General features: G+C 40.7%; 3 protein-coding genes and 1 non-coding gene across 5 annotated transcripts; 2 read left to right on the top strand and 2 right to left on the bottom strand.

Annotated features, from left to right (window-relative positions):
* Nucleotides 1-6,184: 6,184 nt before the first annotated feature.
* LOC144998603 (ACT domain-containing protein ACR11-like) lies at nt 6,185-9,000 on the bottom strand. The gene is made up of 10 exons (XM_078958344.1): nt 8,704-9,000; nt 8,015-8,069; nt 7,799-7,924; nt 7,611-7,705; nt 7,362-7,446; nt 7,227-7,286; nt 7,068-7,123; nt 6,840-6,945; nt 6,518-6,586; nt 6,185-6,420 (listed from the first exon to the last, which is right to left on the bottom strand). Exons 1-10 carry the CDS (start codon nt 8,841-8,843, stop codon nt 6,358-6,360), a joined length of 855 nt encoding a protein of 284 aa, XP_078814470.1. The 5' UTR covers nt 8,844-9,000; the 3' UTR covers nt 6,185-6,357.
* Nucleotides 9,001-15,899: 6,899 nt separating this feature from the next.
* BIOF (biotin F) lies at nt 15,900-19,626 on the top strand. Its single transcript, XM_078995035.1, has 11 exons — nt 15,900-16,228; nt 16,545-16,687; nt 16,829-16,936; nt 17,103-17,338; nt 17,424-17,465; nt 17,669-17,756; nt 17,854-17,987; nt 18,078-18,166; nt 18,246-18,396; nt 18,495-18,563; nt 19,177-19,626. The coding sequence occupies exons 1-11, from the start codon at nt 15,991-15,993 to the stop codon at nt 19,301-19,303; spliced, it is 1,425 nt and encodes a 474-aa protein (XP_078851161.1). The 5' UTR covers nt 15,900-15,990; the 3' UTR covers nt 19,304-19,626.
* Nucleotides 19,627-19,859: 233 nt separating this feature from the next.
* LOC145046765 (autophagy-related protein 3-like) lies at nt 19,860-24,169 on the bottom strand. Of its 2 annotated transcripts, none has more exons than XM_078995037.1 (10): nt 24,046-24,169; nt 23,741-23,949; nt 23,355-23,425; nt 23,057-23,173; nt 22,808-22,974; nt 22,641-22,726; nt 22,490-22,541; nt 22,335-22,400; nt 22,015-22,142; nt 19,860-20,094 (listed from the first exon to the last, which is right to left on the bottom strand). In XM_078995037.1, exons 2-10 carry the CDS (start codon nt 23,899-23,901, stop codon nt 19,998-20,000), a joined length of 945 nt encoding a protein of 314 aa, XP_078851163.1. In that variant the 5' UTR covers nt 23,902-23,949; nt 24,046-24,169; the 3' UTR covers nt 19,860-19,997. The 2 variants fall into 2 exon arrangements, with proteins under 2 accessions (XP_078851163.1, XP_078851162.1); XM_078995036.1 differs by having other exon boundaries at nt 23,741-23,978; nt 24,046-24,168.
* Nucleotides 24,170-44,060: 19,891 nt separating this feature from the next.
* Nucleotides 44,061-44,167, top strand: LOC144999081 (small nucleolar RNA R71). The gene has a single exon (XR_013660606.1). It is a non-coding gene; the product is annotated as a small nucleolar RNA R71 (small nucleolar RNA).
* The last annotated feature ends 27,922 nt before the right edge of the window (nt 44,168-72,089 follow it).

Here is a 72,089-nt window from a genome sequence, read left to right on the forward strand (position 1 = left end):
CGGCCTAGGCTCCGGTTTTGAATCGTTTTCAATAGCCCATCATGTTGCTCCTGTTTATCCATCCTTCCGCCAACTTCTCTCCCAGGTGGAAAGTCACGAGTTATTTCTCTCCTCCATTCATAACTCAGCCTCCACCACACCAGTTGCCTTCACCGCTACCACCTCTACCTCTCCCTCTTCAGCCAATACTCGAGGTGGACACTCAACCAGAGGACGTGGTCGTGCCAATTACTCAGGAGGACGAGGACGAGGGCGGCGCCCACCGCACTGCCAACTATGTCGCAAAATGGACATTATGCATCTTCGTGTCCGGATCTTGCTACTTATCAAAAGAGCTCCACTATTGATGCTAATCTTGCTCAAGCTTACAAAAGGCAGTGTGACATTACTCATTCAAGTCCTGACTGGTATGTTGATTCTAGGGCTTCCACACACATGACCAACTCGATGCCAAATCTTGATTCCTCATCATCTTATTCTGGGCAAAATCAAGTGGTCTTTGGCAATGGTAATGTGTTAAATATTTCCCACATTGGTACCTCTTCTTTAATAAATCAACTACCTTTACATGATGTTTTAGTAGTCCCTCACCTTACCAAGAATTTACTTTCCATCAGCAAGCTAACAAGAGACTCACTGATTGATATTCTCTTTTCTAATAACTTTTTTGCAATTCAAAATCGCAGCACCAAGGAAATAATCGCAAGGGGTAGAGTTGAGGGCGGTCTTTATATCCTTGAGCAAGGACATAAGACGTTTTTAGCCCGTTTAAGGAATAAAAGGACTAGTGCTTCTTATGAATTATGGCATAGTAGATTAGGTCATGTAACGTTTGACATTATTTCTTTATTACAAAAGCTTGGTTCTTTATCTCTTACAATTGTTTTACCAAAACCTGGTGTATGTTCTTTTTGCTAACTGTCAAAAAGCAAATGCTTGCTATTTCATGAAAATTATAAACGTGCCACTCATGTACTTGACCTAATTCACTGCGACCTATGGGGCCTAGTACCTTTACCATCCATTGATGGTTATCTATATTATGTTATTTTTGTTGATGATCATTCTAGGTTTACATGGTTCTATCCACTTAAGCGACTTTGCACAAATATTCACAAACTTCTTACTGTTCGTACAAAATCAGTTCTCATGCAAGGTCAAAAAATTTCAAACTGATGGGGGACCGAGTTTATAAATAAAAAGGTGCAACAACTCCTTACCTCAAATGGTACTCATCATCGTATCTCTTTCCCCCACACACCTCAACAGAATGGGAGAGTTGAACGTAAACATCGTCATGTCACTAAAACTGGTCTCGCGATGCTATTTAATTGCCATGAACCAGCTTCATTATGGGTTGATGCTTTTACCTCTGCAGTCTACATCATCAACCGCCTCCCATCTAAAGTCATTAAAAACAAAATCCCCTTTGAAGTGCTATATCAAACTCCTCCCAATTATGACATCTTCAAAGTGTTTGTATGTCGTGTTTTTCCATATCTACGTGATTACTCAGCCAACAAATTAACCCCACGAAGCCACCCTTATATCTTCATTGGTTACAACACCAACTATAAAGGGTATAGATGTCTAGACTCGAGTACACACCGTATTTACACAACCAGGCACGCTAAATTTGACGAATCTTGCTTTCCATTTGCCAATGATTCCCCGTCTGCTGATGCATCTCAATTATTGTTCTCTTCATTTAATGAACCTACTTGATAAAATAGCTCTACTACTCAAACAAATACATATACTCCAGCACCTGTTGTTACAGCGCCCGCTAATGCTCATAACTCGTGCAAAACCACAACTCCATGTCCAATGTGTCTGCCCGTTCCAACAGCACCCACAGTCTTACCTTCCCCAGTCGCTGCTAATGATCAGTTTTCGGTACCTGCTGACAGCCCTCCACTATCATCACGATAGCTTACTCCCCACTCACCATTGGTGCCATCTCACTCCATGATCACACGTTCCAAGGCCGGTTTTTTCAAGCCTAAGCACCACGCTGATTTAGCCTCTCTTGGGATGTCTGCTCTTCATCAAGCTCTCCTCACTACCACCATTCCTACTGGATTTAAATCTGCATCTAAACATGCTCATTTGCTTATGGATATGGATGAGGAAATGCGAGCCTTGCAAGAAAATCATACATGGGAGCTTGTCCCACGACCGTCTCATGCAAATGTAGTTGGTTCCAAATGGATTTTTCGCACAAAATTTAAATTCGATGGCACCATTGATCGTTACAAGGCATGCTTAGTTGCACAAGGTTTCACACAGGTACCTGGACTTGACTATTCTCATACGTTTAGTCCTGTTGTTAAAGCTTCTACGGTCCGAATTGTTCTATCTATTGTAGTTATGCGAAACTAGCCTTTACACCAATTAGACGTAAAGAATGCTTTCCTAAATGGAAAACTCATTGATACAATTTTTATGGAGCAACCCACAGGGTTTATTGATGCACGTTTTCCATTACATGTCTATCGTTTGAAGAAAGCACTTTATGGCCTAAAACAGGCACCGAAAGCATGGTTTCAAAGACTAAACTCTTTTTTTTATCTCTCTTGGTTTTCAGTGTAGCTGTGCTGATACTTTGCTTTTGATCCTCAAACAGCGATCTACTCTTCTCTATCTATTGGTTTATGTCGATGACATAATTCTCACGGGGAACGATTCCACTCTTATTCGCAACTTCATTACTCGTATTAATAACGAGTTTGCTACCAAAGATCTTGGAAAACTCAGTTACTTCTTAGGTCTTGAAGTTACATATACCGATAATGGAATTTTCCTCACTCAAGCAAAGTATGCCCATGATATCTTGACTAGAGCTCAGCTTCTTGACTCCAAACCAGTTGCCACACCGCTATGTGCCACATATCAACTTTTAACAGCTGGTGTGCCCTATTCCGATCCAACTCTTTACCGTTCATTAGTCGGGGCACTACAATATCTTACCATTACTCGACCGGATCTTTCTTATGTTGTAAATCAAGTCAGCCATTTCCTTCAAAATCCCACTGTTGATCATTTTCAGGTTGCTAAACGCATTTTGCAATATGTTAAAGGCACCATTTCGTATGGCTTGCATTTTCATCGCCCTCACTCTTCTTCTGTTTTAGGCTATTCGGATGCCGATTGGGCCAGGTGCATTGAAACAAGGCGGTCGACATATGGTTACTCGATCTTCCTAGGTGGCAACTTAGTATCTTGGAGCGCGAAAAATCAACCTACGGTGTCTCGCTCTAGTTGTGAATCTGAATACAGGGCTATGGCCAACACAGCATCAGAAATAGTTTGGGTCACTCACTTACTAAGAGAACTTCATGCGTTGCCACCTTCCATACCCATTCTTTTGTGTGAATAAAAGTGCACTTTTTCTCAGCCAGAATCCCATCTCCTACAAGCGTTCTAAACACATTGACATTGACTATCACTTCATTCGTGAGCTCGTTTCTTCTGGCAAACTTCACACCAAGTATATCCCCACTCATCTACAACTAGCTGACATCTTCACCAAGAGTCTTCTGTGACCTCTTTTTGAGCAATTTCGTAGCAAGCTGCATGTTGGACCACCACCAATAAGCTTGACGGGGGGTATTAGCGTATAACATTAAAATATATAGATAGGATATTTTAAACTTCGTGTTATCTAGCTAGTTGTTGTTATTCATTATATCTTGTACGTGTATAAATACATCAATAAGATACTGATACAATTGAAGGGAATACTACTTTACAGTTTCAAAATATGTATAAAAATAATAGCAAACTTCAAACTTTTAACCAAACCTTTAAATTTCAAAACATGTATCAAAATAATAGCGAGAGATTATATACCTTCTTGTTTACGTTGACGAGATTATTTGTATAGCCTCTTCTACCTCTCTCAACACTAGATTTGTTAATTGACTTTTGTCTAAGTTCTTCATGCTAGACTTAGGATCTCTAACATTCTTCCTTGGCATTATTGTATCTCACTCTAACTCCAATATTTTTTTTCTTAGTCTTCTTTTGCTACGGAAATTCTTACGAGAGCTAACATGACCACATGCAATATGTGAAATACCTGATGGACACGAAACTCAATCTTTCCTCTGATGGGAAGCATGTTTCTAACCCAACATTGTATAGGAGTCTTATGGAGGACTTATAATATCCACACCATCAAAATATATATCTTATGTGGTCAAGGAAATATGCCTTTACATGCATGAACCTCGTGAACGCTATTTTCTTGTGATAAAGTGTATTCTTTACTACCTTCACCTTCAGGTCATGTTAGCGCGTGACCTTCTTTTTTGTTTGTCCCTTGTTGATCGATTAGTTACGTACAAACTAAGAGGGGTGTTCAAATATTGTACTTTGTAGTTCGATTTTTACACATGTATAGTGTAAGGTACCTTGTGTAAGTACTTGCATTATTTATATTGATAGAAATACTAGGGAAATTCACTAAACAAACCCTTATAAATGATTTTTTTAAATAAAATAACCATTTTAAAGTTTTTGAAAAATAACAACTTTCTCCTGAATGCTTGGTTATGGATTTGTTCTTCAAATTTCAGAGATTTTTTTCAAATAAATTTCTCTTCTAATGTCTGAATGTCAATTCCGAAGTGTTTAATATTACAGGTGTTCCATCAAATGTCTGGTTTTAAACCCTAATATCATACATATTTCTTATTTACTATGTTTCTTCAACTTTTTGTTAGATTTTAGCAAGAAACAACTTTTTTTATTCCGCAATATATTCGGACTTGTTCTATTATGAAGGGTTTTTTTCTCTCGAACTCCAAAATTTCAATTGGAAATATATTTTTTTGTCAGGAAAAAATGTTTATTTCTTTAAATATACATCACATTATGGTTAGTTTAGTTAATTTTCCACAATATAAATCCCAAGAGGTATTTTTACAATGTGATATTTTGTAATTATTACTTTAAACTATAAAATCAAAAGTTAGCAATTATAGTCGGCTTCAATCTATACTTAAATATTTTTTGGTGGCCTGATTATTAAATTTTTCAATAATCAAGATTTTTTTTCACCTACTTATATTAGGTCATCCACAAAACTCATCAATAATCATTATAGTAATGTGTGACACATCAACACCACATCCGACCATTAAATCTATAACATACCTACTACTAAAAGATCATTCCATATCATTTTTTATTTTATTTTTAATTCAAAAATACATTAAAAACATATTTTTTTAAAAAAATTGGTTTTTTCATTAAATTAAAATACCACAGTATACTAAAAAAATTGCATCAATTAAAAAAAAATGCAACATTAATTTCTCTCCTTCAATTGGCTCTTGAGAAGCCAATACCTACACCTAGACTAACTTCTCTCCTTCAATTGGCGATGAGTTGTATCAAACGCAAAAGTGTCATCGGGTTTGCAGTTTCGATGGGGAGGGGGGTATTTTGATTGGGATTTATGGTTTTTGGTTGTAAAGAAAGTTGTGTGTTTAAATGTTTATATATAAAAAGAAGAATGATGTAAAAATGAGGTTGTGTATTGTGGTATTTATATAAGTAAATGGTTGTTTTGTTTTAAATAAAAAAAATTCAAAAAAATACCATTAAACATAACTAATCAAAGGTGGAAATGTTCAAACAGCTAGCTATTGGGAGTTGTCAATCGTTTTTGGCTTCACGAACAACCATGCCCGACCAGAAAGGTTCGGGTGGTGTTCACGAACCACCACCGTAGCCACGTTGACAACGGCAACCTTCGTGATGAGCATTGCAGTAGGCCTTGGTGCACAATGGTAAACATGCAGTTTTGTATCGACTAACATAAACAGTAAAAATGTTGGAAAAAATCTGACCTTAATTTTAATCATTTAATTTGTGTTGTGTCCTTAATTTTAATCGTTTAATTTTTATGTTGTGTCATGTAAACTCGTTGACCAAATTCAAGTCTATTACCCAAACTTGTTTATTTCGCAACGAGTTCTTGTCACGTTAGCATGTTGACTCGGTTTTGGTCGGCCTAACTATGGTGGCAGCCTGTCAAACCATCGGCTATGTAATAATAAAGTACGCGTCCAAAAAAAAAACCAGGTTTGAACCGATTTTACAATCGGGTTCCAATACCAAGCATGTGGTTTCCTCTAACCAACTGGACCGGGTTTTTAACATTGATTAACAATAATTTAAGAACCAGAAATGTCGATCCTTTTTTTTTGTATCATATAAATGTAAATAACTTTACATTTTGTAATGTAAACTCCCAAGTATTTCTGGAAAAGGGGTATAACACCACAACACCATCATTAATCATATGGACTACTGTCTTTTCCATTATGATCCAATAAAGTTTTATTTTCAAAAACTTGACTCATCTGTTGACGGGCGTCTTAAAAAGTAACGCAAACTATTAGTGACAACCTGCAAAAAAAAAAATAATGAATCGTCAATCATACCTTCTAAAAAAACTACACTTCAAATTTGGCTAAAACTTGATGGTGTCGTGTGTATTAATTACCAGCTGAAGGGGTTTGATGAGAGCCTTATTCTTGTAATTCACATGGAACTTGGCCTTGGCCAACAAACCCTGCACCACATAGGTTGGTTTGGTTCGGTTTCATGATAATAGCAACTTACTTTACTCTAACTACCAAAAAGTGCCATGTATTTTATTTTTTACCCATAATAGCAACATACTTACATTTCTCTACCAATATAGTAATGTACTTTATTTCTTCCATTTTGCTATTATTGGTAAAGAAATTTGAAATGTATGTATGTTGCTATTATGGGTAAAGTTAGTTGCAATTTGTCCTTTTAATGAATGGGATTATTGTTACCTCGGTGTCAAACTCTCCTGACTCTACTGCAACGTTAATATCAGTGATAATTTTCACAAGGTCTACCAGTAACCCAGGCCTATCTGCTGTTTCCACTGAGAGCAAACTGTTTACGAAATTATATCCATCAATTCTCAAAGTCAAACTTGGTATTTGACTTCTGTACGTCAATTGTCAAATGAGTTGCTGTTTGACTTTTAGATGTCAAAGTCAAACATGCAGGATTACCTTCGATCGGGACCATCATCAGATATACGGATGCGAGTTGCAATGTCAACATCAAGCTGAGGCAAAGACAAACCAGTAGTGAATATTAGCCAAATGACAAAATCGCCCTTCCATAGGGTCCAAACAGACGAAGCTTGTGACATATTGATTGATTGGTACCTTCTGTTTTGGTGCTTCGACTCCAAAGGCTTCTCCCATAGCTAACTGAGCGCTTGATTCCTGATGACCAAAAACATTAATTCAACATGATAATTAAAATATGAAATTGGTGTAATAATTAATAAAAATAAATACCGGGTGATATTCAAGAAGATTGCTAATAATTGTTAGACGGATGGCCTCAAGCAACTCAGGATCCTCAACTTTCCGACCAGTCGAGCTGCAAATGGATTCATATTAACTGTTCATAAGGGTAACCAAAATGGACCAATATTCTACATTAAACTCAATTTTGTTGTACCAAAACCAATTCTTTGACCCTTTAATAAATCAAAAACATGGGACATGTGGTCCAAGAAGACAAATTAAGCTCAATAGTCTTACGATTTAGTGATCGAGAACGTGTTATGCTTCCCTGAAGAATCCAGATGAACGTTTGCTTTGACAACATTCAATCCAAGATTTTTTAGAGCATTCATCTGCTCATACAGTTCCCAGTAATCAATGACAATAGCAAATCTACTAAATTAATAATAAAATTTCTATTTGATTTATGAAGGTTTCGTTCATACAGTGTCAAGAAGAGCTCCAAGGCGATTCCCAAAGGTAATCTCCACAACAGTTGCATTTGGGTCTGAGTCCTGGTCGATAATTACTTTGGGTGTTGGAATCACATCTGTTTCTTGATAACTTCCATCCTGCAAACCATACCAAAATCCGATGAACATAAAGTCAGAAATCAAACAGATCTTCAAAGAAAAGGTGTTACCAAATCCCTTGCTTAATACCTCAATGGCTGTGGCTGATGCTTTTGGAATCATAGTACTCAATGAATATGATAATCTGGGTAACAACCCAAATCAAAAATTAGAATAACAACCCTAAATCCTAATGCATGTTTCATGTTACTTGGAGAAATCTTTCATGTTTGTGATCTAATATGCCCCCAAAACGCGTCATTCTTTCCAAATCTTATTATTTTGACTCTCTATATAATCAGAAGATTATAATCATAATCGTTTTTGTATAAACCCCTAAAACTGATTGTTGGACTCCTTAATTGTTTCCCAATTTAACCTTGACAGAAAAATAATTAAAAAAAATATAATATAATCACTTTTTTTCAACACTAGGAACTCATAATTGCTACGTATCCAAATACTTCCTCGATCAGCTTCGGATTAGGGATGTATAATTTACAGCTGATCAATCGGTTAGAAGTTTAGAGCCCAATACGATTAAAGACTAAAGTTACATAAATCAGCAACTCGTATTTGCTCGATCAATTACAGCAAATTAACAATCCTCCTCTTGGTGTACACACATTAATCAAATATGCTTACACGCAATCAGAAAACCCACAAAACGTTACGAATTATTAAAGAAATCTAGAGCTGGATCGAGTTAGATTGACTCTAAAAAGAAACGCCAATTAAAGGAACTCAAAATTACAAACAGGAAATCGGGTGGGGCATACCTTGGTTTAGTTGAAGTACATAGATGTTTAAGAGGATCTGAACCGAAGAACGCAGCTTTAGAGATGGGTTGCTTCTCGAATGCAACTAATTTGGTGTAAACTCCAATAGTGCACCCACAAGAGGCCATGGCGACAGCCATAATAACCAGAGGACTATTGAAAGAAAATGCTAAAGAGGGTTGGATTGAGAACTAGAGGAAGAAGATTGGCATGGCGAGGTGAGGATGGGTAGGGATATGGTGGGGACAAAAATGGAAGCGTATGGATTGAAGTTGAAGGATAGACGTAGTTTTGCATCTAGTGGTATCCGCCATTTGTAAAGGAGTCTATCTGTCTGTATCATGTATGGGCTGGATATTTATCTATTATTACTTTCCTACCAATAAATTGTACATAAAGACACTTTCATAATTCATAACTCATAATATATAAAAATATATACCCATGAAACTATTTTTAATATATTAAAAATACTAATTTAAATATTTTATTATATTGAAAGTTAACAAAGTATGAATGTTTTGCTAATTGATATATATCATATTTATAGGAATAGATGAAACGGGAGGAGGAATACCGAAGACTACAATCTTTACCTTCATACCTGAATTCTTATTCTAATTTTCATCCACATTTTCATCCCTATCATGAAAGATAAATAAATCTTCATCTTCACCAATCATAGTTTTTTATTTCTATTTTAGTATAAAAACTTTTATGTAAATTATAACTCTAAATTTTAATTTTATTAACCTAAGTTTAAAAATTTTACAAAATATAAAAACAATTGCATAAAAACTATAAAAAAAATTCTATCCAAATCTAAATGCATACATGGAAAATCAAGTACATTTAGCTATAGCACATTGTATGATATAATTGAATATATTACATCACAAACTTAGCGTAATAACCCAAATTTTACAAAGAAAATTTTTCATTTTTAATTAATCAAACCCATTTGCATAACCATGAAATCTCAAAACAATTATTTTCAAATCCACGTTCATTACTAAATTATTTTAAAAACATCAGAGTGTCCCATAACATATCAGTGAGAGAGATAGAGTGCACGTCGCATCATCATGCATTGCCCTTGCCCTTGGGCTCAGATGTACCTGAAACAAATCTGCAAACGGTAAGCTGAAAGTTTAGAGAGTTCCCCAGAGCATACCCACACACAAACCACATACAACATATCATACTAGCTAAACAGCTATACATTCACATAAGTCATGCATACAACATATAAGGAAGCCATGGAAACCTTCAAGGTCTTACACCAAACGCCACGGGAAACCCCCACTCGGTCTTGGCTAGTCGCCACTGGAACCCCCACGTGGCCTTGGCTAATTGCCGCGGGAACCCCCACGCGGTCTACACAAGTCACGCAATATCATATGAGCTAACAAATTAACATTCTAAGAATCCAAGGAAACCCTCCAAGGATTTATACTAGATGCCATGGGAACCTCCACATGGTCTTAATTATACTACCCAGGGAACCTCTCGGTGTCCTTCATACAAATGTCCTAACGACACATAACATAACCAACTATCAATCCATACAACAATAAATAGGTCGGCATTGGTGCCTTAGACCCATTGGTATGGTGAAAAGACTCACCACGGTCTGCTGAATGCGAAAGTTGTTATCCTAATAGTATGTAACCTCCCGTGCTGATTAATAATATTAATCAATGTTAGGAATTTACTTAATCAAAAGGAAACCCAAACCCCAAGTCCTCCCAAAAAGGCCCAATTATCCTTTCTTTGTTAATGGGCCCAACGTCCATGTCCAAAATCATTAATGGGCCTCTTGGCCCATTAAGGCCCAACCAATATATCCATGGCCCATAACAGATGAAATGGCCCATAACTCACAAAATATAACCAAGTCCAATAACCAAATAAGGCTCAATGGCTCAAAGGCCCAAAACAGATTCGGCCCAACTGTGATGCGTACGCTCAACGTACCATCCTGGTACGTGTAGCGCACTTGTAACGACCCAAAATTTAAGACCAAAAATTTCTTTTAATAAATCATTACTTAAAGTAAAGTCATCATTCCAAAACATAATATGAGTATAAGTTTTCAAAACACATGTTCATTATCAGAGTAAACATTCCCAGGCTGTCTAATCTATGGTGTGTGCCATGCGATCACCCCGAGCTCTTCCCTCCGCTACCGTAATTACCTGAAACCAAAACTGAAAACCGTAAGCACGAAGCTTAGTGAGTTCCCCACCCTATCACATACCATGCATAACCACATACTGCACATACTGGGCCACGCCCCCTACCTCGGGCCTCGCCCCCTACAACGGCCCCGCCGCTCCAGGCCCCGCCTGGCTTCGATCCCCGCTCGGATACAAATCTGTTTTACTTAGGCCCTGCCTGTCACAGGGCCTCGCCCGCCAGCAAATAATAACACATAAACATTTCACAACACATAACTAACACATACAACTGGTTCTGTCCTAAGGCCTCGCCTATCCTGGGCCTCGCCAATGTCCTGCTACTGATGAGTCATGGAACCCCGTCCACGCTACTAATGGTAGTGAGGTACGGGCCTAGCCCACTCTCACTCCGGTTCTAGTTCGGGCCTCGCCCCTATTCTGCTACTAATGAGATATGGAACCCCATCCACACTCTGCTATTGGTGAGATACGGGACCTCGCCCGCACTCACCTCCCTACCAGGCACATACATGTATCACACAGACAACAAGTATAACTATCATATAAACAATCCCCCGGGCACCCGCCCGTTATTAATGGACCTCGTCCTAAAAATAATACCAGCATACTGTGCCTAGGGCTAACCCCCGGGTCTTCTACTCATAACTGCATGGGCCGGCATTGTAGCCTTAGACCCATTCACACAAAGGGAAACTCACCTGCACTGGCTGAACTTGCTGATGATCTCACTAGTTGTTGCCCGACAACTCACGAAACTCCTGCTCCCCTTGCTCCCCGAACTACCAATATCAATGCAACACTGAGTCTAACTGACACCCGAAAGACAACCAAGTCCACCCTGGTCCAAAGTTAAAGTCCTGGTCAAAGTCAACCTTCCAGGTCAACCCTACTCGCCGAGTCACCATACTGACTCACCGAGTTCATAATGTTCAGATTCCTTCCATTCATGACTCGACTTGCCGAGTCAGTCCATGACTCGCCGAGTCTACCGATTTCTGAGTCCAGACCTGTCCAACTCACTGAGTCTCCACCCGAATCACTGATTCGAGTCACAACTCGAAGGATTTGGGGTTTCGCGACCTGACTCGCCGAGTACAAGGCAATCTTCATACGACTCGACGAGTTGTTCATCCCACTCGTCGAGTTTCTCCACAACTTCATGCTACTCGCCGAGTCCACTCAAAGGACTCGCCGAGTCTTTTTAGTTCTCCTTACATGTAGAGGACCTTTGAGTCATGCATGGACTCCAAACTGTAGATCTACCCTTCCCAAGCCTATTCCCCACGTAAAGTTGCAAACGTGTAGAGAAGGAGATCTAGGCAAAACATGCCAAAAACTAGGGCTTAAGGCAAAAAGACTCCATGATCTACTCAAGAGCTGATACTTTACGGAATTCTAGACCAAAACAAGAATGGATCTGAGGTAGCAACCTCAGATCTGGACCTCAAGCTCGAGATTGATTTCAAACATGGCTTAAAAGCCCCAAAACTCATAACCAAGGAAAATCTGGAGGAGAGAAACGACTTAACACCTTCAAATGCTCTGAAATGATCCCCAAACTTCGGATCCAATGCCACTCCTTGATGCTTCAAAGATTCCCACTTCTTCTTCTTCCTTTAAATCACTCAAAAATGTCCAAAAGCATGAATGAGCACAATGGGGGCTTAGGGTGCGGCGTTCTGGGTGAAAGGGGCAGTAAAGGAACCCTAGGGGAGAGAATGGGACGTTTAAATAGGCTCTAAGTCCCGATTTTAGGGTTTTCCTCGCACAGACCCTACTCGCCGAGTCGCCTTGGCCGACTCGCCGAGTTGGTCACTTATTCCTCAACTCAGATCCCGCTCGGACTCGTCGAGTCCTTCCTTGGACTCGCCGAGTTGACCCTTAAATTAGGGCTTTCCTTCCCTTTCTTGGCCTTTGAAACTTTGGGTGTTACAGCACTAGGGTCTTGGGACTACGCGCAGCGTACATTGGGTACGCCCAACGTACTACTAGATTAAGCACTTTCTCCATTAAGTGCTTAATACCCGATTCCTTTACGTCCAAAAGCCAGATCTAAGTTTGTTAAGACGTCCTAAGGCATAAAGTTGGCAACTTTATGCCTTTGCATGGCTCATATACACCCAACACCTCCATTAAGACCTTTTCAAGGTCTTTAACCCATGCATGAGGCCAATACATCAACCAAGACTCCATTTTTATGCTACTAAAGAACCAAGGGACCTCAGATCTGTCATTATTATCCTCTAGAGTTGCTTAACTCACCAATGGGGGTCCAAAATCAACCAAAAGGGACAAGGTAGAAAACCCTAGCTAGATCTAGAGATTTAAGTGGAAAGGTGTAAGATTTTTACCTCCAGAAGCTTTGTAAGATGACCAAGATGCAGATTCTTGAAGCACCAACCCGTCCCAAGCTTGCTTGACCACTTGTTCTTCTTAGAATGAACACTAAAAAGGACCACAATGCACTCTTAAGGCTCACAAGCACTCACAAAGGCTATTAGGGCTTCCAGGAACGTTTGAAGGTGAAGAGAGCTGATGAGGGTGAGGCTCAAGGGGTTTAAAGGCGTTTAAATAGGTCACAAGCCCGAAATTTAGGGTTTGCACCCTCAGCATGTACGCCCGCCGTACTTCTGGTACGCCCATCGTACGTCCAACTCCTCCGTGACCAACCATAGCTAGTACGCTAAGCGTACACTTAAGTACACCCAGCGTACTTAAAAGCGTACACTTAAGTACACCCAGCGTACTTAAAGGGCCAATTATGTAAAACGTGAATCCTTGAGGGTTTTAAGATGTACCTAATTTAGAGGGTTACAACTCTCCCCCACTTGAACTAGACTTCATCCTCGAAGTTCGTAGCTGTAAACAGGTCGGGGTAATGCTCCCGCATCTCCTCTTCCGGCTCCTATGTCCATTTGGAGCCCTTTCGGTGCTGCCATTGCACCTTTACCAACTTCACTTCCTTGTTCCAAAGACCCTTTGTCTTCCTGTCTAATATGGCGACCGGCTTCTCAACATAATTCAGGCTCCCATCCACCTGAATGTCATCCAAGGAGATAAACACGGACTCGTCGGCAACACACTTTCGAAGCTGAGACACGTGGAAGGTGTTGTGAATCTGATTAAGCTCCTCCGGTAGCTCTAAACGATATGCCACCTTGCCTACTCGGGCCGTGACTCTGAACGGGCCTATGAACCGAGGCCTCAATTTGCCCCTCTTTCGAAACCTAATAATCCCTTTCCAGGGAGACACCTTCAGCAACACGAAATCTCCCACCTGGAACTCAATATCTGATCGTCGTCGGTCAGCATAACTCTTCTGACGGATCTGCGAGACTCGTAGTCGGTCACGCACCTGTTGAATCAGTCTGGTAGTCTTGAGCACTACCTCAGTGCTCCCCATGACTCGATGCCCGACCTCGTCCCAACATACTGGATTTCTGCACCTCTGACCATATAACATCTCAAATGGAGCTCGGTCAATACTGACATGATAATTATTATTGTACGAGAACTCTGCCAGTGGGAGGTATGTATCCCAACTCCCTCTAAAATCCAGCACACACGCTCTAAGCACGTCCTCCAGCGTCTAGATCGTTCTCTCACTTTGACCGTCGGTCTGGGGGTGACATGTCGTGCTAAAATGAAGTCGGGTGCCCTGTTCCTCGTGATAAGTATTGCAGACGGCCTTATATTAAAAAGTTGTTGGATTGAAATGCACTATTGTAATAAAAATACAGAAATAAAATTTGTAACCTATTAAATATAATTAAAATAAATAAATAAACAAGTCATGCATTATTAAATTTCTTTTCACGACATTAAGGGTGCGTTTAGTTGTGGAAAAATGGGCCGTTTTCCGGAAAATTTTTTCAAGAAAAATAAGAATTTTGAAAACGCGTTTAGTTCGTCTATTTTTCTAAATTTTTCACGGAAAATGAAAATTTTCCGTTTTCTAAAATTACAAAGAAGTTGGAAAATTTTGGAAAACTGATAATCATTGTTTTCCATATTTTTCTAATTCCAAATTTTTTCTATAAACACACACCCACTCCACCCCATCCACCTCTACCTACCCCCCCCCCCCACACACACACCCGCACACACACACACACCCATCCGCACACACACACACACCAACCCACAAACACACGCACATACATACCCATTCACACATACACACACACCACCCACACACACACATACATACCCAACCACACACACCCACCCACAAACACACACACATACATACATACCCACACACACACACACCCCAACCCGCACACACACACACCAACCTACACACATACACATACGTACCCACCCACACACACACACCCACCCACCCACACATACATACCCACCCCCACACACACACCCACCCACCCACAAACACACACACATACACATACATACCCATCCTCACACACACACACACACCCTCACACATACACATACCAACCCACAAACACACATACATACATACCCACCCATACACACACACACATACATACATACCCCCACAAACACACACAAACACACACTCGCATCCCCAACCACCCAACACCATCACGACAATCACCGACCTACCATCACCACCACCACCACCACCACTAACCCGTCACTAGCACCACCACCACCGCTGCTGCCTGTCATCACCACCACTGACACAATTGTCGCCGCCACCACCATCGCCTGTCATCACCACCACCGCCGCCGACCCACTACCGTCACCGCCCCCGCCCACACCTTATCACCGCTACCGTTTTTTAAAAATGAAAACCGATAGAAAAAGACACATCTAAACACGTTTTATAATTTTCTAAAACTGAAAATGAAAAATTAATAAGTTTAACTAAACACGTTTTCTAAATTTTTCAATGAAAAATGAAAACGGAAAACGAAAATCGAAAAAAGAAAACAAAAAACGGAAAATGAAAACTGTTTTTCCGTAACTAAACCTAACCCTTCCCAAAAACGCTACAAGTTATAGCAAACCCAATGATAATAAACTCATAAACGGAAGTGTCTTTAGCTGAATCTGGAGGACTAGAAAGTCGAAAGCATCTCCACATTTTGTCCGAGAATGGAGATGTCCTCTTGGGACGAATGGGTAGAGCTGGCACTTTCGAAACTAGAGTCTATGAAAGTCTTGCGGTCTCTAAGACCCATTCACTACTCTAGTTACCCCTTCGAAATTAAACCCAAAATTGACCATGCCTTCAAGGTGTTCGACGATATTCGCCAATGGGATAGAGCTTCTGTTGAGATAGAGATTGCAGAGTCTACATTTAACAGGTGGCTCCTAGATGTTCCCAGTTCTGGTACGATTTTCCCACCTTTCAAGCTTTAGCACTTCCGATCTATGTGCAATGTGAATTTTGTAATTCTTTTGTTATTATTTTTTTCCTTTTTTCCTTTCTGAGCATGGATATGGAAACTTCATGCACATTTTTTATAATGATAATTTTCAAGGTTGTATGAACAAATGTCGACACTCGACATGCACCTAAATTCTATATTTTGTGGTGCTTGCAGAGTGTCATGTATCGATTGATTAATGGTTTGGATGATATTAAATTGTTAATGATTCAGTTTAGAATTGAAGCGATGTCTAATGTTTGATGATGAATTTCACAGGTGATGACCTTACATGTGACAATGCAGATCTTGAAGGTGAATCAGGGTCATGCTCTAAGCAATTGAGAAAGCTCCTTCTATTCTCTGGAAATGATTACTTGGGGCTAAGTTCACATCCAATGGTTGCCAAGGCTGCCACAAAGGTAGGTGTTTGATGTTAACTCATTTTATCTTGGATTACATACCAGCTTAATCAACCCCTTTTATCTTTCCTTATTTACCTAACTTTTGGTACTATTGCTTCTAGTTTGTGATAACATTGCATGATATCTTTCTATAAATAGGCAGTTCAAGAACATGGGATGGGACCAAGAGGTTCTGCTCTAATCTGTGGTTACACAACTTATCACAGATTATTGGAATCATGTTTGGCAGAATCAAAGAATAAAGAGGTCTTAACTCTTAAGTCTTAACTCACTCTTTCTATAGCATAATTGTTTTGTGGTAATCTTGTTATTCAAAATGAGTTTTCCATCTATTAAAAGATGCAACCATATGAGAAACAATTCCATAATTACTGATTGGAAGCTGATGATGTCATATTTATGGTTACTGCAGGACTGCCTTCTGTGTCCCACAGGGTTTTCAGCCAATATGGCTTTCATGACAGTAGTTGGATATGTCGGCTCTCTCTCAGATATAAACAAAACTCATTTGAAGGAAGGTGTTGCCATATTTTCTGATGCTTTAAATCATGCATCAATAATTGATGGTATTCGGCTTGCAGAGAAGCAAGAAATTGTGCAGGTTTTTATCTATAGGCATTGTGACATGGCCCACCTTAATGTATTACTGTAGGTTTCATATTTCTAAGTCAGTTTTCGATTGATGAATTATTCTTACGCGTGTCATAAGGCTCGACATTTTCATATGTTGCAGATCGAATTGCATGATGAAGAAAAAAGTTGTTGTGACTGACAGGTAAGCCAAATATAGCTTTGTACTTTCCAAATATCCCATTGACATCAGTCTTAATCTCTAGCCCAATGCATGTAGTTGTGTGATGCGATGTGATTGTTTATGTTGAATATCATATGTGTGTAGTGTTTAAATTGTAACTATTGGCTTGCATCTGTGTATATGATAGGTGTATTAAGGAGATGTGTTTTTATGACTTTTATCAGCTTGTTTAGTATGGATGGAGACTTTGCACCAATGGTCCAGCTTTCCAAGCTTCGCAAGAAGCATAATTTTTTGTTGGTGGTTGATGATGTAAGTCTTGATTTTTTAGTCATGTATAAATTATCATATCTTCTACTGTTATATTCATATTCATCAGATTCAGACTTTTTTTTTTTTGGATCTGTAGGCTCATGGAACACTTGTTTGTGGGAAGAGTGGTGGGGGTGTACCAGAGGAGTTTGGGTGTTCAGATGATGTTGATATATGCATTGGCACTCTTAGTAAAGCTGTGGGTTGCCATGGTGGTTTCATTGCTTGCAGGTTCTTGTCTCCTTAATCCTTATACAGCATCCTACGTTCTTTTCTTTCTATTACAACATTGTGCTCTGAATTGGTAAATATATATAACAGCAAAAAGTGGAAGCAGCTGATACAATCAAGGGGACGTGCTTTTATATTTTCAACTTCTACCCCTGTACCCATCATTGCTGCTGCACATGGTAAATTACATTATTTTTTGGCCTTAAAAGTTAAATAAATTATTGATTGATATACTAATAATAAATGGTGATTACTTAGCTGCTGTGGTGGTGGCAAAGAAGGAGACATGGCGTAGAAAAGCTATTTGGAATCGGGTGCAAGACTTTCGTAGTCTTACTGGGATTCCCATCACAAGTCACATCATTTCTCTTATAGTTGGGAGTGAAGACCATGCTCTCCAAGCAAGCCGGTTTCTTTTTCTTTTCTTTATCTTTGTTTAATGATTCAAAGCTTTTTGTTACCAATGTTTTATGCTTAGTTTTTCATGATTGTTTTTAAATAATACAGGCACATGCTGAAATGTGGGTTTCATATAACTGCAATCAGGCCCCCGACTGTTCCACCTAACTTATGCAGGTTTCTTGCTTCTTTTTTACATTGTATATTGGGTTGATTTTTTACTTTTTTTGTCCCATTAACTCATGTATGTGTAATGAAGTTTGTCTCGAAAAAAATGCTGCATACATAAGGTCTGTTTTTGTTTTTCTAGACTGAACAACTGTCTGAATGTGGCTAAATGACCATTTTACCCTTCCATTCCAAAATTAATAAAATTCACCAATTTTGGCGTGGGAGGAAAAAAGAATGTCAAATAGGTCTGAATACATTAAGCCAGGATTTTCCTAACTTTTTTTGGCTTAACATATTAAGTCATTCTATCCGGATTAAGCCAAAGGGAAACAGCCCTAATCTGGTGAGCTATATATGTGTGTTTCTTTTTTACTTTGTGCGGAAAGAACAATTTAATAGAGGGGAAGTCAAGAAAAAAGAATCTTTCTCCATTAAGTCCTATCTTTTTTAAAAATTTGTTCTCGTTTTTTCCTTCCATTATTCAAGTGAGCTCCGCTTTCTCAAGTATTTTTCAAAATTATTTATCCAAACAAGAAAAGATGAAATAGGGTCATAGTCTTTTCTATTGTCTCTGGTTACTACTACTATATCAAATAATGTTTTGTTTATAAACTTGCAGGCTGCGGATCACTCTGAGTGCAGCACATACTAGAAACGATATAAGAAAACTCACATCTGCATTATCCCAATGCATAAGTTTAAGAGAGAGCGGATATTTCTACACAAATGCCACACCCAAACTCTAGCATGTGATGGCTGCATATAAGAAAATTGGAAAGCAATATAGCAATCTTGTGAAAACCCATCACAAATACTCTGTCATGTTTTGCATCCAAATGGGTGTTTCCAACATCTCACCAACAAACTCTAACTAGTATTTGTGTTGCTTCTCTCATAATTTGTTGTCTTGGATGCAATTTATATTAGATTGTTTTGGGCTGTATTATGCATATGGGTATGGGTATGATAGCAGGTTAAAAGAGTGAGTACACATCCATTTTGGATCAAAAAATTTGTGTGGATTTATATCCGATTTGGAATGATACAATTAGGTTTATGTTCGCTTTGAGCTTTGTAGTGATTCATTTCATTGCATTGCATGTTGAAAATGAAATCCAGGTGATTGTGAAATTGATATTTATAGTTAGATAACTAAAATGAATAAGATGTTTGTTAGACAGTAGGTAGGACAACTGGACAAGGCATAAAAGAACAAGTTGTAGTGTATTTTGTGTGTACTAGACCAAGATGTGACAAATTGCAAAATAAGTTCTCGCCTGTTACCACAGAATTTCCAAACAGTTGCAAACAAACAGATAAATAAAACAAGTGTTTCCAGCAATTTACACAGTAACAGATACAGTTGAGGAGTTGATTCAGTAGGTTGTTTTTTTGCAAAGGAAATATTTACAATGAACCAACAAAAGACGCCAACATAAATCAGGTACTGGAGCTCCCCAAGTCAAAATCCATGGTGTAATCATATTCAATGGTTGGAATAACACTAGCCACGAATTTCAGGAACAAAAAAAGGTACCTGCAACACATAACACATTTTCCCATTAATTTCAGAAAGGGAATATGACTTATCAAGGTAATTAACTTTTCGGTATGTTCACATCTGGGTAACTATCTTTTTTTTGTACATATCTAGGTAACAAACTTTTTGGAAGTGTTCACATATGACCATTATGACCTGCTATAGCAGGTTAAATCCTAGATGTGAACGTTTTCAACAAGTTTGTTACCTAGATGTATACAAAAAAAATAGTTACCCAAATATGAACAAAACGAAAATTAAAAATTAAATTACATGAATGGTCCCTGTGGTTTCGGGGAATTTGTGGTTTTGGTCGCTAACTTATTTTTTTAACTTAAATGGTCCATACTGTTTATTTTTGTTGAACGTTTGGTCCCCATCTTACCTAAAAATACTATTGTACCCTTATTAATTTACTTTTTTAACTAATTTTCTTATCTATGTATTTATTTTTTACATATTTAAAAAAATTAATAGACCACACATATTTGTATCTTCTCGGATGATCCCTACTATTTATTTTTAATTAATTTATTTTTTTAACTCGGATGATCCCTACTGTTTATTTTTGTTACGCGTTTGGTCTCTGTCTTATCTAAAAATACTATTTTTCCCTTATTAATTTTTTTAATTAATTTTCTTATTTATGTATTTATTTTTTATAAAAAAATTAATATACGCCACATATATTTATCTCATCACCGTAAACTTGAAACCACATTTGAGAAATTTAATTTGAGTCTTACAATTCATCATCTCATCTCTGATCCTCCCCATCTTCTATTTCTTTTCCATCTTTAGTAACATCGACGTTTTCACCGTCCTTTTTTTTTGTGCTTCAACTCTAGCGAATCAACACCATAACCTACTGTCTCTTCATCTTTAGTGGGTTGTGGTGTTGATTCAACGGAGTTGAAGGACCGAAAAAAGAAGTGATGATGAAGACGTCGATATCACTAAAGATGAAAAATAAATAGAAGTTGAGAATGATGAAAGATGGGATGGTGAGGAAATACAGATATGTAGGGTCTACTAATTTTTCTTAAACATATAAAACATAAGTACATAAACAAGAAAATTAATTAAAAAAATTAAGAAGGGCACAATAATCTTTTTAAATAAGACAAAGACCAAGTTCGTAACAAAATTAAATAGTAGAGACCAACTTAGTTAAAAAATTAAATTAATTAAAAAATAAATAGTAGGGATCATCCGAGGAGATACAAATATGTGTGGTCTATTAATTTTTTTAAATATGAAAAAAATAAATACATAGATAAGAAAATTAATTAAAAAAATAAATTAATAAGGGCACAATAGTATTTTTAGGTAAGACGGGGACCAAACGCGCAACAAAAATAAACAGTAGGGACCATTTAAGTTAAAAAAATAAGTTAGCGACCAAAACCACAAATTCCCCCAAACCATAGGGACCATTCATGTAATTTAATTTTTACTTTTTGTTTTGTTCATATTTTGGTAACTATTTTTTTTTATACACATCTAGGTAACAAACTTGTTAAAAACGTTCACATATAGGATTTAACCTGCTATAGCAGGTCATAATTATCATATGTGAACACTTGCAAAAAGTTTGTTACCTAGATATGTACAAAAAATAGATAATTACCCAGATGTGAACATACCGAAAAGTTAATTACCTTGATAAATCATATTCCCTTTCAGAAATTCTGATAACTTTAAAAATAATAATAAGTGCCAAGTCATTTTAAAGTGATGTTTTTTTTTTTTTTTTGGCAAAATTATTCCACCCAGTGGCTTCTTTGATAACCAACCCAATATACAATGTATTTTTTCTGTATCCTATCCATGTGTTGTTTTTAGGTCTGAATTTAGAAAAAGAGGTTATTTGGTGATTTGATAATAAGTAAGAGTTTGGTTGAAAAAGAAAACTACTTGTCAACTTGTGGTTCAAGTCCTCCGGCAATTAGGGGTTCAATTAGTTTCTTCATCACAGCCGCATGTTTGCATGGATGTACAGATGCATGTTTCCCAGGCAAGTGAGGATGGTCTTCAATAGTTACCTGCAATTAATTCATCATCACTCATATCATAAGCTGCAAAAACCTCCATTGATTTCATTACTACACCATACTACTACTACTACTACTTCCAAAAATCTACCCATCCAAATAAATGCACTTTTCACAGCAATACAAAGAAATGAAATTATGTTGGTATTTCTTGCAGATAGCCAACAAACATGTACTGCTTACCGTTTTGCGAGCATGATCTTGACTGACATCTTCAAGGACTAACTCTGGCTCAAGAAGCATCCTTGACTGTAAATATAAAAATTGGCAAAGTTTCAATACTTGTATTTTGCACAGAATAACTAATTAATTAAGTTGAAGTTTGCGGGTGTTCTAACCTCATCATATCCAGTAAGCCAAACACGAGGAGTTTGGTAATATTTATCATACCTGGCGAAAAAGGAGAGGAAAACATCAGATCATGTAAATGAAAATTTGATATATTAAAATCCAACTATAAAACAGAATAGAGACAGTTGAAGAACTTACGTGATGCTCACATCATAAGTTCGAGTTCGTAGAATATTCTCATCATCAGGCTCGTGTGCAACCAGATATGTAGGCTGAAGAGTTGCCTGAAATATTGCAATATATAAACTATCTTATTTGGGTTTTAATACAACAATTAAAAACAGCAAAAGACAAGTGTATCTTACAGGATCCGACTCAATAAGGTTGTCAGCTTCTTCAAACTCTTCCATATCTGGGATGTCTTCTTCCTCCTGGGTGCCAAAATATGAAGAAATTGACTGGATGTTCTTCTTCTTGCTTATTTCTAGGGTTTCCATACAAGGAACAAGCTCCTCCTCATCACTTTTGGTATCTATACAGATACTCAAAAATCAAAAATCAAAACCCAAACAAAATTCATATTTCATATTAAAGATCTCTAGATGACTACATACCTTTTGGTTGCCCATGGGTAGCCAACCAACCATCATTCTCTTCATCATCAAGCAATATCTCACCTCCAAGAGCTTCATATTCTTCTTGTATTGATGCAACTCTTCGCAAACAAGGAACTGAAATGAAGTTCATGTTAAACTTAGGTGTTGTTTACATAATCAAACTTGTAATTACATTAAGATTTGAAAAGGAAAAGACTATTAATGTTCACTATCAGAATTCAGGAAATTTACAACATATTTACGATACAAGGATAATGCACAAAAAATCTGACTTCAAGAGGAAACACTGTTTTACCATTTCTAGTGATCAAAAACTGTTTATCAGATGGCAAATATGACTTCCTCTTGTTTGGATCACCTGATTCCCTGACAAACAAAATAGAAGCCTCATGAGGTAAAGAATGATATATCATCTACCTTTATATCATTAATTTAAAACTTTCTCATAAGGACTTTGAGCAGTTAGCTTATTTGGTTTCTAATTAACAGCATGGATAGAACCCCAGATTCTAGGCAAATTACTTTTTTCCCCATCGATATCAATATACCTTCTAAAAACATTAATCGTGACTCAAATCCCATATGTTTGACTGCCAGATGATATATAGTTATAACATTAATACTAGAGGGACTGCGTTTAATCATAGATAAATTATTCAATGAAAGGGAAAGCGAATTTACCATGACCAAGTAGGACATTTGGAAACGAGATTGTCTCCGGCGATGACGAATTCATTAACGCTAAGTACACCTTTCTCTTTGAAAGCAGATACAGTCCTAGGGTTTGTGATCCTCTCTACCGTACCTTTGAACGCCTCGTGGAGCTTTTGCGATAAAACCATCTCCGATTAACCACAGAATATGATAGGAATCCAATCGAGTAACGAAAGCTGATCGATGAATAATCAGATCACAAACCCTAAGAATAAAATCAGTAAACCATTTTAATGTTTTGGATTTGCGTAGTAAAGTGAGTTTACGCTAACCATTACAATCACGAAGACGGGAAGCAACGTGGAGCGATCACGGGGTAACTTTATGTGATGGAGTCGAAACAGTAGGCCGAGGTATTAGATGACTGTCAATATTAACATTATTATCAACAGATATATACACTTTGTAGATAGTGTTGTGTTTTATGTTGACATTGTTTTTATATATAAACTAATCAGTCGAATATTTAGGGATATCGAGGGAAATTGAATAATTTAAACCACCCCCCCCCCCCCCCCCCCCTATTTATTTATTTATTTATTTATTAATTTTTTGGTGTTTTTCACAAATGTAATATATTTTTTATATAAATTGACCACTTATTTCGAAACAGGACATTTCATAACATATTTCAGACAATTTTTCGAGTAGGCCAGCCCATTACCGTGGGTCTAGAATTCCAATTCCTAACCCTCGTTTGAGTTCCGGATCGGGAATTTAAATTTCAAAAATTCTGGACCTTCGCATTTATTCTGGATCTTGATCCAATTTCCGATTCCGACACGTGATTCCAAATCTTTCGACTTTTAATTATGATCGTCATTATGATCTCCAACACGCAAGTACGATCTTGGTGTGCAACTCCATCATGGAAGAAGAGCACTACGACCCCATTATTTTACGGGTACGTTTGTAGCACGTGGTTCCTGGTACGTAAAATTTATCTAAGTATTTGTCATTTTTAGCCTTGGACTCGGCGAGTTGTAGGTCCGACTCGCCGAGTAGGGATGGGGTCCAGAACGCATTTAAGTTGGCGACTCGGCGAGTCCATATTCTGGACTCGGCGAGTCCCCGCTGTTTGATGAAACCCTAAATTTCAAGGGTTTGCACCCTATTTAAACCCTCTTATCCGCCCCTAAGCTCGCCCCCTTCACCCTCAGAGCTCCCAACATCGTTTATACCCTTATTCCTTGTGAGATTGAAGTGTTTTGGTGTGTTCTTGAAGATTTTGAGGAGAAAGAAGAGTAGATCAAGAAGAGGAGAAAGAGGCCAGGCATCTTTGTGTCATCTCAGCGTTTTCCTTGAGGTATAACTCGTTTCCCCTCTGTTTTCATGCTTGTAGTCTCTATTAGCTACATGAAAGTCCTTCTTGAGCCATTCCCTAAGCTTGTTTGTGCATTGTGGGTTGTAATAAGTTGTTAGCCTCTAGATCTAGGCATGATTGAGTCCCTGGAGCTTGGATCTACTGCCTTTATGGAGTCATATTGCATGAAAGCCCTAGATCTACCCCTTTTGGTGCACTTTGAGGCCTAAAACCTTCATTGGTGATTATCTACACGTAAAGTTGGAAACTTTACGTGTAATCCATGCCCTAGAAACCCAGATCTGTGAATGGCATGAACTGGATTCAAGAAAAATCGAGTGTATAGTAATTGCATGTGGCCGACTCGGCGAGTCGAATCGCGAGTCCCCGAGTTTTCCCCCTTTTCGTGTTTGCGGGTTGGAGTAGTGAGTCATAGGGTGTGACTCAGTAGGTTGGAAGCCAGACTCACTCATGTAGTAACTCGGCGAGTTCAGGGCAATCTTCTTGCCTCAAGAACAGACTCAGTGAGTTGTTCATACAGCTCGGCGAGTCCCAGTATAGAGTGTTCATCGGATGAAGAAGAACTCGGCGAGTTGTTCATACAACTCGGCGAGTAGGATGAAGGACTATTGGCCTTTAGCTTAGAAGGAAAACTCGTCGAGTCAATGCCAAACTCGACGAGTAGAGACGGGATAGTGGTCAGACAAAGGGATAGGGACTCGGCGAGTTGATAGGCCAACTCAGCGAGTCGGGTCAACTGGAAGATGACTTTGACTTTAACTCATGGTTTGGTTAAGGGTAAATGGTCAGTTTACCCTGAGGTCGGTTAGTAGTATTTGACTAAGTGTTTGGTGGGAATTGCAGCCGGAGGACTTCCGGAGCAGCAACAGCAGACAGACCATTCCCACACAGATCAGTAGCTACTACGAGGTGAGTTATCTTCCAGTAGCGGTGGGTCTAAGGCCACAATGTCGGCCCACCAGTAGGAGATGTATGATAGATGATTGTCTTTGTGATATCATCTAGGTTTGCTACTACCTGATATGTTATATGCTAGCATGATATGTTTGTATGTGATAGTAGTAGAGTTCGGTTGTTAGGACCGAAGGGTAGTCAGACACCCCATATATGTCTGACAGTATGTGATGATATGTTTGCATGCTGGCTTGTTATGTTATATGCGATAGAGGTAGTAGGAGGGGACTAGTCCCCGAGTTCGGTTGTTAGGACCGAAGGGTAGCTCAGGCACCCCAGATATGTCTGATATTATGTTTGTGTTATGATATATGTGATAGTAGTAGTAGGGGGTGAAATAGTCCCCGAGGTTCGGTTGTTAGGACCGAAGGGTAGTCAGCACCCCAGAATAGCTCGACATGGGTAGTCAGCACCCCAGAATGACTTGACACGGGTAGGTCGGCACCCCAGAATGGTCGTACCGGGTAGGTCGGGCACCCCAGAAATGTCTGGCAATATGTATGATATGTGATTGTATGGTAGGTGGTATGATAGGGGGAACTCACTAAGCTTCGTGCTTACAATTTTTAGTTTTGATTTCAGGTACCTCTTCTTCGAAGGGGAAGGACCTGGCGCGGTAGCGGTACATCACACACATGCTTATATTCCGCATTATGATATCACCTGGGGATTTGTACTCTGACACGTTTCTGTTTTTATAAAAATGTTTTCTAGACATGCAATATCTTTTGTGAAATGATATGATCATTGAACGTTTTATTCCTAATGTTTTGGCTAAGCACACATTTTAAAAATGAAATTTTTGGCTCGTATTTTTGGGGTGTTACAAGTTGGTATCAGAGCCCTGGTTTGAGGGATTCGGACACGCCTTCGGGGGTTTCTGAACTCAAATCAAGGGATTAAAAGATTTTAAAGAATAAAATACTTTCTGAAAAGCTAAGTAAAGAGTTTTAAAGAAGGAACGAGGTGTGTGATGTGCACGACCGGCCGAGCTCAAGTAAGTATTCCCCAATGTACCCATACAAGTTTATATATGTTTATCAGTTTCTGTAGAACAGCATGCTAGAATAGGACTAAGGATCTAGGAATGATGCCTTATGTGCCTGCTTTATGTGCTTCAGTATATGAAAAAGTTGCATGCTAGAATTGAGTAGACAGCAGTAGGGTAGCATGTTTAGGTTATGGCTGATAGTACGAGTTTATCATTGTATGCTAGTTTAGTTTTTCTCTACGAGGATAGAGTTGCTTGAGATTGTTTTCTTTATATCCAAATGCTATTTGCTTTGTGCTATATGGGCTTTGAAGTGATGGGAGTTAGCTGTTAGGTGAATACGTTAAAGTCACATGTGATCAGGGTTGAATAATCTCAGAGTGTTGGATTTGACTCTATTGCGTAGCTCTTGTTTGAGTCCTAACCGTTGTAGGGATGAGTCCCTTACTCGAAGGATTATCCGAGCCTCGTCGCATGTGATTGTATTCAGGTAATAGCTAATTGGCATCACAATGAGACCTTCAACAGCTAAGGACTAGGATGGGTGGAGTCATAGGTTTCCTAGGGAAAGCCTAGGATAAGAGTAGCAGTGATCAACAGTAGTGGAAGGGGCCTGGTAGAGTCAAGGCAGTCTTTGGAGAAGGTACGGATAGATGTGGAAGGTAGTATGGGCCCGTACTACTGAAAGCAGAGGATCCGTACCCGAACCGAGGAAGGCCAAGATAAGACCAGGGAACTTGTAGTAGGTGTGATCCCTCCAGAGGTATCAGTATCGCTAACAGTTGTTATTTCTTTTGTATTTCAGAATGGTGGTACTACGCTCGAGGCCAGTAGTTGGCAGTACAGGAGAGGGATCGGGTTCCGGATCAGGTTCCGAGCCAGTAGATGAGGGGCTACGCGAGTTCATCGCGTTAGAGATCACCAGAGGCATCCTTGAGTCGACCCCCATTATCTTCAGGTCGATCAAGGAAGGGGTATTGGAGTTGATGGAGGATTGCCTCCGGGCATTCAGGAGCGACATGGCATCTGGTCAGTCGGGATCCCGCACACTGTCCTTCAAGGACTTCATGGGCAGTGGTGCGCCGGATTTTCACGGGGTGAAGGACCCCATAGCTTCCAGGCGATGGATTGCAGACATCGAGTCTGTACAAACGATTAGCTTCTGCCCTGAGGGTTCGAAAGTGAGGTTTCTGGAAGGGTGTTTACGAGATCGAGCTAGGGATTGGTGGGAGTCCGTGAGTAACTCGTTGGGAGCCTCGGTTGTTGAGGCTATGACCTGGTCGGACTTTGCGACCAAGTTCAGGATAGAGTTTGCGCTGGCTGTCGAGCGTCAGCAGCTGGCCAGGAAGTTCTTGGACATGAGGCAGACGATGGAGACTGTGGCGGAGATCACTGCCAAGTTTCGGGAGAGGGCATTATTAGTGCCCCAGTATGCGGGTGATGAGGACATGAGGAGGACCCGCTACCATGACATGCTCCGAGCTGATATTCGAGAGCATGTCAGTTTTTCAGCTTGCCCTACCTTGGACTCTATGATTTCCAGGGAGAGGGAGAGAGAGATAGATCCGGAGCACGCCCAGAAGAGGAAGACAGAGGAGGGACAGACAGGAGGGGCTTCGGGGAAGAAGCCCAAGGGATTAGATGGTAGGCCGAAAGGCCAGTCAGGACCGAGCCACTGTAGGAAATGCGGCAGGCCTCATGAGGGGGCATGTAGACTGGGATCGTCGGGATGCTATAAGTGTGGCAAGTCGGGGCATTTCAGCAGGGATTGTACCGCCCCTGCACCTGTGTTACAGACGTCTGAGTTATTGTGTTTCCACTGCAACCAGAGGGGCCACAAGAAGGCCAATTGCCCCCAGTTGACATCATCAGCGCCGGTTAAGGCGCCAGCTCTAGCTACCCTGCGAATTACAGATGGCCGGCAGGGCAAGGTAGAGGCTCCAGTGGTGACGAGCCGGGCGTTTCAGCTGACTGCAGAAGAGGCACGCGCCGCACCCGATGTGGTGACGGGTATGATTCTTTCCCTCTACTTTATTTTTGTGATGTTATAATATTGATATGTGCTCCGTGTATATGCTTTAGGATCGTTCCATGTGAAAAGTATTCCTGTTCAGGTGTTGTTTGACTCGGGTGCCACCCGATCATTTATTTCCCTTGCGCTTAGCAAGAGGTTTACTGAGTCTTCGGGCATGTTGGATTGCCCTTTAGAGGTAGAGATTGCCGACGATCGATCGGTGCGAGCGTCCGCAATATTCAGGGATTGTGTCCTAAGGTTATTTGAGGAGCGCTATTTGGTGGATTTGGTTCCCATCCCGTTGCGGGGGAACAAGGTGATTATAGGCATGGATTGGTTGAGCCCTAATGGGGCGGTGATAGATTGCGCACAACAGCTAGTGCGGATCAGGACCCCGAGTGAGGGAGAATTGGTGATCCACGGCAAGAGGCCGCAACGTGGACCTACAGTATGTTCAGCAGCGAGGGCTAGGCGCTACCTTCAGCAGGGTTGCGCGGGATATGTCGCGTATGTTCTGGATACCCGGGAGACGGGTAAAGCGACGGTGAGCGAGATTCTAGTGGTGCGAGACTACGCTGATGTGTTCCCGGAGGAGCTTCCTGGGATACCTCCGAAGCGTCAGGTAGAGTTCAGGATCGACCTAGTTCCTGGTGCGGCTCCGATAGCCAAGGCACCCTATCGGTTGGCTCCTCCCGAGATGCAGGAGTTGTCTACGCAGCTGTAGGAGCTGCTAGACAAGGGATTTATTCGTCCGAGCAGTTCACCCTGGGGAGCCCCAATCCTGTTTGTGAAGAAGAAGGATGGGTCACATCGGATGTGCATAGATTACCGGGAGCTAAATAAGGTGATGGTGAAGAACCGTTACCCACTCCCGAGGATTGGCGACCTCTTTGAGCAGTTGTAGGGAGCATCTTGGTTCTCCAAGATCGATTTGCACTTAGGATATCATCAGATGAGGGTCAGAGAGGAGGATGTGCAGAAGACCGCGTTTCGGACGCGTTATGGCCATTATGAGTTCGTGGTGATGCCGTTTGGGCTCACCAATGCTCCTGCCGCGTTCATGGACCTCATGAACCGCGTGTGTAGACCGATGTTGGATCGGTCTGTGATAGTTTTCATTGATGACATCTGGGTTTACTCCAAGACACAGGAGGAGCACGAGGAGCATCTGAGAGAGGTTTTGGAAACCTTAAGGAGGGGAGCTTGTACGCTAAGTTCTCCAAATGTGAGTTTTGGTTGCGCGAGGTGCAGTTTCTTGGGCACCTCGTCAACCAGACCGGGATTTTAGTAGACCCGGCCAAGGTGGAGGCCATGATGAGATAGGAGGTCCCGAAGTCTCCATCTGAGATTCGGAGTTTCCTAGGATTAGCAGGATACTATCGGAGATTCATTCAGGATTTCTCCAAGATAGCCGTACCCCTGACACGGTTGACTAGGAAGGTCGTGGTCTTTCGATGGGGGCCTGAGCAGCAGGCAACATTCGAGATTCCGAGACAGAGATTGTGCGAAGCGCCAATCTTATCCCTGCCCGAGGGCGTAGAGGATTCTGTGGTATATTGTGATGCGTCCATCTCAGGTTTAGGCGTGGTATTGATGCAGAGAGGTCATGTCATTGCTTATGCCTCGAGGCAGCTAAAGCCTCACGAGGCGAACTACCCGACGCATGATTTAGAGTTGGGGGCGGTGGTCTTCGCCCTCAAGATATGGCAGCATTACCTCTACGGGGGTTGATGTACCATTTACAAGGACCACAAAAGTTTGAGGTACCTCATGGATCAGCCGAATCTGAACATGAGGCAGTGTCGGTGGTTGGACGTGGTGAAGGATTATGATTGTGAGATCCTTTACCACCCGGGGAAGGCCAATGTGGTGGCCGATGCGCTTAGCCGCAAGGCGGCACCGATCAGGGATGTTTGCATGAGGATGACTGTGGTGACTCCTCTGTTGGAACAGATTCGGGAGGCTCAACAGGAGGCTATGAAGGAGGAGCATTGGAAGAGTGATCGAATAGTGGGTCAAGTCACCTCCTTCGATTATGATAGCCGGGGGTTATTGACACTACATCGTAGGGTGTGGGTGTCGTATCATGGAGGCGTGCACCAGATCTTGATGGAGGAGGCGCACAAATCCCGATTCTCTATTCATCGCGGGGTGACAAAAGATGTAGCGGGATCTTCGCCTAGACTATTGGTGGCCCTGCATGAAGCGGGATGTGGCGTGGTGCGTCGAGCGGTGTTTGACCTGCAGGAAGGTCAAGGCCGAGCATCAGAGACCGCACGACAAGATGCAGCCATTGGACATCCCGTTGTGGAAATAGGAGGACATTACGATGGATTTTATAACTAAGCTTCCACGAACGGTGCGACGAGTAGATTCAATTTGGGTAATCGTGGATCGGTTGATCAAGAGCGCCTATTTTATTCCGATTTAGGAGAGTATCTCGGCCGAAAAGTTGGCCGATATCTATATCAGGGAGATAGTGGCGCGGCATGGGGTGCCACTATCAGTGATATCAAATCGAGATGTGTGGTTCACTTCCAGGTTTTGGAAGAGGTTTCATGACGAGTTGGGCACTCATCTGCATTTTAGCACCGCCTTTCACCCGCAGATGGATGGTCAGAGTGAGCGGACCATCCAGACTTTGGAGGATATGTTACGGGCATGCGTGTTATACTTCGGTGGTGGCTGGGATACCTATCTTCCCTTGGCTGATTTCTCGTATAACAATAGCTACCACGCGAGTATTGACCATCCCCCATTCGAGATGTTGTACGGACGGAGGTGTAGGACCCCGATATGTTGGGGTGAAGTTGGCCATAGGGTCATGGGGAGCACTGAGGTGGTGCTCAAGACGACTGAGAGGATCCAGCAGCTTCGAAGCAGGCTTCAGACTGCGCAGAATCGGCATAAACGTTACGCCGACAAGCGCCGATCAGACCTGGAGTTCCAGGTCGGGGATATGGTTCTCCTGAAGGTGTTACCTTAGAAAGGCGTCATTCGATTCAGGAAGCGGGGCAAGTTGCGCCCGAGATTCATTGGTCCATTCAGGGTTGTAGCCCGGGTGGGAAAGGTGGCATATAGGCTGGATCTGCCAGCCGAGCTCAGTCAGATCCACAACACCTTCCATGTCTCCCAACTGCGTAAGTGCCTCGTGGATGATTAAGCGGTGGTGTCGTTAAAGGATATACAGGTTGATGATAGCCTGAATTACATTGAGCACCCAGTCGCAATCCTCGACTGGAAGTCGAAGGATCTAAGGAACAAGAGGGTGGAATTAGTGAAGGTGCAATGGTAGCACCGCAAGGGTTCGGAATGGACTTGGGAGCCGGTGGAAGAAATGATGGAGCATTACCCCGAGCTGTTTCAGGATCGAGCGGCAGACTTCGAGGACAAAGTCTAGAATAAGTGGGGGAGATTTGTAGTACCTTGTTCCTGGTACGTAAAATTTTTCTAAGTATTTTTCATTTTTAGCCTTGGACTCGGCGAGTTGTAGGTCCGACTCGCCGAGTAGGTACGGGTTCCGGAACGCATTTAAGTTGGCGACTCGGCGAGTCCATATTTTGGACTCGGCAAGTCCCCGCTGTTTGATGAAACCCTAAATTTCAAGGGTTTGCACCCTATTTAAACCCTCTTATCCGCCCCTAAGCTCGCCCCCTTCACCCTCAGAGCTCCCAACATCGTTTATACCCTTATTCCTTGTGAGATTGAAGTGTTTTGGTATGTTCTTGAAGATTTTGAGGAGAAAGAAGAGTAGATCAAGAAGAGGAGAAGGAGGCCAGGCATCTTTGTGTCATCTCAGCGTTTTCCTTGAGGTATAACTCGTTTCCCCTCTGTTTTCATGCTTGTAGTCTCTATTAGCTACATGAAAGTCCTTCTTGAGTCATTCCCTAAGCTTGTTTGTGTATTGTGGGTTGTAATAAGTTGTTAGCCTCTAGATCTAGGCATGATTGAGTCCCTGGAGTTTGGATCTACTGCCTTTATGGAGTCATATTGCATGAAAGCCCTAGATCTACCCCTTTTGGTGCACTTTGAGCCCTAAAACCTTCATTGGTGATTATCTACACGTAAAGTTGGAAACTTTACGTGTAATCCATGCCCTAGAAACCCAGATCTGTGAATGGCATGAACTGGATTCAAGAAAAATCGAGTGTATAGTAATTGCATGTGGCCGACTCGGCGAGTCGAATCGCAAGTCCCCGAGTTTTCCCCCTTTTCGTGTTTGCGGGTTGGAGTAGTGAGTCATAGGGTGTGACTCAGTGGGTTGGAAGCCAGACTCACTCATGTAGTAACTCGGCGAGTCAATGCCATGACTCGGCGAGTTCAGGGCAATCTTCTTGCCTCAAGAACAGACTCAGCGAGTTGTTCATACAGCTCGGCGAGTCCCAGCGTAGAGTGTTCATCGGATGAAGAAGAACTCGGCGAGTTGTTCATACAACTCGGCGAGTAGGATGAAGGACTATTGGCCTTTAGCTTAGAAGGAAAACTCATCGAATCAATGCCAAACTCGACGAGTAGAGACGGGATAGTGGTCAGACAAAGGGATAGGGACTCGGCGAGTTGACAGGCCAACTCGGCGAGTCGGGTCAACTGGAAGATGACTTTGACTTTAACTCATGGTTTGGTTAAGGGTAAATGGTCAGTTTACCCTGAGGTCGGTTAGTAGTATTTGACTAAGTGTTTTGTGGGAATTGCAGCCGGAGGACTTCCAGAGCAGCAGTAGCAGACAGACCATTCCCACACAGATCAACAGCTACTACGAGGTGAGTTATCTTCCAGTAGCGGGGGGTCTAAGGCCACAATGTCGGCCCACCAGTAGGAGATGTATGATAGATGATTGTCTTTGTGATATCATCTAGGTTTGCTACTACCTGATATGTTATATGCTAGCATGATATGTTGTATGTGATAGTATTAGAGTTCGGTTGTTAGGACCGAAGGGTAGTCAGACACCCCAGATATGTCTGACAGTATGTGATGATATGTTTGCATGCTGGCTTGTTATGTTATATGCGATAGAGGTAGTAGGAGGGGTGATGTGTGTAAATTCAACTAGTTTTATCCCTACTTTTTATTAATAATTTGAGCACACAAAGGCAGTGAACCTGTCTTTAAGTGGTATAGATTGATAAGTGAGGTATCGAACTCAGGGAACGGAAAATTAAACTAATAACTAATTTTAACTAAAACAAATAATAAAAGTAAAGGGTTTTTCTCTAGTTTTGCAAGACTAGAAACTTAGACAAACTAAATTAACTAATTAACTAAAGCAACAACTATTCACCAAATTTGATAAAGATGTTTCTATTTAGGTTCAACCAATTCACTCCTATGGTTATTTAAGTTTAAGGTAGATTAATTGCTATTGATTACCAATTATTAATAGTTAAGTTCATATTCATTACTCCTAACCCTTAGACAATTAACTAATTTAAGCGTTGATCAAGTGTTTAAACTAATTAATTCCCTAGATTAATTATTTGGATTAAATAAGATTTGTAATGGTCAATTAAGTTATTAATTCAATTAACCTCTTGTTGATGGTTTCTCAAACAAGCTCACACATTAATCTTCATATTTTCTTATTAATCTTAGTTTCATAATCATTACTTCTAAGCATACGGTTTAGCATTCACATAGACATATGAGGTTAACAATTAAGTGATGTTCATGCAACCTAATTGCCTTCCAATTAACAGAAAATAGTAGTGATTAATACATAAGGTTCTTTAACAAACTTAATTTAATAAGTCACCAATAGACAATTAAGCAAGAATCAATAATTAAACCATAGGAGTTCTTTGGTATTCCCCAAACAGAAACAAAAACGAATTTAGCTCATAATTGCAGTAGAAACAAACATAAAAACAAAGTTTACTAAAGCAAACATGTTCAATTCCTAAGTCTAAGTGGTAAAATTAACCCAATTGCTTGAATTCTTCCAACTATTGAAGCCTAGGGTTCCTTAGCGCCTTCTGAATCTCTTAGTCGCAGCTAAACCTTCAAAAATCGCCAGGAGTTTCTTCCCATGAGATAAGGATTCGTTTTTTATAGATATCCCAAAACAGGGTGTACTCGGCGAGTAGCAGAATCAACTCGCCGAGTAGATCCATACTTATCCATCTTGAATCAGCAGTCGTATTTATCTTCTGGAATATCCTCGTGTACTCGCCGATTAGGGTCGATCTACTCACCGAGTATATCTCCTTCTTTCACTCTTTAATCTCCAATTGCTTTCCTTTTCTCCTTTTTGCTTCCAAGCATATCTTTTGGACTGAAAACACAATTCACAACATTTTAAGTACCTTTTGTCCACATTATTCACATAATTAATCAAAAATAACTAAGAATATATGCTAAATAATTAACTAATTATGCACATATCAAAATACCCCACACTTGACTTTTGCTTGCCCCCAAGCAAAACTAAATTTTAAACATATTAAAATCACATGTAATAACTCCAATCCAACCCAGCCATTATGCCAACACCGCAACGCATGCATTTGTGTCTAAAATTTCCTAAAAACCCCCCATACTTCAAATACTCACAATCCTCATAAACATTCGCCCACTCACCCCGAACTATGCTCATTTTATGCAACCCTCCGAATCCATCCTCAGAAAATCTCTTTATCCTCAAGGTATTTTTAATTGAGCAACCCAAGCACACATATTCTAGAATTACAGCTTTTCGATACCACTATGGAACTCTTTGAATTCTTCATTTTCTTGACATTTGATCTTTGATATCTTTGAATTCACCAACTTGTATTGACTTTTGGTATCTTCAACTTTTTGGATTTCTTGGAATTTTGATCTTTAGATCTTCACTTCATTTGCTCCAAAATTCCTATAACTTTTTCTAGTAATACTTCTCTTTTTTTTCATGTATTTCTCATAAAAAAAAAATTATCACTCAAATCCCTACATGCTTAAGCAGGGGCGCTCAATCTCAACCTTTATTGGCTAATGATAAAAACTTTCCTGGATACATTTCAGGTTTAGGCTGCTAAACATATTGCATCCCTCAGGCTGAGCAAGGTCGTGTTTTTGTCTCATGATTTCACTGAAATAAGGAAGCTACAAATGCACTAGAACGTATATAGGCTCAACTAAACATTTGGGTTTTCATGCAATTATTAACACAATTCTAATATGGAATCCTAATTTTTTACCAAAATTTTCTAATTTAAGACCTAAGCATTTTTGGTATGCAACAATTTTTTTTTTAAAATTAGTCTAAATTAAGATTCTAAGTGTTCTAAGATGTGACTAACCCCCTACCGCACACTTATTTTATGCAATGCCCTCATTGCATATTATACCAACTAAAAATGCAAATAGAGAGAAAGTTGGAACAAACTCCCCTGGGGTAGCAGTCGCTAGGTTGACACTCTCTTCTTCAACTCCTTCTTCTAGTGACTTTAACCATGGGAACAGCTCATCCATGGCACGGGCGTCATACATCTCGTGTGGTTAATAGCTCGAAAAACTCCAAGGAAAAAGGTTGTTGAACAATATTTAATAGTAATTCATAAAGAGTATATGAATGGTGCAGAAAAATTAGCCAGAGCAAATCAGAAACTCCTCCTGCAGCAAGCTACTCGGCGAGTAGCTGAGCAAACTCGGCGAGGAGAACTCGATGGCAAAGCAGGTCGTGTAAAAGCAGATGTACTCGCCGAGTAGTATTAGTGCACTCGGCAAGTAGAGCTTATATTTCCAGAATTCTTTGAACCGTTGTCTCTCTTTACTTTGGTGTTGACATGGAAATATAAATGTACTCTCACGTGAATTTCCTAAGCAGCAACACTCCATAAGACTCTTGACTCGTACGGACTCAATCCTAGGAACAAGACTCCATAATCACTCATAAAGACTCTCATTCCTCTCTTGACCCTTCCTAATTAGCATGCTTCCTAGCTTCAATACCTGAAAAGAAAACTAAAAGTAACACTAATATTTCAACCACATAGCCAAATCCAACATGTCCACAATTGTCTTAAAACAAACATCATAAACAAAACAAAACAAAACAAAACAAAATAAAATCTTCAATCTTCCTCTTCCATTCCGGCTCCTCCAGCTCCACTACCTCCTTCTCCACCCCTTCTTCGCATCCTCTCGTCCCAATCCATAATATAAGGGTAGCCGGGTCCAGGTCGCGGGGCAATGTGCATTTGTTGGAAAAGATACTCGAAGGATTGATTGGTGTAATTAACCCCTCGCCCAATATCATCCAAGTAGTGTCGGTACTCCACTTGGTTCCAACCCTCGTTATCCTCCACCAGAATAACCGGTGGGTCTTCCCGTACTTGCTCGCTCCTTGGCCTAACCCGCCTTCCCGGTTCCTCGGGGACCGCCGGCTCATCTTCATTCGGGATAGTAAAGGAATCACCAAAATTTTCAACTATCTGAGCCATCCTATAAAGTGCATTGTTGAACGGAGGAGGGTGGATAATCGTTAGCGCTTGAGCTTGCGGCAAATCCAAGATCCCAAATGATTTCGCAAGCCGAGTAATGAACATGCCCCCATTTATCTTCGAGTTTATCTTCTCCTTGACCGCCCCCTCCACAAGAAATTTAGCAATGCAATACGGAAGGTTGCAGAAGACGTCGGGAGTGATGATACTCCACAAGTAAAAGATATCAAGGGTGGGAACTTTGTCCCCATCCTTCCGCATGTTGATCGTGCTTGCAACGAACCGGTGAATGAGTCGGTGGATCGGAGAACGGATATGTCCTTCTTGAGCAGTGGAAGGTATGTAGACTCGGTTAGCAATTGTACTCCACCATGTCGATGCCACCACCTCCTCGGGAAGTTCTTTGTAGGTATTCTCCAAGAAGGCTTCAAAGTAATCCGTCATCGCCATGTCTTGATCGTAGATGCCCAACCGCCAAGAGAACTCAACTATGCTGCATTGTCGCAGCTCCCCACCCAAAGAAAACGAGATCGTGTTAGGATTGTAAAACTCACTACCACCTCGGAATGAAATGGTAGCAAAGAATTCCCAGCACAACTCCGCGTATACTGGCTCTTGGATTTTGAACAATTGCAACCAACCATCACAAGTGATGTTGGCATAACCCAAGTTACAATCTTTCACCAAATATGGAGTGAGTTCCTCTTCCAAGCCAACATTGCCCATCCATCCCCAACCCACTGCATTCGGTAAGTGGATTTCTTTCTGTCGAAGTGCTTCCAACCTGTTTAGGGCTCGAGTTTTGGAGGATTTGGAGGTGATTTGTTGAAAGGCTAACCATGGCATATCACCATGGCCTCCCCCACGTGATGATTGACCTCTTCTTGCCATGCTATCTGCATACACATATCAAAAACACAGCAACAAACAACACCCAATAATTAAAACAGGAAAAATTTATGATCTGATTGTGACCTACTCGCCGAGTACACGAACATACTCGCCGAGTAGTATGAACTTCTTGACAGATCGAGATCGGATCTGTGTAATCTGTGCAATAGTCCAAATTGTTCATAGGGTTTTGTTGTAATTACTTATCTAACCATAGATCTTGAAGAAATTACTCCTAACAACATCTAATTCATGAGTAAATCAAAACCCTAAAAATTGGGAAAAACTCCCCAAATCCGAAATCACATCAAATATGGGAAGATATGTGATAAAGATTGAACCTTTCATGAAATTAAAGGGTAAAGATGTTACCTTGTTGCTTGAATGAAGAGAAAGAAGAAGAAATTTGGAGAGATCTTGAAAAATGCTTAGAGAGGCGGCTGAGAGGAAGTGCTCGGCGAGTGTTGGGATGAATTGGTGAATAATAACAATTTTTACAGGTTTTATTTTACTGGGTTTGAACCGGCTACTCGCCGAGTAGAATGGGTCTGCTCGCCGAGTAGACACGCGTGTTATCAACTTTTGGCTGTAAGTGGACATTTACTCGCCGAGTATAGTCGATATACTCGCCGAGTAGATGTCACAGGTTGAAAAAAATTTGTAAATTTGCCAATTTTACTGTATGAATTCATTTGTTTAGCCCTTCCACCCCACACTCAAAGCATAGCTTGTCCTCAAGCACTTAGAGACATAGAATAAACGAATAAGAATGAAAAAAACAATATGAAAAATAAAGAAAAGGAAAGAAAATGCAAACTTGAAACTCGGGTTGCCTCCCGAGAAGCGCTTCTTTTGATGGAGTCATTAGCTGGACTCCGCCCCGTCTACGTGTTTGCAATTCCGCACAGTAGCAGCTCCTCCAATCCTTCATTTCGGGGGACACCTTCTTCATATTTCTTCACTCTATGACCATTGACTTTGAATGGTGTGCCGTCTCTTGATATCAATTCTGTAGCCCCATGAGGAAACACCGTCTTAACCAAAAAGGGACCATCCCACCTTGATTTAAGTTTGCCCGAGAAAAGTTTTAATCGGGAATTGAAAAGTAATACTTTTTGGCCTTCATGGATGTCTTTGCTCTTGATTCTTTTATCATGCCATCTCTTGGTCTTTTCTTTATAGAGCCACGAACTAGAATAAGACTCATTTCGGAGTTCTTCAAGGGCATTCATTTGCATTAAACGGTTGGTCTTCAATTCTTCTATATCAAAGTTGCACCTCTTTAAAGCCCAATATGCCTTATGCTCGATCTCAACCGGTAAATGGCATTGCTTTCCATAAACTAACCTATATGGTGTAGTACCAATAGGTGTTTTGAAAGCGGTATGAAATGCCCATAGCGCGTCATCCAATTTATCCGACCATTCCTTGCGGTTGCTTCCCACCGACTTCTCTAAAATACGCTTCAAGGCTCGATTGGTCACTTCAGTTTGTCCACTCGTTTGTGGATGGTATGATGTGGAGAACTTATGGGTCACCCCATATTTCTTGAGCACCTTTTCCAATTGATCATTGGCAAAGTGTGTGCCTCGGTCACTAATTAGGGCCTTCGGAACACCAAACCGGGAGAATAGTTTCTTTAAGAATCGTACCACTACCCGTCCGTCATTTGTAGGTAAAGCCTGCGCCTCCGCCCATTTCGAGACACAATCTACCGCCACTAGTATGTACTTGTTTCCTTTGGATGTGGGAAAAGGTCCCATGAAGTCAATGCCCCATACGTCGAACACCTCGCACACTTGAATGCTATGTTGTGGCATTTCATTTCGAGATAAAATGTTTCCCACCCTTTGACAAGCATCACATTCTTTGACATATTGGGCTGCATCTTTGAAGATTGTAGGCCAATAGAACCCAATGTCAAAGATCTTCTTTGCGGTATAGTGTGCTCCATGATGTCCTCCCGTGGGCCTGCTATGGCAATGTTCTAGTATTCTTTGGCTTTCCTTCCCGAACACACATCTTCTTATAATTCCATCCACACAGCTTCGAAAGAGGTATGGATCATCCCAAAAGTAATATTTGATCTCCGCAAAGAATTTCTTCTTTTGTTGACTACTATAATCTTTCGGGATGTAATTTGTAGCTAAATAGTTAGCTATGTCTGCGAACCATGGCTCCTCTCCCACGGACACCATAATGTATTCATCCGGAAAGTCGTCTCCTTCCTTATCTTCTTGCAATTGCGGGTTCTCGAGCCTAGATAAATGATCGGCCGCTACATTCTCCATTCCTTTCTTGTCTCGTATCTCTATATCGAATTCTTGAAGAAGCAGCACCCATCGTATTAGTCTTGGCTTGGCATCCTGTTTGGAAAACAAATACTTGATAGCCGAGTGGTCAGTAAAAACAGTGGTTTTAGATAAAACCAAGTAAGGGCGAAACTTGTCAAAAGCATAAACCACGGCTAACAATTCTTTTTCAGTAGTAGTATAATTCTCTTGGGCGGGGTTTAAGGTCTTGCTTGCATAATAGATGGGTTGAAAGTGCTTATCAACCCTTTGTCCAAGGACCGCTCCTAGTGCATAGTCACTAGCATCACACATGATCTCAAAGGGTAAGTTCCAATTTGGTGCTATAATGATCGGGGCATTAGTTAATTTTTCCTTTAGAAATTCAAATGCCTCTAAACACTCTTTAGTAAAATTAAAGGGTGCACCTTTTAGTAATAATTGTGTTAGAGGTTTCGTGATTTTGGAAAAATCCTTTATAAAACGCCGGTAAAAACCTGCGTGTCCCAAAAAACTTCTAATGCCCTTCACATTAGTTGGTGGGGTAATTTGGCAATGGTGTCTATCTTTGCCCGATCCACCTCAATTCCCTTTTTAGAGACTTTGTGTCCCAAAACTATACCCTCCTTGACCATGAAATGACACTTTTCCCAATTTAGGACCAAGTCGGTTTTCTCACACCTAGCAAGCATTGAATCAAGATTTGTGAGGCAGTTATGGAAAGAAGATCCGAATACAGAAAAGTCATCCATAAAGACCTCCATGAACTTTTCCACCATATCATGGAATATGGCGGTCATGCACCTTTGAAATGTCGCAGGTGCATTGCATAGCCCAAATGGCATGCGTCTATAGGCGAAAGTCCCACTTGGGCATGTAAAGGTGGTCTTTTCTTGGTCCATTGGGTCTATGGGTATTTGAAAATACCCTGAAAACCCATCTAGAAAGCAGTAATAGCTATGGCCCGATAGTCTCTCTAACATTTGATCTATGAAAGGAAGGGGGAAATGGTCTTTGCGAGTGGCATCGTTTAGCTTTCGATAATCGATGCACACTCGCCAACCGGTTACCGTTCGCGTTGGAATTAACTCGTTCTTTTCGTTGGTGATGACCGTCATTCCTCCTTTCTTGGGCACCACTTGGACCGGACTCACTCATGGACTATCGGAAATGGAGTAGATGATTCCTGCATCTAAAAGCTTGACCACCTCTTTTTTGATGACTTCTTGCATGTTCGGGTTCAATCGTCTTTGATGTTGCACCACCGGCCTTGCTCCTTCTTCTAAATTGATTTTGTGAGAGCAATAGGATGGGCTTATTCCCTTGATGTCGGAGATGCTCCATGCGATGGCTCTTTTCCTTTTCTTCAACACGTGTACAAGTTCTTCCTTTTCCGTCTTGGATAGGTCCGAGGCTATGATCACAGGCTTCTGATTTCCTTCTTCCAGAAAGGCATACTCCAGATGGTCAGGTAGTGTTTTAAGCTCCAATTGGTTGTGCTTAGTGACGGACTCGCCGAGTGCAGGTTTGGTACTCGGCGAGTTGGTAGCTGCATTCACGACTTCTAGCTTTTCTTCAGATGTACTCGGCGAGTAGATCGGGTCTACTCGGCGAGTAGGGCTCTCAGATTGCTTCTTTATTTCTTCATACTCCGCTTCTTCCAACAGTCTTTCAATCTCTAGTAAGTCCTTTTCTGGGTCAAATGCTTCATCCAAAGCTGCAAACTTGCTGGAATCTTCAGGTATGTATTCTTCCAATAGTTCGTCAAGCATGTCGATTGAGAAAGCCGTGTCGTCACTACTCCTTGAGTACTTCATGGCTTGGTCTACCCCGAATGTCACTGAATCGTCTCCAACTCGCAATGTGAGCTTAGAATCTCTCATGTCTACGATAGCGCTAGCTGTGTTGAGGAAGGGCCTTCCAAGGATAATTGGCACTTGCGGATCCGCCTCCATGTCTAGAATGATGAAATCAGCCGGAAAGACAAATTTGTCCACTTTCACTAGCAAATCTTCATAGATGCCTCTTGGGAAGGTGACAGTCTTGTTTGCCAAATGAATTGCCATTCGAATTGGCCTTGGCTCCGGGAGGTCTAGCTTCTTAAAGAACGAGTATGGCATAAGGTTCACACTTGCTCCAGAATCAGCTAAGGCATGAATTGCAGCCAAGTTGCCAAATTGGCAAGGTAAAGTTAAGCTCCCCGGATCACCCTTCTTCTTTGGTAACTTGTTTAGCATTGCGGCGGAGCAGTTCTCATTAAGCACTACCTTCTGCACTTCCTCCATCTTTCTTCTGTTGGTGAGGAGTTCCTCAAGGAACTTATCATACTTGGGCATTTGCATGACGGCTTCAATGAAAGGGATGTTGATTTGAAGAGTTTTAATGTGGTCTAGAAACTTCTGATATTCCTTTTGCTGCTTCTCTTTCTTGGCTCGGGCTGGGTATGGCATTGGAGGCTGGTATGGCTTCAAGGGAGGTTGTTCATTCGTTTTAGTTGGGGTACTCTCCGAGTCCATCGGCCCTACTCGGCGAGTAGAACTCTCAGATTGTGAATCTTGGTTTTCTACTTGTTCTTCCGTTCCTTCCTTCTGTGAGTCCCTGGTTGCTTCAGTTCGAATGGGGGCCAGGGGAGTGATGATCTTCCCACTTCTTTTTGTGATAATGTTTACTTGTGCGCCTCGTGGGTTGTTCTCGGTTTTGCTAGGAAGCTCACCCGGTGACCTTTGGTTTAGTTGTTGAGCAAGTTGCCCAAGTTGCGTTTCTATGTTGTGGATGGATGCTTGCTAGTTCCTGAGCATTGTTCTTGTTTCTTGGATAGCAGCATCATGGTCACTATGTCTTTTCTCGGAAGCGGCCACAAATTTAGTAAGCATATCTTCCAAGCTTGGCTTCCTCTCTTGCACCGGCTCCTCCTTTTGATAAAAACCTCTCCCTTTTTGTCTATACTTCTCCTCCTTGGCCTTCTTGTACTCTTCGTAAGGCAGCCACTCTTTCTTTTGTTTGCGCCAGTCCTCATCATACCGGTCACCGCTCGAATAACATGCTTATGCCTTTTTGTTGCCATTCTCATCCAAATCGCAATCTCTAGTGAGGTGAGGTCCATTGCAGTTTTCACAACCCACCTGTATAGCATGGATAGTTTGATCCATTTTGTCCATTCTCCTATCCATGGTTTTTAACATGGCCATGACCGCGGATAAATCTTCAGTAGCAGCGTACGCAGCTCCCCTCGTGACATCATTCCTAGGGTTGTGGTATTCTCTAGAGTGTTTAGAGAATTCTTCAATCAATTCTTTAATCACCGGGGGTGGCTTCTTTGTAAGTGGGACTTGTGAGTCTAGCAACTGCCGGGTTGTAACATTGACTCCATCATAGAAGATGGAAACTTCTTGCTGGCTGTTTAGATCATGGTGTGGGCAGTTTCTGAGCAGACCTTTGTACCTCTCCCATGCTTCATATAAAGACTCTCCAGCTTGTTGTTCAAAGTTTTCAATGGACTTCTTCAGTTTGGCTATCTTGGATGGTGGGCAAAAGTGATCAATAAATTCTTCCTTCATTCTGGCCCAAGTAGTGACTGATCCGGGGGGAAGTGACTTGAGCCAGTCTTTAGCAGCACACTTGAAGGTTACCGGAAGCATACGAAGTAGTTGCGTTTCGCGGGTTACATTTGGAATATTGAAGTAATCAGCAACATCATTTACTTCATCCAAATGTTTGTAGGCATCTTCATGATCTTTCACATAGAAAGGTATTTCCTTGAGTGAAGCTAGGATATGACCTTTTAGCTCGAAGGTAGCAGTCGCGGGAATTGCGGGTTGCACAAGTCCCGGGCCATGGTCGTCGCGCATCCTCTTCTTCCATTCTCCCATGGGGATTTCATCAATGTTAGCCATAGTGAACGCTAACTCTTCCTCCGACTCGGTTTCTTGCTCGTACGTTGCCTCCTCTTCTTCCTCGGTCTCGTATCTAATATCTTCTTGAATTGGCTCCTCAATTATCAAAGAAACCCTTTTATAGGCCAGAGGCCTCGCACTACGCAGGGCGTAGTCTCGCAGAACGCGGAGTGTAGCAGGGTGCGTGTCACAATTCAGATGGGTTATCATGGCATGCTTTAGACCGCAGGAGAAAAGGTGAAACATCCTGAAAATACGGTCCAAAAATTTCCTTTTCAAATCATTGTTAAAATCACAAATCATACAATGTCATAAATAAAACGTGAATCATGTATCATAAAACATCATAGTATTTGGTACAAATCAAATCTTATAACAAAACATCAGAGTAAACTCCCAAGCTAATATTGTGGTGTGTGCCATACTATCATCCCGAGCTCTTCCCCTTGCTACCGGAAGTACCTGAAACCAAAACTGAAACTTTAAGCACGAAGCTTAGTGAGCTCCCCCAAACTGTCACATACCATACTCATATAACATGAAACTAGCTAGGAGATATGGGTCCCGCCCACACTCATGAAGATACGGGCCCCACCCACACTCCGCTAACTAGGAGATATGGGTCATGCCCACACTCAACCGCTTCGAGATACGGCCCCTGCCCATACTCGACTGCTATGAGATACGGGCCCCGCCCACACTCAGCTACTAGACAAAAGACACTCAAAAACTCAAGGGGAAGGCTCTCAAATGAACTAGGGTTTCTGGAGGACAGGGAGGATGATAAGGGAGGCTTAAAGGGAGATTAAGAGGTTTAAATAGGTTGCAAAACCCCGAAAATAGGGTTTCCTCCTGGAAGACCTACTCGTCGAGTCCATGCTTGGACTCGCCGAGTAGACTTTTTAAATCCAACGTCTAATCTAGCATATACTCGACGAGTTAGGGCTACCAACTTGTCGAGCAGCTTGAAAATAAATACTTGATAAATTAAGAAATTACGTACCAGAAACGAGGCATTACAACTCTCCCCCACTTGCCTTAGACTTCGTCCTCGGGCTCCCACGTCTACTTCGAACCTTTGCGGTGCTGCCACTGCACCTTCACTATCTCGACCCGCTTGTTCCTTAGCTCCTTTATCTTGTGATCTAAGATCGCCACTGGTCTCTCTATGTAATTTAGGCTATCATCAAGCTGAATATCCTCTATGGGTATCACCATTGAATCATCCACCAAGCACTTCCGCAGCTAAGAGACGTAGAACATGCTCTGGATCTGGCTGAGCTCTGCTAGGAGGTCTAACCGGTAAGCAACCCGACCTACCCGGGACAAAACCCTAACTGGTTAGCAACCTAAACGTGTTGTAGATTTGGTTGAGCTCTGTTGTGGATCCTCCCACTTCCACATGGGGATGTCTAAAGGTTTCATCTTGCCATGAGGTCTCTGGTGCTTTGCTTTAACCTTCCTTCAGGTCAGGCACCTCTATATGTACCACGCAACGTCCCGCTTCATGCAGGGCCACCAGTAGTCTGGGCGAAGATCTTTGTACATCTTATTCACTCCCAGATGAATGGAGAACCTAGACTTGTGGGCCTCATCCATCAATACATGCCCTACTTCGCCCCAGTACGGCACCCAAACTCTCCCATGCAGGGTCAACAGCCTCCCTGATGTCGTAATCAAAGGAGGCCACTTGGCCTGTAATCCTCTCGCACTTCCGGCATTCCTCCTTCAGGCCCTCAACCTGCGCCCCTCGAATCTGCTCCACCAGTGGAGTAATCATTGTCATCCTTATACAGATATCTCGGATCGGGTTTGCTGTCGCCTTGCAGCTCAAGGCGTCGGCCACCACGTTAGCCTTGCCCGGGTGGTAAAGGATCTCACAATCGTAGTCCTTCACCACGTCTAACCACCGACGATGCCTTATGTTCAGACTTGGCTGGTCTATGAGGTACCTCAAACTCTTGTGGTCTGTGTAAATGGTACCGGACCTCGTAGAGGTAATGCCGCCAAATCTTGAGGGCGAATACTGTTGGGTTTTGAGCATTCTAACACTTCCTATGTGTACATGCAACCCTAATAAACCTTGGATCTATGTTTGTCTAAGATACATGCAAATAATTAATTTTCCAAGGTTTATATCCTAGCTAGCATGGCATGGGGAACAAGAATCAAATAAAGCTATAAAAAATACTTACCTTGAAGTTGTAGTTGATTGCTTGGAGTTTTTGAGCCTAGCACCAATAGTGTGGATGCCGCAAGTGGAAATCACAAATCACCACAAACTTGGAACTTTGAGAGAATAGTCACTACTATCTTGAAATTTTCCCTCACCTCAACAAGTGTCAACTAGTCACATTTCAAGAACCAAAGCCTCCTTTATATAGTGTGGAGGATTAGGGTTACATCCCTAAAACCAATGTCTCTTCATTTCCATGAGATCCATGGCTTAAAGCTCCATGGAGTATCCATGGACTTTTCCATGAAAGCCTAGCCCATTCCAAATAAGCTTTAGCCCACACTATATAAATATAGAAGCCCATATTTAATTAGTAATATCTTTGATCTCTAAATTAATCCTAGATTAATTATAGATTACTACTAATTAAATAATATGATCTTATATTAATATATTAGAACTTATAATATATTAATAAATCATAACTTGTACTATTCTCAAATATTATCCATAAATTGTTCGGGTGAAGTGCAACCCAAATGGACCATGTCGGGTCGGGTCAAGTACATACCAAATATAGTTATGAACTTAGACACTATACCCAACAGTATCCCACTTGGATAAGTCTAATAACTATAGTTGCAAGTATGACTTCAGGAACCGATCAACAATCGTAGCTCTTTAAACTCTGTTGAACTAGAACGCGCCATTTAAGATAAGTGATCATATAATCCTCTGTTCTAGATATCAGTCGGACAAATACATGGAACATGGTCTTGCTTATTGTCCAGCATTTGTTTTCCGATTTCTGATTTGTTTGACATAGAACTTAACTGAACACATCAATTTAGTTCTGACTAGGCCCGGTACATAGGTCAAAACAAAATCATCGAGGGGCCCAGATATCAGCTTCTAATCCAAGAAGGAACAGATAAACTTCGACTCATATGTTTGTTCTACCACTCATTGAATTACACACAAAAGCACGTTTTATAACATCGAGTTACCAATGCGTTTTCGTACAATCAATGCATAACCAACTTGTAAGTAACAAATCATATCTCTAGGTTTGAAGTCTTATATGATATTACCGTCTCACGATCACTCGAGATAGAATTCCATGAAGTGATTCCAGTGAGCGTGGGTTGAGTCCAATGCTCAGAACTTATGAGCACTCATGATTGTTGTAGCCATGTCCAACACCTTAGACCTCTGCAACCAATCATGACAGTCTTGATTCATACCTACTTCTGACATATGACCGACTGTGGAGGTTTGAATAATATGATATACCAAACATAATTATTCTGGAAGTCAAAACATGCAAAAAGAAATAAAGTAAACAATCAACAAGAGATAACAACACAATACTCATAAATAAAACACCTTTTATTCATCATCAAATGTCAATTACACTTTACAAATTTCATAATTTATCTAACTATCAAAACTTATATCATCCTTCAGCCCTATGCTCCGAGCATGCTGGGGATGCTTAACCCTACTCAGTCCCTTCGTGAGGGGATCTGCTGGGTTCTCATCCGATGATACCCTCTTCGCCACGAGGATTCCTTCTTCTATTCGATGTCTGATGAAGTGATATTTTCTGTCAATGTGTCTAGATCTCCCATGATCTCTTGGTTCCTTGGCTAAGGCAACCGCACTATTGCTGTCACAGAAAATCTCCATTGGCTCTTTTATAGCTGGTACAACTCCAAGGTCTCCGATGAAGTTCTTTAGCCATATAGCCTCCTTTGCTGCCTCACTTGCTGCTATATACTCTGATTCACAAGTGGAATCAGCCACTGTCTCCTGCTTGGAACTCTTCCAAGTGATTGCTCCTCCGTTTAAGGTAAAGACCCAGCCCGACTGAGAGCGGAAATTATCCCTGTCAGTCTAGAAGCTAGCATCACTATACCCTATAACTCTCAAGTCATCACTCCCACCGAAGGTAAGGACCCAGTCCTTATCTCCTTCGCATGTACTTGAGGATATTCTTTACCGCAGTCCAGTGTTCCTTGCCAGGGTTCCCCTGATACCTGCTAACCATGCTTAAAGCAAAGGCTACATCAGGTCGAGTACACGTCATAGCATACATGATCGATCCTACAGCTGAATCATAATGTAGTCGACTTATTTCTGCTATCTCAGCCTCAGTACTAGGGCTTTGTGTCTTACTCAATCTGGTATTACTCTGAATGGGTAACTCACCTTTCTTGGAGTTATGCATGTTGAATCTTTTCAACACTTTGTCCACATAGGTGCTTTGACTAAGTCCAATTAGTCTTTTACTCCTGTTTCTCAAAATCCTTATCCCTAGGATATAGGCAGCTTCACCAAGGTCCTTCATAGCGAAACACTTCCTAGGCTAGGACTTTACTTCCTGCAGAGTTGGGATGTCATTTCCTATGAGTAGTATGTCGTCCACATACAGTACCAAAAAACTGACTATGCTCCCACTAGCCTTGATATAGACGCAAGATTCATCTTCACTCCTTGAAAAACCAAATTCCTTGACTTTCTCATCAAAGCAAAGATTCCACCTGTGAGGTGCCTGTTTCAATCCATAAATGGATTTCTCGAGTTTACACACTCTATTGGGGTACTCTGTACTGACAAAACCCTCTGGCTGAACCATGTAAACATCCTCAGCCAACTTTCCATTAAGGAAGGCGGTTTTGACATCCATTTGCCATATTTCATAATCATGAAATGCAGTAAGGGCTAACAGAACCCTAACAGACTTTATCTTGGCCACTGGTGAAAAGGTTTCATCATAATTACCATCCATGTCGGTCTTCTTCTTAAAGATCCATTTGCACCCTACAGTCTTACGATCGGGTACATTCTCAACCAAGTTCCAAACTTGATTGTCATACATGGATTGTATCTCGCTATCCATAGCCTCTTTCCATTTAGCAGCCTCAGGGCCTGCCATGGCTTCCGTGTAGCTGTTAGGTTCATCCAGACCTACTAGTGTCTCATCACTAATAAGTGTCTCACCTTCCGCAGTAATATGGAAACCATAATAATGCTCAGGTGCATTCCTAACTCTCGTGGAACGCCTCAGAGGTACAGGCACATCAACTGGCTCAACAGGAGTTTCCTCCTCAAGTTGAGGGCTAGGGTTCGAAGTTCCTTCACCACTTGACTCTTGAATTTCTTCAAGATCAATTTGCCTCCCACTGTTTCCTTGGCTTATAAATTCTCTCTCTCGAAAGACTCCTCTTCTTGCTACAAATATCACATTATCACTAGGTCTGTAGAAGAGGTAACCAAAGGATTGTTGTGGGTAGCCGATGAAAATACACCTCTCGCTTCGAGGTTCGAGCTTATCATGAGTCTCGCGTCTCACGAAAGCCTCACAACCCCAAATCTTGATGTGGTCTAGTTTAGGTACTTTACCAGTCCACATCTCATGAGGAGTTTTGGCAACTTTCTTTGTAGGGACTAGATTAAGAATATGGGCGGCAGTCTCTAAGGCATACCCCCAGAATGAGATTGGTAGCGTAGCTCGACTCATCATGGAACGAACCATATCTAACAAGGTTCGATTACGCCTCTCAGCTACACCATTCAACTGTGGTGTCCTGGGAGGTGTCAATTGTGAGACAATCCCACATTCCCTAAGATAGTTGAGGAACTCTGAACTAAGATACTCACCACCTCGATCGGATCGAAGCATCTTAATGTTCCTGCCCAATTGATTCTCGACTTCCTGTTTAAATTCCTTAAACCTCTCGAAAGTCTCTGACTTATGCTTGATTAAGTAGACATATCCATGTCTACTGTAATCATCAGTAAAAGTCAAATAATAACGATTAGCATCCCTTGTGGCATGGTTGAATGGTCCACACACATCCGTGTGTACAAGGTCCAACAAACCTTCACCTCTCTCACAAGAACCTGTGAAGGGTGACTTTGTCATTTTTCCAAGTAAGCATGATTCGCAACTATCATCTGACTTTAGGTCAAACGACTCCAAGACTCCATCCTTTTGGAGTTGGGCTATGCGTTTCTTGCTTATATGTCCAAGACGACAATGCCATAATGATGTTTTCTCCAAGTTATTATTATTAGTAGAATCAATACACAAAACATTATTTCCTAAGTTATCTACAACAGATATAGCTTCATACACACCATCACAGGGTAACGCTTTAAAATAAAAAACATTATTAAAGAAAGCATCAATAGAACCAACTTCATTTTTAAATGAAAAGGTAAACCCTTGTTTGTACAATGCATGAAAGTAAATAATATTTCTTGCCATTCCTGGCGAATAACAACATTTATTCAAATCTAAACTAAACCCACTACTTAGCGATAAAGTATAAACTCCAATCTTGGTGACAGGTGAAGCTTTCCTATTCCCCATGATCAAGTTTATTCTTCCTTGCTCCACATTCTCACTTCTTCTTAGTCCCTGCAAGTCACAACAAATATGAATACCACAACCGGTATCAAGGACCCAAGATTTAGAATGTGGTGAGTTATTAGATAAGATAGTGTAAATACCTGCATGGTTGGGTTGAACTTTCCCATCGTTCACATCCTGCTGGTACTTTGGGCAGTTCTGCTTCCAATGAGCCTTTTCATGGCAATAGAAGCATTCAACCTCTTTTGGGTCAGAAGAAGGAGTGATGAAACCTTTCTTGGTTCCACTTGAAGAGGAGCCATAAAGGGTCCGAGCCTTGGTACCCTTCGAAGAGCTCTTCCTTTTCTTCCCTCGACTTTTCCCGATTGCCAAAACCGGAGTAGAGTTTGGAGTAGGAGTGTTAACAACCGACTTCCCCTTAAGACCTGTTTCTGCGGTCTTGAGAAGTCCCTAAAGTTTGCTGAGTGTGACCTCTTCCTTATTCATGTGATATGTCATGCGGAATTGATCATATCACGATGGTAAAGAGTGCAAAATGATATCTATTGCAGGCTCCTCAGGGAAGTTGACATTAAGCTTCAGCAATCGATCCACATACCTTTGCATTTTCTGCATGTGGCTCGTGACGGATTCCCCGTCCTTCATCATGGTTGTTATCATGGAGCAGATGATATCATACCTCTCTTGTCATGCACTTTGATGGTATCTTTCCATGAAATCTTGGTGCATTTCATAAGGGTAGAAATCCTCATAAGACTTTTGGAGTTCCGCTGTCATCGTGGCCATCATGATGCAAGCCACTTTCGTAGCATCCCTTTCATGTGCCTGAAAGTCAGCGATCTCCTGGGGAGTTGCAGTGGTCTCATCAATCTCCTTAAGCTCCTTGTCAAGGACATATTCTTTGTCCTCATAGCGGGTAATCATTCTGATGTTTCTGATCCACTCATTGAAGTTGGATCCATCAAAAGTGACTTTCCCACACAAGTTCATAAGGGTAAAGGAGCCATTAGGATTAGAGCCAGAAGCAACATTGTTTGATGACATCTGAAAGAAGAGAACAAGATTAGTTTAGATATTAAGAGAGTCCTTAATAAAACACCCAAATGTAATATTAAGGCTAGGATCCAATCACAATATATTATAACTTAGAAGAGGTTTGTCATAATCCAAGCTATAACATATTTGAAAGGTAGGTGAATGACGATTCACCAATTCCCACCACGAAAACCGAAATATTTAAATACTAGGTTTTTGATTGGTTCTTAGAAATTCCTAGATTCTTTGATATTCAATGAACTTTTCAAAGGCATGTTTCAATCTCGAGTGTGCCCTCCAAGTTTTGTGACTGGGATGCCGAGGATCACAAAACGAGGTGTGAAGTAACCATACAAATCACTTGGTACCCTTAAAGTTTATCACTCAATCGATGTGCCGATAAACCACACACGCTCCATCGATACTATAATAAACCTTAAGTTACCCTTTACCTACCTTGTTAAGTCCAAGTTAGTGTGCCGGTTAACCACACACGCTCCACCAACGACTTAAACAAAGTGTAAAGTGTAATTTCATGGATTAGCACCTTATTCACATTTTTCCTAAAGTAACTAAGATTGGGAATTTAATAAAACATTTAGTTACTTTATAATATTCATCATACTTTAAATGAGAATTTATAAGTCCTTGTCTTACCCGTTCGGCTAACGACCCTCCACCAGTCAAGCAAGAGGTGGGTGAGAGTGGACACCCATTAAGTTGCCATTTTATAGGAAACAACCTTATACCCACCTTATAGACCGGCTTCGTGAATGAGGCGTACTAGAGGTAAGACGACTTTTTTCTTATACATACATATATATATATATATATATATATATATATATATATATATATATATAATTATTAAATCATAATAATATAAGTATAAGGGTTGAATTTTAACTTTTAAAATTCTAAGGGTTGGAACTAAAGATTAACTTGACTTTACTTGTCCCAAAACTTGAGGGCAAGTTTTGTAAACTTTCAAAACTTTTCATTTCTTGTAACTTATGAGTTTAATAGAGTAATAAAATGAAGACTCTTCATTTTTCTAACTCTTGTGTTCTTTTAATGGTTTTTAATCCAAGTGACTTTTGGTTTTCCATAACTTGAGGACAAGTTATGGACTCCATTAAAACACATTATGATCAAAATTAATCTACCATATAGGTTACAAATAATTCCTATGATCATCTAAACATCATAAGAACAAGAACATGAATATGAACACTTTCATGAATCAAAATCACACTTAAACTTTGTAATTTTGATAACTAGTTGTTGTAAATGAATTAGCAATGACATTACACCATCTAAAACAAGTTTTCAAGTACCAAAACAGTTTAGGATAATGTTTCTAATCCATTTCCAGCAACTAAAGTCGAAAATCTGCACTTTGTCGACCCTACTCGACGAGTAGGTTGAAGATACAAATGAACTCGACGAGTCCCCCCATGGACTCGCCGAGTCCAGCAGTCAGACAGCAAGTTTTTCGACTTTTTCCAAAATATTGCAACAAGTATCAAACAAACACGCCTAGGCTCTGATACCACTGTTGGGTTTTGAGCATTCTAACACTTCCTAAGTGTACATGCAACCCTAATAAACCTTGGATCTATGTTTGTCTAAGATACATGCAAATAATTAATTTTCCAAGGTTTATATCCTAGCTAGCATGGCATGGGGAACATGAATCAAATAAAGCTAGAAGAAATACTTACCTTGAAGTTGTAATTGATTGCTTGGAGTTTTTGAGCCTAGCACCAATAGTGTGGATGCCTCAAGTGGAAATCACAAATCACCACAAACTTGGAACTTTGAGAGAATAGTCACTACTATCTTGAAATTTGCCCTCACCTCAACAAGTGTCAACTAGTCACATTTCAAGAACCAAAGCCTCCTTTATATAGTGTGGATGATTAGGGTTACATCCCTAAAACCAATGTCTCTTCATTTCCATGAGATCCATGGGTTAAAGCTCCATGGAGTATCCATGGACTTTTCCATGCAAGCCTAGCCCATTCCAAATAAGCTTTAGCCCACACTATATAAATATAGAAGCCCATATTTAATTAGTAATATCTTTGATCTCTAAATTAATCCTAGATTAATTATAGATCACTACTAATTAAATAATATGATCTTATATTAATATATTAGAACTCATAATATATTAATAAATCATAACTTGTACTATTCTCAAATATTATCCATATATTGTTCGGGTGAAGTGCAACCCAAATGGACCATGCCGGGCCGGGTCAAGTACATACCAAATATAGTTATGAACTTAGACACTATATCCAACAAATACTACAACCCCCAACTCCAATTCATGTGTCAGGTAGTTAGCCTCGTGAGGCATCAATTGTATTAAGGCATAAGCTATCACATGACTTCGCTGCATCAACACTGCCCCCATACCCGTGATCGAAGCGTCATAATATACTACAAAGTCATCTACTCCCTCTGGCAGGGTGTGAATCGGCGCCTCGCACAATCGCTGCCTGAGCGTCTCAAAGGTTGACTGCTGCTTAGGGCCCCAACGAAAAACCACCGACTTCTTGGTCAGTCGGGTTAACGTAACTGCTATCTTGGAGAAGTCCTGGATAAATCTTCTGTAATACCCTGCCAAACCCAGGAAGCTCCGAATCTCAGTTGGAGACCTCGGAGTCTCCCACTGCATCACGGCCTCTATCTTGGCTGGGTCCACCAAAATACCCTTCTGGTTTACAAGGTGCCCAAGGAACCGCACCTCGCGCAACCAGAAGTCACACTTAGAGAACTTCGCATAAAGTCTCTCCCTCCTCAGTGTATCTAGTACCTCTATCAGGTGCTTCTCATGATGCTCCTGAGTCTTAGAGTAAACCAAGATGTTATCAATGAACACTATCACAGACCGATCCAACATCGGTCTGCACACACGATTCATGAGGTCCATGAATGTGTCTGGGGCATTGATGAGCCCAAACAGCATCACCACAAAATCATAATGACCATAGTAGGTCCTAAAAGCGGTTTTCTGCATATCATCATCCTTGAACCGCATCTGGTGATATTCAGACTGTAGATCAATCTTGGAGAACTAAGATGTTCCCTGAAGCTGGTCAAACAAATCATCTATCCTTAGGAGTGGGTAACGATTCTTTACCATTACCTTGTTCGTCTCTCGGTAATCTATGCACATACGGTGTGATCCGTCCTTCTTCTTCACAAACAGAATTGGGGCTCCCTCTGGCGAACTGTTCGGCCTAATAAAACCCTTATCTAGCAGCTCCTGAAGCTGCGCAAACAAATCCTTCATCTCGGAAGGATCCAACTGATATGGTGCCTTGGCTATCGGAGCTGCACCAGGGACTAGGTCAATCCAGAACTCCACCTGTCTCTTCGGAGGTATCCCAGGCAAATCCTCCGGGAATACATCCAAGTACTCTCGTACCACTGGTACATCATCAACCGTCGCCTTACCTTTATCCCAAGTATCCATGACATAGGTGGCGTATCCTACACAACCTTCTTGAAAGTAGCATCTCACTCTCGCCGCTGAACAGAGAATCAGTTCGTGTCGTGGCCTCTTTCCCTGGATCACTAACTCTCCCCCACTAGGAATCTGAACCCTCACCGGCTGCAACTCACAATTTTACGACCTGACTCATTGAGTCGTCCTTAGACTCGCCGAGTCTTGGCATAAACAAAAAATGGACAAGATCCTTCTACTCGGCGAGTTCCTTAATCGACCATTCCGAGTCCTATGAACATCTTCAGGGTTTTTTCATCGGACTCACCGAGTTCCCTCATGAACCCGTCGAGTCCCATGGAGATCTAACCTAGTTAACTAGTTTCACACTTCTACACTTCAAAAATACAGATCTAGGTTGTTTCCAAGGTCCATTTCTATAAAGTTGGATACTTGATGGCTTTGCACACCTCAAGTGAACCCAAACTCAAGTTATAGCAATCTACTTTCATGAACATGGTCATGGCTTGGATAGAAACGGGTTCAAGACCCTTTTTATGGCTCTAGAGGCCCTAAATGATAGAAAATGAGAATTGATTTGCATACAACTCAAGAGAACAACTTTTCCTCATCGAAGGGATCAAAAAGACCCAAGAATCCACATGCAAGGATATCTAAGCTATAGTTCATCAAGCTAAGAGATTTTTACCTCAGAAAGCTGCCAAAGATGAGTGTGTTCCTGGATCTTGTTCTCTTTCCCCAAGCTTGTTAGCTCCAAGCTCTTGCAACTACCTTCAAAGGCACCAAAACAGACTCAAAAACTCAAGGGGAAGGCTCTCAAACGAACTAGGGTTTCTGGAGGACATGGAGGATGATAAGGGAGGCTCAAAGGGAGATTAAGATGTTTAAATAGGGTGCAAACCCCGAAAATAGGGTTTCTACATGGAAGACCGACGCATCGAGTCCATGCTTGGACTCACCGAGTAGACTTTTTAAATCCAGCGTATAATCTGGCATATACTCAACAAGTTAGGGCTACCAACTTGTCGAGCAGCTGGAAAATAAATACTTGTTAAATTAAGAAATTGCATACCAGAAACGGAGCATTACAAAAGGAGACCGCAGAGTGTTCGCTTCTTGTACGCAGGGCGTACTCCGGACGCTAGGCGTCAGAAGGTACATTGGGCGTACCCCTTGCATCCAGCTCGTATTTTGCCATCTCGACATAAAAAATTCATAACTTCCGCATACGAGCTCCGTTTTCGACGTTCTTTATATTTACACGTAGGCGGGACCATACTCTACAATTTTTGTTTAGACTCTGTTTGCCAATTTTGAGTCTATTTTTATAGTTATATTTTTAACAGGCCGGGACAGGGAAATATGTTAAAAGTTCATAATTTCTTCATCCGATGTCCGTTTTTATCTGTCTTTTTACCATTGAACTAATATTAACGAGACCTTCGATTGTCGTTTAGGTTGTGTTGGCCAAAAATTAGTCGATCTACTATTTGAACTCTGGGCTGCATGCTGCTACGCGGAAACTTAGAAATATCATGACTTCCTCATACGAAGTCAGATTTGGGCGTTCTTTTTATGCATGCTCTCGGCTTAACGTATGTTATGAGTTTCGTTTAGATCACTATGGCTAAAAAGCAATCCATTGTAAACTCACTTTTTACGTCACGCAGTGTCGTGGTGGTTTTGTCGCGGAACTTCGACAGACCATAACTTATTTGTTATAACTCGGATTTCGTCGTTCTTTATATCTCCGGAATCCTTGTCACGACCACTACCACGTTATTTATAGATATCGGTTTTATCCAAAATTTTATTTTTTGACGCTTATTATATCTTTATAAACAAGTAAATAAGCACATAATTCACATAATATTCAAGAAATTCCTCTTTATTACTTCAAAATGAGTAACAATGGTTGACCTTGACTAATACATAGTTATACTAATGCGTAGCCCAGAAATACGGGGGTTATAATTCTTTCCCCCTTAGGATGATTCCATCCCGGAATCATGCATCAACAAACATATGTGGATAGCGACTCATCATGTCACTCATCATCCAATGTCCGTTTTTGTCTGTCTTTTTACTATCGAATAAATATTAACGAGACCTTAGATTCTCGTTTAGGTTGTGTCGGTGTAACATCCTAATTTTCAAGACCGAACATTTCATTTTTAATATAATGATTTAGAAAACATCATCGAGTCACAATACTTCATAAACCATAATCACATGTTTCAAAACCATATCATGAAAATAGAAATACGGTCAAAGTACAATCCTAAGAATCTCATAATGCGAAAATCATGTGTGTGTGTGATGCGCTGCTATCGTACCGGATCCTTCCCCTTCGATGCAGAGGTACCTGAAAACAAAACTAAAAACTGTAATCACAAAACTTAGTGAGTTCCCCATCATACCTCATACCATACATAACACATACTACATAACACAATTGGGTACTAACTACCCATTCGGTCATGTTGACCGGTACTTTGCCTAGCATATCAGGGTGATGGCCTCCCCTTCGGTCTCGTCAACCGGTACCTTGCCTAGCATATCTGGGTGTTGGCCTACCCCTTTGGTCCTTTCGACCGATACTGGGGACTATTTCACCCCTACTATACCACATAGCATCCTAATGCATAACACATACAAGTCATATAATGTCTAACTTATCTGGTTGTTAGCATACACCTTCGGCCCTATCAACCGATACGGGGGTTTGTTCTACTCCTTCTATCATATACCACATAACATCATAGCATACTAGCACGTAAACATAATAGACAAAAATATATCAGGTGATTATCACAAAGACAATTACCCATACTATAACTCTTACTATTGGGTCGACCTTTGTTCCTTCGACCCACTTCTACTAGAAGGTAACTCACCTCAATGTCGTGAAGTGTCTGAACTGTCCTTGATGTCCGGATCAACTCCTATAAACTCATACACATAACAACCCTCCTTTATTATCGTTCCATACACTTGTCCCCTTTCAAAGGTGACCTCAGGTTAAATTCAAAGTCAAGGTCAACAACCTAGTCAAAGTCAACTTTTTGTCAAAGTCAACATCTGGTTGACTCAACTCGCCGAGTTGATCCATTAACTCACCGAGTTCCATACTCCTTAGAATGCTAACAACTTCGACCCTACTCGCAGAGTATTTCAAGAACTCGTCGAGTTCTCCTTCATACACAATAGGGACCTTCTACTACTTACTCGTCGAGTTCATCCTTGAACTCATCGATTCCTGTTCCTTGTAAGTTGGTACGTCTAGTCTTGGACTCGCCAAATTCTTCTTTATACAGTTGGGACTTAGTCTTGAACTCGTCGGGTTTTGTTCTTGAATCCATCATGTTCCATGATCTTCAAGTCCGCAATGAACCCAACTGGCTGAGTCTTCTTCCAACTCAACATATTGCTCATTATCAGAAGAGGTTTGGGGAAACTGCGACCCGGCTCGTCGAGTCGTATGGGCGAATCACCGAGTCCCTCCATGTCCAAAATTATTCAGTCGATTTTAGTCGGCCTTAATGTTGGATTAGTGTCTAAGTCCGTAACTATATTTGGTATATACTTGGCCCGGTCATGCATGGTCCTTTTGGGTTGCCTTCACTAGAGCAACTTGACAAGGTAATTTAAGGAGAGAGAGGATATTATGATTTATTAATATATTATAAGATTAATATATTAAAAGAGAAATCATATTATTTAATTAATATTAGTCATAAACTGCCAAATGTATGATAGTTAAGTTTTGGGCTAAGGAAACCTAATGGACTAAGGGGGAACGAAATTATGATGAAGGAACATCATATTTTCGTCCAAGGGCCTTATTCCAGAAGGTTCCTTGGGCTGCTTGATGGCTAAGTTATCCATTAGGGTTTTGACTGAAACCTTAGCATCTAGCAGTATAAATACGGACCCCCTAGCTCCCAAATTCGGCCACTTGCTTCCAAGGAAACCCTAGGGCCGAATTTAGCATCCTCCCACCTCTCTCACATAGTTGACTTCTTGCTTGTGGTGTTTGTAAGCCATTAGAGGAGTTACAATTGTGACTCTAAGCTCCAAGAAAGAAGAATCAAGTTTCCAATGAAGAAGTAAACATCTAGATCTGATTCTATATGTTAGTCATTAAAAACCCTCTGCCCGACTCAACTCGGCGATTCAGTATCTGGACTCGACGAGTCTTTGCGTCTGGCAAATGATATTTTAGGATTTTGTTGTTGTTTTATCATGGGATTAATGCCTGAATCGTTTTTTGAAGATAAAATTCAAATTTTATTGTAATTGAATGATTATCCATGCCAAAACAATAGATAATTTCAAATCTTTTGAATAATAGTTTATTTATATGATAAATATGGATTGTTTATATTATTTGGTAATTATCTTGTAAATAAAATTGGATTAAGTCAAATATAGATAATCATGAAATTAATTGTTTAATTTAAATTATTTGTTATTTGATCCCTTTTGTTTTGAAAAGTTCAAAACTTGTCCTCAAGTTTTAAATTCAAATTTTATGATTACAAGTTTAATTTTAAGTAATTTAAATTTCAAACCCTTAGAGTTTTATAGGTTTAAAATTCAACCCTATACCATTATATTATTACAAGATTAATATATATATATATATATATATATATATATATATATATATATATATAAGATTAAAGCTAGTCTTATCGCTAGTAGGCCTCATTCACGAAGCCGAACTATAAGGTGGGTATAAGGTTGTTGCCTATAAAATGGCGCTTAATGGGTGTACACTCACACCCACCGCTTGCTTCATTGGTGGAGGGTCGTTAGCCGAACGGATAGGATAGGGGACTTAATACCTCATTACAAGTATAATGAATATTGCAAAGTAACTAACATGTTTTTACAAATTCCCAATCTTAGTTACTTTAGGGCAAAATGTGAAAATGATGCTATTCCATGGAATTACATTTTGTACCATTGTCAGACGTTAATGGAGCATGTGTGGTTAACCGGCACACTAATTTGGGATTGAAATTGGTGGCAAAGGGTGTCTCGATGTTTATCATAGATCAATGGAGCGTGTGTGGCTAACCGGCACATTGATTAGGTGATAGAGACATTGAGTGCACCATGTTGATTCACGTGGTTATTCACAACTTGTTTGCAATCCTCGGCATCCCAGTCGCAAATTTGAAGTGAATATCGAGATATAAACATGCCATTGAAAAGTTCAACGAATCTCAAAAGATCTAGGAGTTTTCAAATACATTTAAAACTTAATCTCTTTTTCGTTTTAATTGGTGAGAATGTAACATCCAAAATTTCAAAAAAATTTAAACTTTTTAAAACATGTCAAGTTCATCAAAACATTACAACTTTGTTTTCAAAATATTGATTATCAGAGTTTTTCCCAGAAACATAAACACAATAGGAGGAGTTGTACGATTACACCTTGGTCTTGCCTCGATCCCCTGATGTACCTGAAACAATAAACTGAAATTGTAAGCCCAAAAGCTTAGTGAGTTGCCCCCAAAATACCGATACACATACAGTCCACATAGCAATATCAACATTAACATATCATATCAATCAAAACAGAACAGCATGCACTGGGTCCACAGCTTTTCAAGCTGGACTACCCCCTGGGCCCTCAGTACGAGCCTGGAATGCCTACTAGGCCCTCAACTCGTATCTGGAATTCCATCTAGCCCTCAGTACGACTCTGGAATGCCTACCGGGCCCTCAACTCGTATATGGAATGCTCCTGAGTCCTCAATATGAGTCTGGAATGCCTATCGGGCCCTCAGCTCATATCTGGAATACTCTAGGGTTTGTTGGCTACCGCACAGATCAGTACAACCTCAACCCATCCCACATAACATGTTGACATGTATCATGGCTAATGCATATACAGATAATCATACAGTATCACAGGCAGTCCTACAGATCTACCCGACTAGCATATCAACTGGCATTCATCACTAACTCAACTCAACATATCAATAACTACTAGGATATCAAATCCAATGCGCCGGCCTTGGTTCCTTAGACCCCTTAGTATAGTGAGGATAACTCACCTCATAGATGTCAGCTCGGTAAATAAATCACACCTCTCCGATCAATCGTCAAAGACTCCACCACCTATTGCTATAATACGAACATGCTCATAAGTCTTCATCCTCACAAAGTACTTCATAACCCAACTAGTTTACCCTGGTCAAAGTCAAAGTCCTTAGTCAAGGTCAACAACCCATGTTGACCTTAACTCGTCGAGTACCCTCGGCTACTCGTCGAGTTCCTTGAAACCCTTACCCACTCGTCGAGTCACCGGGGTGACTCGTCGAGTTTCCATGGTTCTCGATTGAGGCCCTATGGCCACCCATCGAGTTTTCTTCTAGTAACACATCGATACACACGCATTCCTAACTTGGGGGAAACTCATCCGACTCGCCGAGTTGTTCATGCAACTCGTCGAGTCTATGACAATCTTCATCGGACTCGCCGAGTTGTTCATCCAACTCATCGAGCCCATGACTATCTTCATATTACTTGCTGAGTCGCCCTGCAACTCGCTAAGTTCCTTAAGTCCTTAAGCCATACATACCCATTTTAATCCATGCAATGGCTCCAAATTATAGATCCAAGCTCCCAAGGTATGCCTTTCACGTAAAGTTTCAAACTTTACGTGCATGTATGGCTAAAAAGGTTCTTAATGCCAAAACTAAGCTCTTAATGGGTTTCATGCACAAGGGGGGGCCCATTCACGAACAAGATAGTAACTTTATGAATCTAGAACTCGGGAAAGGTCCAGATCTGAAGTTACAACTTCAGATCTAACTCATGTATTGCAATATCACCTTACTCAAACCATAAAACCCTAGATTTCCACCATGTGAGATCTAGAAGGAAAAGAGATAAAGATGTCGACTTGATACCTTCCTTGCTCCTATCCCCTTGTTCTCCAAGTTCTTCCTCCCACAAGCCCTCCTTCCAAGCTTACAATGCACAAGAAAGACACAATACACTGTTAGGGTTTTCTATGAGCTCTTACTGACTACAAGGAGGCCAAATGAGGCTTATGCCTCCTTAAATAGGGTACATAACCCCAGGATTTAGGGTTTCATCTGCCAGCTCCTACTCTCCGAGTCCCTTTATGGACTCGGCGAGTAGGTCACTAAATGTGCGACCCCACCTCGTTGCTACTCGATGAGTAGGGCACCCTTAACTCACCGAGTAGGACTTAAAACCAAAGAGATGCTTACTAAAATCCATACCTGAGAATCGTTTGTTACAGAGAATTAGTGAATCGTCATTCACTTACCTTCAAATTATTTACTTTTAGAGTACGACATCCCTTTCTAAGTTGTAAATAATGTTGTTGTGTCCTAGCCTTAATTTCTCATTTGGGTGTTTAATTAGGGACTCATTTCTAATCAAACTTTGCTCCTTTTCTTTTTCAGATGTCTGCTAACAACAACAACAACGCTTCTGGGTTATTCTTGCTGATGAACCTATGTCAAAAGGTGACATTTGATGGCTCAAATTTCAACGAGTGGATGAGGTACATTCGCATCATCACTCGCTACAAGGAAAAAGAACATGTCCTCGATGAAAAGCTTGAAAAGATCATCCCAGATGTTGCTACTCCTGAAGAGTTGGCCGCCTTTGAGGCCCACGAGCGTGATACTACGAAAGTTCATTGCATCATGCTGGCCACCATGAACCTCGAACTCCAAAAGTCCTACGAGGACATGTATCCGTATGAAATGCATCAGGATTTGTTGGACCAGTACCATCAAAGAGCAAGGCAAGAGCACTATGATATCATTACTAACATGATCATCGCTAAGATGGGGAGTGGAGAATCCCTAACCTCTTATTCGCAGAAAATGCAGAGGTATGTTGATCGTCTTCTCAAACTTAATGTTAAGTTTTATGAGGATTTGGCTATCAACATAATCCTCCACTCCTTGACTTCATGCTACAACCAGTTCAGAATGACCTACCACATGAATAAGGAAGAGGTCTCATTTAGCAAGCTCTAAGGATTGCTAAGGACTGTTGAGAGCAACCTTAAAGACAAATCTGTTGCACCATCCCCTGTTGTGGTTGCTCCCATGTTGGCAATTGGTTAAGGAAAGGGAAAGAAGCGGAAGGCTCCATGTAAGGGCCACCATAAGGGTAAGACCCAAGATGGTTCCTATTCTAGTGGAACCAAAGCTAGTTCGGTTAAACCCTCTTCCGACCCCAAAGAAGCAGAGTGTTATTACTGCCACCAGAAGGGCCACTGGAAACGAAGTTGCTCTAAGTATCAGCAAGACATAAAGGATGGGAAGATTAAGCCTGCCTTCACAGGTATGTATTCTATTAAATCTAATAACTCATCATTTGCTACTTCATGGGTTCTTGATACATGATGTGGTTACCACATTTGTTCTGATTTGCAGGGCCTAAGAAGAAGTATGGAGATGGAACATGGGAAGATAAACTTGATTATGGGAAATAGAAGATCATCGCCTGTGACTAGAGTCAGAGTTTATTATTTAGTGTTGAGTAATGGGTTAGGGTCAGATTTAGAAAATTGTTGTTTATCTCCAGATATGGCAAGAAACATTATTTTATTTCATGGATTGTTTAGACAAGGTTTCAGATATTCTTTTGATAATAATAGTGGTTCCATTAATGTTTATTTAAATGGTGTCTTTTATTTCAATGAATTACCTTGTAATGGGATTTACGAATCTGTGATGGTTGTTGATAATTTAGGAAATGATGTATTGAATATTGATTCGTCTACTAGCCTAGACAAAGCATGCTTTAAGCATTGTTGCGTTGGCCATGTCAACAAGAAACGCATAGCCCAACTCCAAAAGGATGGAGTGTTGGAGTCATTCGACCTTAGGGACGATGACACATGTGAATCTTGTTTACTTGGGAAGAAGACCAAGTCACCCTTTACTAGCACTTGTGAAAGGGGTGAGGGTCTATTGGATCTCATACACACCGATGTGTGTGGGCCCTTTAGATCCACCATAAGGGATGCTTACCGCTTTTATGTGACTTTTACAGATGATTATAGCAGATATGGATATATCTACTTAATCAAACAAAAGTCAAAAACCTTTGAAAAGTTCAAAGAGTTTAAGAATGAAGTGGAGAATCAGTTGGGAAGGAAAATCAAGATGCTTCGGTCAGACCGAGGAGGAGTGTAGCTAAGTCTTGAGTTTCACGACTATCTAAAAGAATGCGGAATTGTTTCGCAATTGACGCCTCCGAGAACGCCACGATTGAATGGTGTGGCTGAGAGACGTAATCGGACCTCGTTGGACATGGTTTGTTCTATGATGAGTCGGACTTCGTTACCAATAGCTTTCTGGGGGTATGCCTTAGAGACTGCCACCCACATCCTTAACTTAGCTCCCACCAAGAAGGTTACCAAGACTCCTCACGAGATGTGGACAGGGAAAGCTCACTCGTTGGCATACATTAAGGTTTGGGGTTGTTAGGCTTCCGTAAGATGAGAGAATCACGATAAGCTCAAACCTCGTAGTGAGAAGTGTTATTTCATCGGCTACCCACATAAGTCTTTTGGCTATCTTTTCTATAGACCGGGTGACAATGTTGTCTTCGTTGCTAGAAGAGGATTTTTCTGGGAAAAGGAATTGATAAGCCTAGAGGACAGTGGGAGGCAAATTGATCTTGAAGAGATTCAAGAACAAAGCGATGAAGGAACCTCTAACACTGGCACTCAACCCGAGGAGGAAACTCCTGTTGAGCCCGTTGACGAGTCCTTACCTCTTAAACGTTCTAGTAGGGTTAGTGTTCAACCCCAGTTTTATGGTTTTCATATTACTACTGAAGGGGATACATTTATTATTGATGAAACACTAATGAATTTGGACAAACCTAGCAGCTACAAAGAAGCCATGGCAGGCCCAGAGTCTACTAAATGGAAAGAGGCGATGGACAGCGAGATTTAGTCCATGTACGACAACCAAGTTTGGAATTTGGTTGATAATGTACCGGGTCGTAACACAGTCAGGTGCAAGTGGATCTTCAAGAAGAAGACGGACATGGATGGGAAAGTGCACACTTATAAAGCGCGATTGGTCGCGAAGGGCTTTACTCAAACTCTTGGAGTTGACTATGATGAGACCTTCTCACCAGTTGCGAAAATAAAGTCTATTAGGGTAATGCTTGCAATAGCTACGTTTTATGATTATGAAATCTATCTGATGGACATGAAAACTGCTTTCCTTAATGGGAAGTTGGGTGAGGATGTGTACAAGAATCAGCCAGAGGGTTTTGTTGATGCGAAGCATCCAAATAGAGTGTGTAAGCTTGAGAAATCCATTTATGGATAAAAACAAACGTCTCGCAAATGGAATCTTTGTTTTGACGAGAAAGTTAAAGAGTTTGGATTTTTGTGATGCGAAGATGAATCTTGTGTATATGTCAAATCCAGTGGGAGTATAGTGAGCTTCCTCGTATTGTATGTTGATGACATACTACTTATAGGAAACGATGTCCCAACCTTGCAGGAAGTCAAGTCTTGGCTTGGGAAATGTTTTGCTATGAAGGACCTCGGAGAGGCTGCTTATATTCTATGAATAAGGATAGTAAGAAACAGGGAAAAGAGACTGATAGGACTCAGTCAGGATATGTAACGCCCGTAGATTAGGGCTAGTCAATTTAGAGACGTTAAGCGTCAAAAATTACTTTTTGATGGAAGATTATTTTGAAGGAATAATCTTAATGAAGTTTTAGTATACGTTACAAGGATTCCGGACATATAAGGAACGCGAAAATCCGAGTTATAACGAAGAAGTTATGACCTGTCGAAGTTTCGCGACAGAACCGGCACGACGCTGAATGACGTAAAAAGTGAATTTATGTTAGAGTGATATTTAGCCTTAGAGATCTAAACAAAAGTCGTAGAGTTCATTAAACCATGAGTGTGCATAAAAAGAACGTCTGAATCTACTTTGTATGAGGAAGTTATGATTTTTTCTAAGATTCGACTTAGCGGTATGCAGCCCGAATACTCGATTTGAGATCGATCGTTTTTAGCAGAAACAATCTAAATGAGAATCGAAGATCTAATTAATAGTAGTCCAATGGTAAAAAGACAGACGAAAATGGACGTCAGATGAAGAAGTTATGAATTTATAACGGAGTTTTCCTGTCCCGGCCTACTAAAATAATATAATAAAAATAAAGTCAAAATTAGCCGACGGAGTCTAAACAAAAGTTGTAGATCGTAGTCTCACATACGCGGGGATATAAAGAACGTTGAAAACAGAGCTCATATGAGGAAGATATGAATTTTTGAAGTTTATTAAATAATTAAAGTATTTAATTTAAATATAAATTCGGATATTATCCAAAGGGGGGGAGTCACCGGGCTTATCCGGGTCACGCCCAACGTACCTAAGATTACGCCCAGCGTAATCGAAGGTTCCAACCCCTATATAAAGGGTGTGAGGCCTCCTTATTCCTTTGCTCATTTTCTCTCCTCTCTCTCTCTCTCTCTCTATCTCTCTCGTTTTACCTTGTTTTTCGTGCAAGAAATATCCCGTAGCCCCGGTATCATTCCCAAGACCTGAAGCAAGTCCCGAAGCCCGAAGATCCCGAGAAAAATAGTTTTTCAGCCGAAGCGCTGCCCGCGTGAAGCCCGGTTTTGAAGGAAACATCTCGGTTTCATCGCAGAAGATTATTTCAAAAGCCGTAGTGTTGTCCGATCATCTCCTAATCAAGTGAGTGTGTGGTCACTTTCTTCTAACACATAAATATTAAGTATTTGCTATGTATGTAATATAAAGTTGTTTGTACGTGTGGGTGTATAGTCCCTTTCATAAACACGAGTATAATACAAGTATTGTTTGAATGTATTAAGTGTATGTTTGGGTGAGTGTGTGGTTACTTTCTTCTAACACATAAGTATGAAGTATTTTCTATGAAATACATGCTATGTGTTTATATATTGTGGTTTATTTGAGATGTTGATGAAATGGATGAACTATATAGGTTTTAATGAGTTAAACTGTATATGTACTTTGTAACTACAAATATGTTGGGTAGGAAAAGGGTAGATGAGATACGTGAGTATGGATCAGATTAAGAGGTTAGTTAGATCCGTGAGTAGGGATCATATCAAGAGGCTAGTTTTAGATCCGTGAGTATGGATTAGACCAAGAGGTTAGTTTTAGATCCGGGAGTATGGATCAGGTAAAGTGATAAAACTTGTTATTAGCTGGGAGTATGGATTAAGACTAAGTTAATTGTCCCTAGTCTGGGAGTATGGATTGGGGACAGTTTAGTGATCTGGGAGTATGGATCAGATCAGGATTAAGGTATAGTTAATTGTCCCTATTCCAAGAGTATGGATTGGGTACAATTATTGATTCGGGAGTATGGATCAGATCAGGAGGTTAGTTTTAGATCCGTGAGTATGGATCAGGTGAAAAGGTTAGTTTTAGATCTGTGAGTATGGATCGGGTGAAAAGGTTAGTTTTAGATCCGTGAGTAGGGATCAGGTAAAGATGAAAATTTTAGATACGAGAGTTTAGATCGTGTTGTTGTGAGGATTGATGGGGTGGGATAAGAGTTGCCTTTATATGGTGAAATTGTACAAGTTTGAATGTTCTATATTTATAAATATATGATATAACATTGTGGGATGAAAACCCTATATGCCACCAAGCTCCCAAGCCTGACCCACTCAGTTTTCTTTGTATCACAAGTATCGATACGAAGACATATTTCACAGAGAGATTTAAAGGAGATATAAATCATTAATGTAATTGAATGTAAGTTCTGTTTATGTTTATATGTCTGTATCGGAACATGACATCCCGAGGTTTTATTATTAAATGAAAATACATTCTCTTTGAGAAATGTTTTGATAAGTTACTATCATATCTTGTTTTGGGAACAAATTCCGCAACATTTTTATTAAAAGAAGTACTCTGATTTTTATAAAGCATAAAAAAAATTGGTCTTTTCTGGCCGTGAAATTAGGGATGCCACAGGATACATACTTGGATAAGGTACTAAAGCGTTTTAGTATGGAAAATTCCAAGAAAGGGGAGTTGCCAATCCAAAGCAATACCAAGCGGAGTAAGACTCAAAGCCTGAGTACAGAGGCAGAGATAGCTGATATGATCTGAGTACCTTACGCTTCTATAGTAAGCTCTATTATGTACGCTATGACTTGTACGCGCCCTGATGTTGCCTTCGCTTTGAGCATGGTCAGCAGATATCAAGGGAATCCTGGTAGAGCTCATTGGATTGCAGTTAAGAATATTCTTAAGTACCTACGAAGGACCAAGGAATGGTTTCTAGTCCTCGGTGGGAGTGATGAATTAAGGGTACGAGGGTGATGCTAGTTTTCAGATGGATCGGGATAGTTACCATTCACAGTCGGGTTGGGTCTTTACCCTAAATGGAGGAGCAGTGACTTGGAAAAGTTCCAAGCAAGAGACCATAGTTGATTCAACATGCGAATCAGAGTACATTACGGTGAGTGAAGCGTCAAAGGAGGCTATATGGTTGAAGAACTTCATTGGAGACCTTGGAGTTATGTCATCCATAAAGGAGCCGATTGGAATTTTCTGTGATAATGAAGGAGCGGTTGCCTTAACCAAGGAACCGAGAGATCATGGTAGATCTCGACATATCAACAGAAAATACCAATTTATCAGACATCGGGTAGAAGACGGACTCCTCGTTGTGAAGAGGGTATCGTCAGAAGATAACCCGACATATCCCCTTAGGAAGGGACTGAGTAAGGTCAAACACTTGCAACACGCTAGGAGCATTGGGTTGAAGGATGATATAAGTTTGGATTAGATAGATAAGAAATGTGTAATAGATATTTTGTACTTGACATTTTGATGAATAATAAAGTTGTGTTATTTATGAGTAAAGCTACTATCTTGTGTTGGTTATTTATCTATTGTTTCAATTTTGCATGTTTTGACTGCCTGAATAATAAGATTGTTCGAACAATCCACAATCATTCATATTTTGGAAGTAGGTGTGAATGAAGACTGTCATTAACTGTTTGTAGATTGTCTAAAAGGTTTTGGGCATAGCAAAGGTTTGCTGCAAAGTTCATGAGTGCTTATGAATATGATTTGAGCATTGGAATAAACCCGCGTTTGCTGGTATCACTTCGTGGTGTTTTAGCTGAAGTGATTGCAAAGCGATAATATCATATAGTCTTAAAACTTAGAGATATGGTTATTTTTTACTAATTTTAATTGGTAAATAATAGATGCATATGAGTTGAAGTTAATTTGTTCCTTTTATTGTTGTGATTGATGATGTTTTAGCTGAAGTGATTCCCTTTGCAATCTATTATTAACTCGTCGAGTCTGGCTCTTGACTCGTGGTGTTTTAGCTGAAGTGATTGATGATGTCTAAACACATTAGTAACTTGATGTTATAAAACATATTGTTGTGCATGATTTTAATTGGTAAATAATAGATGCATATGAGTTGAAGTTAATTTGTTCCTTTTATTCTGTGAAAATAAAGGTGATGTAACATCTGGAATCCCATGTATATCATATTATTCATTTATTTTGAGTTTTGGGGAACTCGGCGAGTTGATGCTTAGACTCGCCGAGTATGATCGCGAGTTCTTATCCGGATTAGTAACCGGACTCGACGAGTCGACTCGTGGACTCAGCGAGTCCACGCTGTTAAGTGAAACCCTAATTTCTCGGGTTTGGGACCTATTCAAAGGCTCTTATAGCCTTCATTTGCGGCTACAAGACCCTATAGAGAAATCCTAATAGAGCTAGAGCGTTTGTGAGGAAGGAAAGGCCATTTTTGATCCTTGTGTTGTTGTTCTTGCAAGAAGAAGGTGAACAAGGCAAGAGGGAGCTGAAGAGGGTGCTATTCTGAAGATTTCGGAGCCAAGGACTTCATATTTGAGGTATAGATTTGATCCTTCTTCAGTTTTGGTGTTAACCTTTGGAGTTAGGGTTTTCTAGACCCTTTAGAGTCTTGATTTGATGAGCATTTGGTCCCTTCTCGTATTAAGGCTTTGGATCTAGATCCAAAGAGATCCAGAGACCTTAACCCCTTGGATCTTTATGATTGATATTGGGAGACATGAGCTTAGGATGTCATATTTGAGGTTATTTCTTCAAATAGAGTCTTTTGGCCTTTGCATGAGCATCAAGTTCTGAACTTTACGTGATTATCATGCTTGGGAAGGTCATATCTATGGATTAGAGGAACAGATTTGAACTCAGGAGGTCATTTGAGTTTGAGCATGGCATGAACTCGCCGAGTCCAAGAATAGACTCGACGAGTAGGATTAGGTTCCCCGGGAATCACTCAGTTGGTGACTTGGTGAGTTGGGGAAATGACTCGGTGAGTCAGAGGGGATTTAGAGGACTTAAGTTCATGATTGAACTCGTCGAGTCAAGAGCCAGACTCGACGAGTTAAGACGGGTTGTCCCGCGATTCACGATCAGTGATGATTTGAAGAGTGGAGGGTTGAATCGGTGAGTCAAGTGAGGACTAGGAGTGTGAAGGACACGCATGGACTCGTTGAGTCACAGTGCACTCGACGAGTCTAGTCAAGGTTTGACCATTGACTTTTGTTGACTCGTAGGGATCGGTCAACAATTGGACTTGTGGACCGTTTGAATGGTAAAATGGTCTTTTAGCCTTCTTAGGGGACATGGGAGAGTCTAGTCTAGCCTGGAGAGCCGTTATTAATCGAGATGATTGTTTATGTTATTAGGCAGAGGCTAGACCAGTGTATACGCGAGCGAGATATTATCCGAGATATCCGAGGTGAGTCTTCTCACTATACTATACCTTGAGTGGTAACCAAAGTTATGTGACAAAGTATATTGTATGCTATTTATGTGATGTGTTTCACTGCATTATTTCTATGTGATTTATGTTGTGTGTATTCCAGAGTTTACAGAGTTAGGACCGGAAGGTCCACAGAGTTAGGACCAGAGGGTCCATAGAGTTAGGGCCAGAGGGCCCACAGAGTTATAGCCTCGAGTGGCTAATATGTGTTATATTTGGTATTTTGGGGAACTCACTAAGCATTCATGCTTACAGTGTTACGTGTTATGTGTTTCGGGTACTAGTGACGATCGCGGGAAGGCGCCGACATGATTCGTACACACACGCGGAGTTTTATATGTTTTGATATTGGGATATGTTTTATGAATTGAAATGTGATACATTGAGATTTTTATAATAATTATGAACGGAAACGTGTTTTTAACATGTGAAAAATTGTTTAAATTTTTACGGTGTTACAAGTGATATCTTGGCCACTTGATGATTTGGTTTGACTTATGTGTCGAGCCCGGTCAGAATGGAGTTGATGTGTTCAACTAAATTCTATGTCGAACAAATTGGAGATCGAGAAATAAGTGTTGGAAAATAAGTATTGTCAGTATGATATATAGAATAGAGGATTATACGATCCCTT

Source organism: Lactuca saligna, chromosome 5 (genome assembly GCF_052625555.1).
Source record: "Lactuca saligna cultivar CGN05327 chromosome 5, ASM5262555v1, whole genome shotgun sequence".
In the NCBI taxonomy this organism is placed as follows: Eukaryota; Viridiplantae; Streptophyta; class Magnoliopsida; order Asterales; family Asteraceae; genus Lactuca; species Lactuca saligna.

Bases quoted from the DNA above. Each gene is read 5' to 3' on its own strand.
- LOC145046765 (XM_078995037.1), bottom strand. From the start codon at position 23,901: ATGGTTTTATCGCAAAAGCTCCACGAGGCGTTCAAAGGTACGGTAGAG. The intron at 22,727-22,807 runs GTAAGATACACT...GCAATATTTCAG, and splicing joins ACCTTATTGAGTCGGATCCT to GCAACTCTTCAGCCTACATA. The intron at 20,095-22,014 runs GTAGTTTTCTTT...TATGTGTTGCAG, and splicing joins CTTGAACCACAAGTTGACAA to GTACCTTTTTTTGTTCCTGA.
- LOC144998603 (XM_078958344.1), bottom strand. From the start codon at position 8,843: ATGGCTGTCGCCATGGCCTCTTGTGGGTGCACTATTGGAGTTTACACC. The intron at 7,287-7,361 runs GTATTTATTTTT...TTTGGTCATCAG, and splicing joins ATCTTCTTGAATATCACCCG to GAATCAAGCGCTCAGTTAGC. The intron at 6,421-6,517 runs GTAATTAATACA...TTTTTTTTGCAG, and splicing joins TCATCAAACCCCTTCAGCTG to GTTGTCACTAATAGTTTGCG.
- BIOF (XM_078995035.1), top strand. From the start codon at position 15,991: ATGGAGATGTCCTCTTGGGACGAATGGGTAGAGCTGGCACTTTCGAAA. The intron at 17,466-17,668 runs GTAAGCCAAATA...GACTTTTATCAG, and splicing joins AAAGTTGTTGTGACTGACAG to CTTGTTTAGTATGGATGGAG. The intron at 18,564-19,176 runs GTTTCTTGCTTC...ATAAACTTGCAG, and splicing joins GTTCCACCTAACTTATGCAG to GCTGCGGATCACTCTGAGTG.